At 41.9% G+C, this 72,089-nt stretch overlaps 3 protein-coding genes across 6 annotated transcripts in view; 1 reads left to right on the forward strand and 2 right to left on the reverse strand.

Annotated features, from left to right (window-relative positions):
- Positions 1–11,622: 11,622 nt before the first annotated feature.
- Positions 11,623–28,605, reverse strand: LOC106606907 (oocyte zinc finger protein XlCOF6.1). Its single transcript, XM_014203403.2, has 4 exons — positions 28,413–28,605; positions 26,705–26,923; positions 23,156–23,266; positions 11,623–15,443 (listed from the first exon to the last, which is right to left on the reverse strand). Exons 2-4 carry the CDS (start codon positions 26,802–26,804, stop codon positions 14,338–14,340), a joined length of 1,317 nt encoding a protein of 438 aa, XP_014058878.2. The 5' UTR covers positions 26,805–26,923; positions 28,413–28,605; the 3' UTR covers positions 11,623–14,337.
- A 4,545-nt stretch (positions 28,606–33,150) lies between these two features.
- On the forward strand, positions 33,151–55,914 carry LOC106607016 (zinc finger protein 11). 4 transcript variants are annotated; one of them, XM_014203590.2, is made up of 4 exons: positions 33,151–33,596; positions 48,181–48,903; positions 50,236–50,461; positions 50,849–55,914. In XM_014203590.2, exons 2-4 carry the CDS (start codon positions 48,793–48,795, stop codon positions 53,527–53,529), a joined length of 3,018 nt encoding a protein of 1,005 aa, XP_014059065.2. In that variant the 5' UTR covers positions 33,151–33,596; positions 48,181–48,792; the 3' UTR covers positions 53,530–55,914. The 4 variants fall into 4 exon arrangements, with proteins under 4 accessions (XP_014059065.2, XP_014059141.2, XP_014059205.2 ...); XM_014203666.2 differs by having other exon boundaries at positions 50,275–50,461; XM_014203730.2 differs by lacking the exon at positions 48,181–48,903.
- A 5,003-nt stretch (positions 55,915–60,917) lies between these two features.
- Positions 60,918–72,089, reverse strand: part of LOC106607199 (synaptosomal-associated protein 25-B) — a 71,352-nt gene continuing 60,180 nt past the window's right edge. Inside the window, exons 5-8 of the mRNA XM_045712837.1 lie at positions 65,687–65,804; positions 62,464–62,583; positions 62,212–62,356; positions 60,918–62,048 (exon numbers count right to left, since the gene is read on the reverse strand). Of these exons, the coding sequence (XP_045568793.1) occupies positions 61,986–62,048; positions 62,212–62,356; positions 62,464–62,583; positions 65,687–65,804 (446 nt within the window). The 3' untranslated portion in view covers positions 60,918–61,985. The remainder of the gene's footprint in view (positions 62,049–62,211; positions 62,357–62,463; positions 62,584–65,686; positions 65,805–72,089) is intronic.

Below are 72,089 nucleotides of genomic sequence, written 5' to 3' on the forward strand. Positions count from 1 at the left end.
GAGTTTAAATGTATTTGGCTAAGGTGTATGTAAACTTTCGACTTCAACTGTAAATCCTCCTAGCTAGCTGGCTAACGTTAGCTAGATATTAGCTGGCTCCTGAATGAGTAATGAGGTGTAGTGAGTAACTACCTCTTCCTAACTGAGGTCTTTACTTTGCAACTTAAGCGTAAACATGTAGAAAAATGATTTGTTTCCTATAGCTTTAGGTACTGTGTGCTACAATCCAATTTTTAATTAGCTAGTTGATTCAGCAGCACCAATTATGATTTAACTTTTGTATGGTAATGATGAAACTTTCCAAATAAAATAATAAAAATAAAACCCCGCATTTCAACACATTGTAATTTAAATAACTGAATCAAAATATTTAGCATTTTAGTCAGAACCCACTTTTATTGTGCTAATTAAACAATGCAATTAGTAATTGATTAATATATATATATATATATATATATATATATATATATATATATATATATATATATATATGTTTTAAAAACATATAAGACCAATAATAAAAAATACAATGTTGAGAATGTTGGGCGATAGAGAAAAACCTTACTATCTGTCTCAGCTAAAGTGGGGTGGAAAATACTTGGTAGGGTCTCTACAAATCAAGCATGAACCCGATGTCATGTTAGACCTGTGTTACCTTCCCGAGGAATGCTCCCCAAGGAGGAATGTTCCCCAAGAGTCTGTCCAATGATATTGATTTCAGCAGTGCCCACAGGGGAGATTTGAATTCAGCTTTCTCCAAACTTCTTCTTCTTCTTCTAGCAGCCCCTGTTTTAATTCGGAGAGAAATATCTAATTCCCCCAAAATAGCCTTGAACACATTGAATAATCCCAAAAATGAAGATCTGTTGATATACCATCCGGTATTAGTAAAAAGAAAAAAACTCTTATTGGAATATACACACTCTCTGATGTGTCTTCATCAGTATAGGTTTTACATTGGAGCTAAAAATGAAAATCCACTCACATTTTCTTTGACGCATTAACAATTCTAACAGTATAGTGAGCTGTTTAATGATATTTCACCATTTTACAGTGTATTGACACCTCTGTAAGCCAAACTGAAACACTATCTGATAGGCTCAACCATCAGTATGGGTTTCACATTGTAGATAAAGAGGAAAATCAACCCAAATTGTCTTTGGCACATTGGATGTGGCTTCTGCATTGGTTTTTGCTCTCATTTGGTCTATTACAACCCTGCTGTTCACTTGTGTATGAGAACCTCTAGTGCTATACATTGGTACTGTTTCATTCTAAGTTGTCTTGTTTAGTAATTTGAAATTAGAACATAAAAAAACTCATTAGGGAAATGAAAACCTTATAGAATATGTACGTCTCCCAGGTCATTATATATTTGGAACTGGGTGATCATAAAGGCATAATAACGTCATGAAATACTTTATACTGTATTGATGGAAATCATTTATCTTAATAAATAGGTTGACAGTTTATCAATATGAATCAAGAAAAACGATAGGATGGTTGATCAATAAGAAGACATCATTTTTAATCAAGCTATTCACTAATAATGCCAGTGACACAAAGTTATTGACGCAAAATAAAGTGTAATTTAATTAAAATAGTGATTTGTTTCTCAGTAAGCCGTTGAAACACAAAGCAGAGGACAATGTTCAACGTTGATAAATGTGCTGTATGTCCAATCAAACAACAATACCTTGACAGAAGAAAAACGGGGGTAAAAGCAAAAATATCCAATTGACTGGAGCGTGTAGATCCAGCCATTTCACACGCATTGCCGCAATCTGCCCTTGGACAGACTAACAGAGCCTCCTAGGGGAACATTCGTCGACAATGTAGCCCAGTGGTCAGAGCGTTGGGCTGGTTCGAATCCCCGGGTTGACGAGGTAAAAATGTGTCGGTCTGCCCTTGAGCAAGGCTGTTCCCGTGGATGGGTTAAATGCGGAAGACACATTTCTGTTGAAGGCATTCAGTTGTACAACTGACTGGGTATCGTTCTTTCCCAGGCTGACACGACAGCTGTCGTCAGTCTTTTGACTGATAAAGCGTCATAGCTACATGCTCAAAATGGTGAGTTGTTTGGCTAGCTATCTACACTCTTTTGCGAAACTTCGCTAGATAGCTATTTATTGATTTGATATTGATATGACTGACGCACGCTTGCTAGAAAACGTTAGTATTTATTGTGAGCAAAACTATGTGGGACATGCTTCATTATTTAGTTTTGTATAAATATAAGGACATTTTTGTTAACAAAACTAAAATATGTAAACGCAACATGTAAAGTGTTGGTCCCATGATTCATGAGCTGAAATAAAAGATCCCAGAAATGTACCATATGCTCAAAAAGCGTATTTATCTCAAATTTGGTGCGCTAATGTGTTTACATCCCTGTTAATGAGCATTTCTCCTTTGCCAAGATAATCCATCCACCTGACAGGTGTGGCATATCAAGAAGCTGATTAAACAGCATGGTCATTACACAGGTGCACCTGGTGCTGGGGACAAAATGCCACTCTAAAATGTGCATTTTTGTCACACACAATGCCACAGATGTCTCAAGTTTTGAGGGAGCTTGCAATTGGCATGCTGATTACAGGGATGTCCACCAGAGCTGTTTCCAGATAATTGAATGTTCATTTCTCTACCATAAGTCTCATCCAATGTGGTTTTAGAGAATTTGGCAGTACGTTCAACCTCAACTGGTTAAAGTGAAAAAGGTTCTTCATGGGGCCATCGCTACAAACAGATATGCACCTCAGTCCATCAGGTAAGGGGTTGTCCATTTTGCGGGCAATGGTAAAGTAGTAGTACTTTGAAGTATTTTTACTTAAGTAATTTTGGGGTATCTGTACTTTACTTTTACTCCACTACATTCCTATAAAACATATACATTTTCCCCGACATCCAAAAGTACTTTTTATATTTTGAATGCTTAGCAGGACAGGAAAATGGTCCAATTCACACATCCCAGGTTATCCCTACTGCCTCTGATATGGTGGACTCACTAAACAGACATGCATTATTTGTAAATTATGTCTGAGTGTATATTCCCCTGGTTATCCGTAATTAAAATAAAAACAAAACAATAATAGTGTCATCTGGTTTATTAATATAAGAAATGTTAAATTATTTATACTTTTAATACTTATGCATATTTTTGCAATCACATTTACTTTTTTATACTTAAGTACATTTAAAACCAAATACTTAGACTTTTACTCAAGTAGTATTTTACTGGATGACTTTTACTTGAATCATTTTCTATTAAATGAAAATCATTTCATGTGCTTCAATAAGGTACTGAGTAAAGGGTCTGAATACTTATGTAAGTGTAATTTCATTATTTATTTTATTTGCAAACATTTCTAAAAACCTGTTTCTGCTTTGTCATTATGGGGCATTGTGTGTAGGTTGAGGGGGGGACAATTTGATCAATTTTAGAATAAGGCTGTAACAAATTGTGGAAAAAGTCAAGGGGTCTGAATACTTCCCGAATGCACATTATATCCCTCCATTTTTACCATGATGTCTTACGAGGTTCCTGAACCTCCCTATTTGTAACATTCCTACTGATATTGCCCTAAAAATAAATACTTTACCCAAGAGTATAATGATATTTCCCATTGACATATCGTAGTTCTTCAGATCCCCTAACAATAGTTTGCAGGTCCATCTGAACCATGTTATTATGACATAACCATTCCTGGACCTGAATCCAAAAGCGAGCCACCGATGGACAGTACCAGAAAATATGCTCGCTTTATTGACTTTGTTTCCTTGTGGCAGTCTGCACAAGGCTGACGGTCAATGCCCCCATGCACTGAGTGTACAAAACATTAGGAACACCTGTCTAATATTGCGTTGCACCCCCTTTTGCCCTCAGAATAGCCTCAATTTGTCAGGGCATGGACTACAAGGCGTCGAAAGCATTCCACGTAGATGCTGGCCCATGTTGACTCCAATGATTCGCACAGTTATGTCAAGTTGGCTGAATGTCCTTTGGGTGGTGGACCATTCTTGATACACATGGGAAACTGTTGAGCGTGGAAAAACCCAGCAGTGTTGCAGTTCTTGACACACTCAAACCGGTATGACTGGCACCTACTTTCCATGCCCCATTCAAAGGCACTTAAATCTTTTGTCTTGCCCATTCACCCTCTGAATGGCACACAAGCCATTTCTCAATTGTCTCAAGGCTTAAAAATCCTTCCTGTCTCCTCCCCTACTTCTACCCTGATTTGAAATGGATTTAACAGGTGACATCAATAAGGGATCCTAATGTTGACCTTGTCAGTCTGTCATGGAAAGAACAGAAGTTCCTAAATGTTTTGTACATTTTATTTTTGTAACAAGTATTTTATATAATAGCTTAAATTGAAACGAATGGAATGATGTGTCAATTGTTGTTTTATTCGTCTGTTCATAGACCCGATGCCAAGGCATTTGGACATCAAAGACCTGTTCCCAACTAACTTTAATTTTATATGACATCGTTTTCAAACCGTTTGACTTTAAGTAAAACTAATACATGTATTTATTTATACTAATCATTTTCAGCCATTTATGATTTTTAATGGACTAATTATTTAATTTCTTTAATTGTCTCGCAATTTTGTGGCTGCGATGAGTTGGTTATAATTTGGTATTGAGCATACACCTCCATACACTGTTATATTACAGATTGGGACTCTAAAATATCCAAACTTTAAAATTGCCATGTGGTCTCCAGATGGTCACGCATGATTCATCACTCCAGCTCCAGAGTCCAATGGCGGCGAGTTTTACACCACTCCAGCCGACACTTGGCATTGCGCATGGTGATCTCAGCCATGAAGCTCCCGACTAACAGTTATTGTGCTGATGTTGATTCCAGAGGCAGTTTGGAACTCGATAGTGTTGCAACCGAGGACAGATGATTTTTACACACTATGCGTTTCAGCGGTCCCGTTCTGTGAGCTTGTGTGGCCGACCACTTTGCTGCTGAGCCGTTGTTGCTCCTAGACGTTTCCACTTCACAATAACAGCACTTACAGTTGACCGGGCAGCTCTAGCTGGGCAGAAATTTGACAAATTGACTTGTTGGAAAGGTGGCATCCTATGTAAGGGAACCCCCCCCCCCTGATTTGGACAAAATAACATGGGAACATATTGGCATAGCACGAATCATACACACGATTGTAAATACCACCCAAAGCGGTCCATCTCCGTGCAAATCATATGGCAATTTTCCGATGGCAATTGCCAATTGTAACACCCCAAATTTCCTTTAGATGGCGAGCGCGCTCCACCGTGGATTTTCATACAGCAAATGATACCCAAGTCTACACCCAAGGGTCAGATTTTGATAATATGACTTTTTTTTTTGAAAACTTATCAACCCTTAAAAAAGTGGTTTCTGGACCGTTTTTCGATTTTTTTTCTTCAATTTCTATGTCAATTACACATGTATAAGAGCTGTATGAACATGCTTATGACGTTTTTTATTGACGTCGTTTTTTGGGTTGCTTTTCCTTGTGCACAAGGCATATGTTTTGTGCATTTTGAATATGATTTCATAGGAAAAAAGTGACATTTGTTTTTTAATTTTTTTTGCAAAATGACATGTCCAATGCTTTTTTTTGTCAATTATGAAAGTATTGAATGTGCCAAATCACAGCAAATATCCAATAGATGGCTAGAGCTCTCCGCTGTGAATTTTCATATTGCAAATGTAACACAATTCAAGACCCAAGAGTCAAATTTGGAAAAAATGACATATGACATATGACAACGTTTTTTGGGTTGCTTTTCCTTGTGCACAAGGCATATGTTTTGTGCATTTTGAATATGATTTCATAGGAAGTCAAAAGTGACATATATTTTTCTTTTTTTGCCAAATGCCATTAGAAATGTGCAAATGAAATGTCCAATTCTTTTTTTGTCAATTATACATGTATGAAAGTATTGAATGTGCCAAATCAGGATGTTTGTCCGTTTGCCATGTACGATCATAGGAAGTCGGTTTCCAAACCCAAAAGTCAGTGAACCATAGTCCAAATGGCATTTATACTGCCCAAATGATATATAGCCCTAAGTTAAGCCATGAATCAATGCAGACAGTCTACTTGTCATGTATGATGAGGGAGAAGTGGGACTCTGTTGCTTTAAACATTTTTAACGGATTTGACATGCTCAGAATGCATAATTGACTGGCCCGATGATTTCGGATGGCCGTGAAGTGACTGTGGTTCCTCTTCATCACTCGTTGTGTTGATTTCATCATGTCAACTTTGGTGATATTTTTTGCTGTTGAATCATATTGCAAATGCACGTTACATTTGCAATATTGCGCGTTACGTTTGCAATATGATTCAATGGGCATTTAGCATCACGAATTTAGGCATGCTCAAAAATACTGCAGAAATGCATAATTGACTGGCCCGATGAACTCGGGATGGCCGGGCAGTGACTGTGGTTCCTCTCCATTGCTCGTCACCCAGCAGTCAGCGTCCATCAGTCAATTAGATGTCATTCTGACACCAAACTGATACCATCTGACACCAAATCCACTTTTTCCAACTCATATAGAAGCCAACTATCACATATGTCAGAGAAGGCCCATAATTCACAGTGCTTTCAAAAAACATAAAACACATAGTTACGTTATAGCTGCGGGTCCAGCTCTGACAATATGTGTAGGCCTATGTGAGGCGACCCCAAATCCCAAGTTTTGGCTCGATAGGTCATTCGGGTCCCTGAATGAGCTATCGGACAGAGACATTGGGGTCCGTCTCTATGGGCCGAGGCGGTTTCAATGCACCTAGTCTTGCGACTCTGGGACATTTCTACATGTCGCCATGTCCGTGATATTCAAAATGAATTGAACATATTGCAAATGCACGAGGCGGTTTCTCGGTCTGAGAACCTTCTAGAGCCACATAAATCACCGTGCACTATCGACTTGAGCTCTAGAACAGGTTTCTAAAATTTTGGAGCTCTAGGTCTGACGGTTCTTGAATCGTTTGAACGAAAATAACTATTGAAGGCGGTATAAGCCTCTAAGCCCCACACTATGTCCCTATGGCCAAATTGTGTGTGTGTGTTTTCGTTTTTTTTTGCAAAAAGAATAGACACACGTTGTCTTTGGGGTAGGCATATACAGAATCCTGAATGTGAAGTCTCTACCTTAAGAATTGACTGAATGACAGATGGTTGAGTTGCGTGATTTTCACTATGTGCAGGTTAAATGACAATAGCTCTAGGCTGTTTTTAACAACTTCCGGTTGTCACAGGAAGCTCTTACTCAACACACGTTGTCTTTGGGGTAGACATAAACAGAATCCTGAATAAGAAGTCTCTACCTTAAGAATTGACTGAATGACACATGGTTGAGTTGCGTGATTTTCACTATGTGCAGGTGGCCATATGACAATAGCTCTAGGCTGTTTTTAACAACTTCCGGTTGTCACAGGAAGCTCTTGCTTCACACACGTTGTCTTTAGGGGTAGACATAAACAGAATCCTGAATATGAAGTCTCTACCTTAAGAATAGACTGAATGACACATGGTTGAGTTGCGTGATTTTCACTATCTGCAGGTTGCTTATATGACAATAGCTCTAGGGTGATTTTAACAACTTCCGGTTGCTCCAGGAACCTTAGAATCGACACAGGTAGACCTCACAGTAGCCTGATGGATTGTTATAGAAGACAGGTTCATAAGGCATTCATAACCCACATAGACTTCAGGTTGAATTTAGGAGAGTTGTCAATGTATTCCTATGGGGAGAGAAGTCATTGCACACTTTTTGATCTAAACACCTTCTTTTTACTGTGAAGGGTTTATGCCACAGGGTCAAGGTTAGGCTTGCACAGATCGGGAGGACCTCGGGAACGCTCCTGAGGTTGAATTGTGCTTCTAACCCTAACGGTTCTCTCACTGTCACCCAAAAGCACTTGACATATTGGTGCAGGCATCATTTTGGGCCTAGTTTTCTCACGGTCACTGCGCTCAGACCGAGCGAGCTACCGTCAAGCGGGGCGTCTCATTGAACTCGGCACAGCCTAGAGATAATGGCAATGCCATTGCAGGCTCTTTGTGTCTTTAAGCACCGCACTGTGTCACTCCGTCCTTGCTGTGTGTGTGTGTGTGAGAGAGCTTTTCTTTGACATCTGATTGGATATATGACTGAATTACAGTTCATGAGGGTTGCCTAGTCACACATATGAAGTTGTGGAAAGATCTGACCTTTTTAACCCTTCAAAACAGCCCCTATGACACCATTTTAAGGCACTTCTGGTTGACACAGGAATCTGAACGTTAGGCTCTTATAGAATATTGAGTTTTAGGTCTTTATGTTAAGAACTGACTTATTTACAGAGGGTTGAACAAGTGTGTTTTGTTTCAGAAAATCACAGAAATCTCGCAGAGCTCCGAAACCCGCCTTAATGGACTCATCTGAACACGCTGCAACTGGATATGTAACTTTTTTGAGAGAAAAAACCTCCTATTGTTGAATATCACCAATGTGTCATTGTACAATTTCTCTGAAATGAACATTGGTAAATGCATGGTTCCTTTTCTCCTGACACCGTAGGCTCATGTAGTTTGATGTGAAGCGGTCAAATCAGCACTCTATTTACTCTAATAGCCTTAACTCGAAAAGCGTTGAGGCCTCGACTCCATCCTGTTCGGGGCCAACTGCCCATTATGCCAAACCCACGCAGACCGAGTTTCGTCTTCGAATTATTTTCCGTTTAGGAGAAAAAGCAGTGTCGTGATTGGTGATATATGTTACATTTGCAATATGATTCCATTTGCCCTCCCGTGGAATAATCCGGAACTGCAAAGAAATGACCAAAATTTGAACATTTTATTAAACGGAAACGGAAGGTCCGAGAGACTCCGTTCGATGACTTCCTGGAAGATCCGGCCCCTGTGAGCGGCCCGACGCCGTCCGCGGATTTATCGGACGTAGTCGGACGTCTAGTAAGGGAGCGTACATTTGCAACATGCACTTTCTCACTAACCACACAGCTGGCGCACGAGAGTTCCCTTCATGTATGACAGTGCCACGTTGAAAGTCCCTGAGCACTTCAGTGAGGCCATTCTACTGCCAATGTTTGTCTATAGAGATTGCATGGCTGTGTGCGCAATTTTATACACCTGTCAGCAACGGGTGTGGCTGAAATAGCCGAATTCACTAAAAAGTGTTGTCCACATACTTTTGTATATATAGTGTATTTTCCTTTTTAAGTATCCTGTCTAATCGTGATGAATAATGTAGGACCTTTTTAGTCTATGAGCAATACATTTTGCCAATATTTTTGAGTTGTAACAATGAAGGGTGAGGGGCTTTATTTTTTGGGAGGAGAGACTGGGTCTTTGTATTGCCCCCCTGGGAATGCCATCGAGACCAGAGATTTTCCCCGTCTGAAAGGACTCAATTGCCAAAAAAGTTTGTCGTGTAATTAACAAGATTTTTTGGTGGAGAAGGATATCATCGTCAAATGATTTTGACGGAATTTGACATGAGAACATTTTGTAAAAAATATTTTATTTCCTCATTCAAAATCTCTGTTGGTGAAATAAGTATTTCTCCATTTGTAACTTTTTTTTGTAGGTTCTTTATGGTTGCATTTCTATATTGAAGGTTTAAGGAAAAACTTTTGCTGTTCTCTATCATAAAGTCTGTTATGAATTCCTTAATTCGTGTTATGAAAGTGGTGTCAGTGAATAAAACCCTGCTTACATTTAAAATATTTCTGTCCTCATGGAAAGCCTGTCATAGTTATATGGAGGAATATAAATTGATGATCTGATCGCATTCGATCCTCCAATCAATACCTTTTTCACATTTAGTACCACCGAAAAGGGTACCAGAAAATAATAAACCCAATTAGCTTGATTAAGCCTCCATGTACTGTATATCTTACGATTGTAAGCCTCCACATATCCGTCAATTCCAACATGTCCATAATATTTTCGTAATCTCTGAGTGCCAGAGGGTGACAGTTGGTACACTCAAATAATTAGGGGTTCAACAAGGTATTTTTTTTAAGATCCTCAAAGTTCTTTGAAGAACATTAGGGTTCTTGTCACTGAAAATGGCACCCGAAAGGTTATTCCAAGAACCCCATAGGAGATGGGGTAAGGGTTAGGAACCTCCTTTGTTGGTGGGGGTTCCTGCAGGAACCCAACTGCCCATCTGAAACATTTGGATTTGAAAGGACAGCAGTTGCAACCACTTAACTGAAAAATCTAAAATATCTCCAATTTAAGGTAAGGTTTGTCCCTTGTATGATCTAAATTGATAGATGTTTTAAGATCTCTTTTCATATTTGCGCAAATCTGTCTAAAACAGAAAATGGACACAATTCAATGAATATCAATCAACAAAGAGGGATATAAGAATACTGTATGTTGAAGGCGCAAATAACTGAACTGCTCAATTTTGTGTCTGTCTGCAGGTATACAGACAAGGAGGCATACAAAGGTATGTCGATTGGTATGTTATGCAGATCACATTTACCATTCTACTCCCTTACCTCTTCAATGACAATCCCATAGGCATCTACATTATGGACAAGGTATGTGTATATGAACCATAATCAAAACCTTTTTTTTCTCACCACAAAAACCTATTCTGAAAGCCAGCATCCCGGAGTCGCCTCTTCACTGTTGACGTTGAGACTGGTGTTTTGCGTGTACTATTTAATGAAGATGCCAGTTGAGGACTTGTGAGGCGTCTTGTTGCTCAAAGTAGACACTCTAATGTACTTGTCCTCTTGCTCAGTTGTGCACCAGGGCCTGCCACTCCTCTTTCTATTCTGGTTAGAGCCAGTTTGCGCTGTTCTGTGAAGGGAGTAGTACACAGCGTTGTACCAGATCTTCAGTTTCTTGGCAATTTCTCGCATGGAATATCCTTCATTTCTCAGAACAAGAATAGACTGACGAGTTTCTGAAGAAAGTACTTTGTTTCTGGCCATTTTGAGCCATCAGAATGCTTTTGAGTACTCCCTGACGAAGGCCATACAGCCGAAACGCGTCGGTTTTTAAAAACTTTGTTTCCATTGAACATGCCATACAAATAAAGGCATTTTAATTCATTAAATGAATAGTGCCTTTGTCCTCCTTTCTTTTTGATGATCAATTTTCTCCTTTTACCGAAGGGCACTTTCAGTCTACCTAAACCTACTATTGTGGACCTTAGCACCTTCCGTCTACCAAAACCTACTATTGTGGACCTTAGCAGCGCTTCCCGTCCTCAATAGTGGTCTGAGTTCAACATCCTGGTCCTCCGCCGACATGCCACACCCCTTCCCATTGCACTGTATGTATTAGCACATTTTAAAACAACGGCTGCTGTGCTTAGAACACAAAAGGGAAGGTTTTGGTAGATGGGAGCGAGTTCACAGCTCTTTCATATTGAGCGTCAATGACTCTGAAAGATCTATTTGCATAAATAGTACATTGATTTACTATTGAACGCCAGTGAGTGTTTTTATTGTTGAGCTTTATCCTAAATCAAAGAGGGATAATTGGATTCAGCGTAAACACATTCTTACCCGTAGCCAATAGTTTGGCCTTCATAAAATAAATATAGGCACATCAAATTGTTACAGAATTGACCAAACACAGTTCCATATATCATCTTTAATAGATTGAATTCAAATATGTATCAATACTTGTATGACATTTTCTCCTTTTACACAAATGTTAGCAACATTACTCAGTTAACCCTGGATTCCCCCCCCATGTTGATTTTACGTCCTTAAGTCACATTAAGCCATCGTTGGGAGATCACAAGCATTTTAGAATGTCCCACACTTCTTCTGTGAATGGAATTTTGGGTAACTTTATTCTCCGCAGATCTACCATTACTGATAAGGCTCCATGAAGAATGTGCGTCAGTCATATGTAAGGCTTCTCTCCTGGTGACATCTGCAGCCCAATTAAACACTGCTCTATATATGTCCCCCTCAACTCTCTGGCCTCCCTCCAAAACTGAACCCGTCTCATCCTCCTCATCCCTGGTTTGCCCATGAACTTCGTGCTCTGAAACAAGCTGGCTGGAGCCTGAGCTCACCGTCCACGCTGAGGCCTACAAACTCCACCTCTCCACCTACAGAGATGGCCTCAGTGCTGCCAGGTCTACCTACTTCAACAGCTCAAATAAGACTCCCCAGACTCTGTTCCCCACTGTCAAGAAACTACTTCAGCCCTGTGACCACACCTTCTCTACTCCCTTGACTGAACTCTGCAACTCCTTCCTTCAGTTTTTTTTCAAGGACAAGATTAAACTAAACACTGACTGATAAATCTGCCTCAACCGCCCCTCCCCGTCAACCTCCTCAACTCGTACCCCTGAAACCCGACTCTCCACATTCGGCCCCCCTATTGATTCTCAATATATGTCTCAACTTGACATGTCACCCTGGACTACAATTGCTCCCAGCATCCTCTCCCCACTGTTCTCATCAAAGCCTGCCAGCTCTCTGTCCATATCTTACCCACATCATCAACCTCTCTCACATCATCAACCTCACCCATGGAGCTGTCCTGTCCATGTACAAAACTGCTGCAGTCCCCCCATCCTAAAGAAGCCCGGACTAGATTCCTCAATGACTATCGTACCATCTCCAACCTCCTCTTCCTCGCTAAATCACTTGAAAAGGCCAGTTGCCTCTCCACTACAAACCCACCTCCTGAACAATAACCTATTTGAGCCCATCCAGTCTGGTTTCCACCCCCTCAAAGTCATCAATGACCTAACCTCTGCTGATGCCGGTGCCCTCAACATCCTGATTGTCTTTGACACGGTGAGCCGACAAGTCCTGGTCACCAGGCTTGAGGGTCTGGGTGTTGAGGGCACTCTCCTGGCTACAATCATACCTCACCAACCAGACCCACTACATCTCCCTCAATGGCCATACCTCACACAGCTGCAGTTACACAGGGTGTCCCCCAGGGCTCTGTGCTGGGCCCCTTACTCTTCATCTACATCCTCCCCCTTGGTCAGATGCTCCATCACTTCAACATCCAGATACCACTGTCTCTGCCTCAACCTTGGTGTTGTCCTGGACGGCACCCTGTTTCCACCACTACATCTGCGGCTGAAACCCTGATCCAAGCATTCATCTCCCGTCTCGACTACTGCAACTCACTAATTTCCAGGCATCAACGCAAGCTCCCTCCATAAGCTCCAAATGGTTCAGAACTCTGCAGCCAAACTCCTCCCCCACACTGACATCACACTCGTTTCCCTTTAAGCCCCTCCCCCTTGGTTTCATGGTTTTGTTTCTTCCTGCTGTTGTCTTGGCGTCGTCTTGTTTTCTGTATAGTTTCCACAATGGTAAAAGCGACTTTGGGTCATTGAAAATAAATCCCATGTATTATTATTATAAACAGGGACACTATCAATGTTGTCACCATCCAATGAATATATGGATAAAACATCAAATACATTTAAGTGTTTTTGAAAATAACATACCTGGTTACCTGCATTAAGTACCAACAAAGGCTTTCTGCAAAGCATAAGGCAGATTGTAGTTCTGGAAGAGCCTTGTAAACAGAAGGAGCAACAGAATACACTACAGTATCGTCCACATACAAGTGGAGGTAACGATTTCTTACAAACCAATAGTGTTTATATAGATAGTAAAAAGTACAGGGCCCAAAATCGACCCACGGGGGGACACCTTTAGTACTAAAGGAAACTTAACACCATCAGAAGTGTCCTCCCTGTCAGGTTGTTTTCAAACCAAATGCAGGATGCCTGACCCAGGTCAATTTTTATTTTACCTTTATTTAAGTAGGCAAGTCTTAAGAACAAATTCATGTTTTCAATGACGGCCTAGGAACAGTTAACTGCCTTGTTCAGGGGCAGAACGACAGATTTTTACCTTGTCAGCTCAGGGATTCGATCTTGCAACCTTTCGGTTACTAGTCCAACGCTCTAACCACTAGGCTACCTGCCGCCAAAATTGGTCAACACAATCGAAAGACTTCCACGGGTCTATAAAAAGGGCAGCACAATGTCATTTACAATGTAATTGATCAGCAAAGACGCTGCAGATATAGTGCTATGAACACTTAACTGATTCAATGAGGTGAAGCACTTCTCACAGTCAGGACAAGAGTACGACTTCTCTCCTGTACTTATTCGCTGGTGGTGTTTGAAGCTACCCACATTCAGAACATTGATAAGGCTTTTCTCCTGTGTGCACTCTTATGAACGGTTAGATGACTTGGTGAGGTGAAATCCTTCCCCACAGTTAGAGCAGGAGTAAGGTTTTTCTCCTGTGTGTTTACTTGTGAAGGTTCAGGCTGTCCAGATGAGATTCTTCCACACAGTCAGATCATTAGTAAGGCTTCTCCCCTGTGTGCACTCTGATGAAGTGTTAGATTGCGTGATGTGGTGAAGCATTTCCCACAGTCAGAGCAGCAGTAAGGCTTCTCTCCAGAATGTTTCCGCAGGTGTCTTTCAAGATATGATGGGAATGGGAAACTCTTCCCACAGTCAGAGCAGGAGTAAGGCTTCTCCCCTGTGTGAGTTATCCGATGAGAGGTTAGATGACTTGATGTTGTGAAGCATTTCCCACAGTCAGAGCAGGAATAAGGCTTCTCTCCAGAATGTTTCCGCAGGTGTATTTCAAGATACGATGGGAATGGGAAACTCTTCTCACAGTGAGGACAGCGGTGAGGCTTCTCTCCAGTGTGTGTTCGCTGGTGCACATTCAAGCCACTCAGTTGCGAGAAACTCATCCCACAGACCGAGCAGGAATAAGGCTTCTCTCCAGAATGTTTTCGCAGGTGTCTTTCAAGATATGATGGGAATGGGAAACTCTCCTCACAGTGAGGACAGCGGTGAGGCTTCTCTCCAGTGTGTGTTCGCTGGTGCACATTCAAGCCACTCAGTTGAGAGAAACTCATCCCACAGTCAGAGCAGGAATAAGGCTTCTCTCCAGAATGTTTACGTAGGTGTCTTTCAAGATATGATGGGAATGGGAAACTCTCCTCACAGTGAGGACAGTGGTGAGGCTTCTCTCCAGTGTGTGATCGCTGGTGCACATTCAAGCCACTGCGTTGAGAGAAACTCATCCCACAGACAGAGCAGGAATAAGGCTTCTCTCCAGAATGTTTACGTAGGTGTCTTTCAAGATATGATGGGAATGGGAAACTCTCCTCACAGTGAGGACAGTGGTGAGGCTTCTCTCCAGTGTGTGTTCGCTGGTGCACATTCAAGCCACTCAGTTGAGAGAAACTCATCCCACAGTCAGAGCAGGAATAAGGCTTCTCTCCAGAATGTTTACGCACGTGTCTTTCAAGATATGAAAGGAACGGGAAACTCTTCTCACAGTGAGGACAGTGGTGAGACCTCTTAGCTTTGCTCACCTTCCGATGTTGCTTGACTGAAGCAGGAAATGTCTCAACTTGGTCAGAGGATTTAGGGGTCTCTCCTGTGTAAATGACAACAGAACAACAAGTGAGCTGGTGAAACACAAATGCATAATTTTTGCATCAAATTAAAAGAAAGCAATGTTCTCAATAAAGCAGTCCTGAAATGGGTTACTTACAGTAGGTCTCTCTTCTTGGAACGAATGAGCAATCATTTTGACTAACATTCTAAACAGTGTAATTAATACATTTCATATGCTTTCACAAAAATAACAACTTGGTTGTGTTAATGAAGGTCTAAGGTAACATTCAAATATGTTTACTTTATTTCAAGCACAATGGCATATTTGTTTGTTACTGTTGGAAACAAAACCACTAAAAACATATGTTCAATCAATTTAATTTGTGGAGTGCCTTTCGTTATGACTATGAAACAGAAAGTGTGTGTGTGTTGGAACACGGTAAAAGCTTATTTTTATAATGACAACAAAAAAAATGCCCAAGATGCGCAGTCAAATGATAATCAATTTCCCGCTCACACAGTGTACTTTAAGCAGGCCAGAGTAGACTGATAAAACTGCTTGGATTTGGTGGACTGATATTAGGTTACATACCATTTTGAGGTTATAATTAGAAGATCCGCCTAGTTTCCTGAAATGGGTCACTACTTCACAGGAGAGCTGTTTGAACGTAAACTTTGCCATCTTGAACGGGAACTTTCATGTGCCTTAAATGCTATCTGTAAATACGAATAAAATTGTTAAATTACGAGCCTAGTTGGTTAAGCCACAGAAAAGGACAGCAACCTTCCCGCTAGCCATGATTGGCTGAGGTAATAAGTGGGCTGGACGTGCCGAGAGATGAGTTTGTATTGCTTCTGTCCATTTGAGCTGGTCAGTATGTGTACGGTAATCCTGTCTATCGTGGCTTTAAAATAAAAATGTTTTTATTGTGTATTAAAACTTAAGACTATGCAAGTATCCATTTCAATAGAACGTCACCACAGCAACTATTTCAGAGCACTCTCGTCTGAGTACCAGAGCGCAGAATAACGCTGGAGGGGATAGCTGACGTTTTCCGTGCTCCTAACCAACTGTGCTATTTTGTTCGTCTTTTCCCGTTGTTTGTAACTTATTTTGTACATAAAGTTTCTGCTACCGTCTCTTATGACCAAAAATAACTTCTGGACATCAGAACAGCGATTTACTCACCTCGAATTGGAAGAATAATTTTTCTTTAAAAAGAGTCCGATGGGAAGGATATACTGCTTTCTCAGGAACGGGCCCAAATCCCTAGTGGCCGGGGACTTTAATGCAGGCAAACTTAAATCCATTTTACCTCATTTCTACCAGCATGTCACATGTGCAACCAGAGGGAGAAAAAAAACTCTAGATCACCTTTACTCCACACAGAGATGCACACAAAGCTCTCCCTCGCCATCCATTTAACAAATCTGACCATAATTCTATCCTCCTGATTCATGCTTACAGGCAAAAACTAAAGCAGGAACTACCAGTGACTTGCTCAATATGGAAGTGGTCAGATGACGCGGCTGCTACGCTACAAATGGCATTGAAGAGTATACCACCTCAGTCATCGGCTTCATCAATAAGTGCGTCGATGACAAACCATCAAACAAGCAAAGCATCAATACAGGATTAACCTGTTGGGTCTAGGGGGCAGCATTTGCACGTCTGGATAAAAAAAATGTACCCGATTTAATCTGGTTACTAATCCTACCCAGTAACTAGAATATGCATATACTTATTATATATGGATAGAAAACACTCTAAAGTTTCTAAAACTGTTTGAATGGTGTCTGTGAGTATAACAGAACTCATTTGGCAGGCAAAACCCTGAGACATTTTCTGACAGGAAGTGGATACCTGATGTGTTGTATTGACTTTAAACCTATCCCATTGAAAAACACAGGGGCTTAGGAATATTTTGGCACTTCCTATTGCTTCCACTAGATGTCACCAGCCTTTACAAAGTGTTTTGAGTCTTCTGGAGGGAGATCTGACCGAACAAGAGCCATGGAACGATGATGTCCCATTAGACACCTGGCGCGCGAGTTCATGTTGGGTACCCTCGTTCCAATACGTTATAAAAGAGTATGCATTCGTCCACCTTGAATATTATTCATGTTCTGGTTAAAAAGGCCCTAATGATATATGCTATACAACGTTTGACATGTTTGAACGAACGGAAATATATTTTTTCCCCTCGTTCATGACGAGAAGTCCGGCTGGCTTACATCATGTGCTAACGAGACGGAGATTTTTGGACATAAATGATGAGCTTTTTTGAACAAAACTACATTCGTTATGGACCTGTGATACCTGGAAGTGACATCTGATGAAGAGAATCAAAGGTAATGGATTATTTACATAGTATTTTCGATTTTAGATCTCCCCAACATGACGTCTAGTCTGTATCGCAACGCGTATTTTTCTGGGCGCAGTGCTCAGATTATTGCAAAGTGTGATTTCCCAGTAAGGTTATTTTTAAATCTGGCAAGTTGATTGAGTTCAAGAGATGTAAATCTATAATTCTTTAAATGACAATATAATATTTTACCAATGTTTTCTAATTTAAATTATTTAATTTGTGACGCTGACTTGACTGCCGGTTATTGGAGGGAAACGATTTCCTCAACATCAATGCCATAGTAAAACGCTGTTTTTGGATATAAATATGAACTTGATAGAACTAAAAATGCATGCATTGTCTAACATAATGTCCTAGGAGTGTCATCTGATGGAGATTGTAAAAGGTTAGTGCATCATTTTAGCTGGTTTTATGGTTTTGGTGACCCTGTCTTTGACTTGACAAAACATTACACACAACTCTTGTAAATGTACTGTCCTAACATACTCTAAATTTATGCTTTCGCCGTAAAACCTTTTTGAAATCGTAAAACGTGGTTAGATTAAGGAGACGTTTATCTTTCAAATGGTGTAAAATAGTTGTATTTTTGAAAAATTTGAATTTTGACATTTATTTGGATTCAAATTTGCCGCTCTTGAAATGCACCTGCTGTTGATGGAGTGCACCACGGGTGGCACGCTAGCGTCCCACCTAGCCCCAAGAGGTTAAGAGAGCCAGTGTTGTAGGATTCAAACGCTCGTCGGATGTGGCAGGGCTTAAACTACTAGACTACAAAGGGAAACCCAGCCGCGAGCTGCCCAGTGACACGAGTCTACCAGATGAGCTAAATGCCTTTTATGCTCGCTTCGAGGAAAGCAACACTGAAGCATGCACGAGAGCACCAGCTGTTCTTAACTGTGTGATAACGCTCTTGGTAGCTGATGTGAGCAAGACCTTTAAAACAGGTCAATAATCACAAAGCCGCGAGGATAACCAGGATGTGTACTCAAAGCATGCACGGACCAATTTCAACATCTCTCTGGCGGAGTCTGTAATACCTACATGTTTCAAGCAGACCACCATAGTTCCTGTGCCCAAGAACACTAAGGTAACCTGCCAAAATGATTACTGCCCCGTAGCACTCACGTCAGTAGCCATGAAGTGCTTTGAAAGGCTGGTCATGGCTCACATCAACAGCATCCTCCCGGATACCCTAAACCTACTCCAATTCGCATACCGCTCAATCAGATCCACAGATGACACAATCGCACTCCACACTGCCCTTTCCTGCCTGGACAAAAGGAACACCTATGTGAGAATGCTGTTCATTGACTACAGCTCAGCGTTCAACACCATAGTGTCCACAAAGCTCATCACTAAGCCAAGGACCCTGGGACTAAACACCTCCCTCTGCACCTGGATCCTGGACTTCCTGACAGGCAGGCCCCAGATGGTAAGGGTAGGCAACAACACGTCTGCTACGCTGATCCTCACGCTGGGGCCCCTCAGGGGTATGTGCTTAATCCCCTCCTGTACTCCTTGTTACCCACGACTGCGAGGCCAAACAACTCCAACACCATCAAGTTTGCCGACGACACAAGTGGTAAACCTGATCAGACAACGATGAGACAGCCTATAGTGAGGTCAGAGACCTGGCAGTGTGGTGCCAGGACAACAACCTCTCCCTCAATGTGAGCAAGACAAAGGAGCTGATTGTGGACTACAGGAAAAGGTGGGCCGAACAGGGCCCCAACAACATCGACGGGGCTGTAGTGGAGCGGGTTGAGAGTTAACCTCTTAGAGACCCCTTAACACTCGGATCCCGTTAACGGGATTGATTTTGACAACAGCCAGTGAAAAATCTGCGCGCCAAATTCAAAACTACAAATGTCAATTGAAATTTCTCACACATACAAGTATTATACACCATTTTAAAGATAAGATTCTCCTTAATCTAACCACATTGTCCGATTTCAAAAAGGCTTTACGGCGAAAGCAAAACTTTAGATTATGTTAGGACACCACCTAAACAAAAAAAGCCACACAGCCATTTTCCCAGCAAGGAGAGACATCACAAAAACCAGAAATACAGCTAAAATTAAGCACTAACCTTTGATCTTCATCAGATGGCACTCATAGGACTTCATGTTACACAATACATGTATGTTTTGCTCGATAAAGTTCATATTTATATCCAAAAACCCCATTTTACATTGGCGCGTAATGTTCAGAAATGTTTTGCCTCCAAACCTGCCGGTGAATGAGCACACATATTACAGAAATACTCAAACTTTGATCAATATACAAGTGTTATGCACAGAATTATAGATACACTTCTCCTAAATGCAACCGCTTTGTCAGATTTCAAAAAAGGTTCACGGCGAAAGCAGAATTTGCAATAATCTGAGTACAGCCCAGAAGACACCAACAACAAGCAAACAGAAACCCGCCATCTTGGAGTCAATAAAACTAAGAAATTACATTATAAATATTCACTTACCTTTGATTATCTTCATCAGAATGCACTCCCAGGAATCCCAGCTCCACAATAAATGTTCGATAAAGTTTATCTTTATGTCCAAATGCATCCATTTTGTTCGCGCGTTAGGTTCACTATCCAAATCCACAACGCGCATGCTTACTTAGTCCAGACAAAAAGTCAAAAGTTATACTACAGTTTGTAGAAACATGTCAAATGATGTATAGAATCAATCTTTAGGTTTTTTTAACATATATCTTCAATAAAATTCCACCCGGACCTATCCGTTCTCTTTAGGAATGAATATGAACTCAGCTCGCTCCCAAGTCTCTGCGCGTGACTGAACCCATGCCTTATAATGGGATACCTACTTCCTTGGGCTGTTATTCCCTTCAAATTCACCATAGAATCCTCAAACAAGGTTCTAAAGACTGTTGACATCTAGTGGAAGCTTTAGGAAGTGCAAACCCTAAGTCACTGTATACTGTAAAGACAATCACTTGAAAAAACTACAACCTCAGATTTCCCACTTCCTGGTTGGATTTGTCTCAGGTTTTTGCCTGCCATATGAGTTCTGTTATACTCACAGATATCATTCAAACCGTTTGAGACTTCAGAGTGTTTTTCTATCCAAATCTACTAATAATATGCATATCCTACCTCCTGGGCCCGAGTAGCAGGCAGTTTAATTTGGGTACGTTTTTCATCCGGCCGTGAAAATACTGCCCCCATCCCTTTAAGTTCCTTGGTGTCCACATCACCAACGAACTATCATGGTCCAAGACAGTCGTGAAGAGGGCACAACACCTTTTCCCCCTCAGGAGACTGAAAAGATTTGGCATGGGTCCCAAGATCCTCAAAGTTCTACAGCTGCACCATCGAGAGCATCTGGACTGGTTGCATCACCGCCTGGTATGGTAACTGCTCGGCATCTGACCGTAAGGCGCTACAGGGGGTAGTGCGTACAGCCCACTACATCGCTGGGGCCAAGCTTCCTGCCATCCATGACCTATATACTAGGCGGTGTCAGAGGAAAGCCCCAAAAAATTGTCAGACTCCATCTCTGCTACCGCACGGCAAGCGGTACCGGAGCGCCAAATCTAGGACCAAAAGGCTCCTTAACAGCTTCTACCCCCAAGCCGTAAGACTGCTGAATAATTAGGCAAATGGCCACCGGATTATTTACATCCACCCCCCCCATTACTCGCTGTTTATCTATGCATAGTCACTTCCCCCTACCTACATGTACAAATTACCTTGACTACCTTGTGCCCCCACACATTGACTCTGTACCGGTACCCCCTGTATATAGCCTCGTTATTATTTTGTAAATATTTTAACACTTTCTTGAACTGCACTCTTGGTTAAGGGCTTGTATTAATTTCATGGTTAGGTCTACATGTTGTATTCGGTGCATATGACAAAGTTTGATTTGAATTTATGAACAGCCAACACCTAAATATGGAATTGACCATTTTTAGGACCTTCCTCTGACACCGCCTGGTGTAGAGGTCCTGGATGGCAGGCAGCTTTGCCCCAGTGATGTACTGGACCGTTCGCACTACCCTTTGTAGTGCCTTGCGGTCAGAGGCAGAGCAGTTGCCGTACCAGGCAGTGATGCAACCAGTCAGGATGCGCTCGATGTTGCAGTTGTAAAACTTTTGAGGATCTGAGGACCCATGCCAAATCTTTTCAGTCTCCTGAGGGGGAAAAGGTTTTTGTCGTGCCCTCTTCACGACTGTCTTGGTGTGTTTGGACAAAGATAGTTTGTTGGTGATGTGAACACCAAGGAACTTGAAGCTCTCAAACTGCTCCACTACAGCCCCGTCGATAAGAATGGGGGCGTGCTCAGTCCTCCTGTTCCTGTAGTCCACAATCATCTCCTTTTGTCTTGATTACGTTGAGGGATAGGTTGTTATTCTGGCACCATCAAATCAAATTTTATTGTCACATGCACATGGCTAGCAGATGTTAATGCGAGAGTAGCGAAATGCTTGGGCTTCTAGTTCTGACCATGCAGTAATATCTAGCAAGTAATCTAACAATTTCACAACAACTACCTAGTACACACAAGTGTAAAGGAATGAATAAGAATATGTACATAAAAATATATGAATGAGCGATGGCCGAATGGCATAGGCAAGATGCAGTAGATGGTAGCCTCCCTAGAGCCTAATGTAGCACCTGATTTCATTAACAATAGCACCTCAATAGGTGGTCCAGGTGTACTCTGGCTTAGCACAAATGTGTGTGTGTGGGGTCACATCAGATCTTCTTAAGAGCTGATTTGTAAAGAAAAATATAATAATAATTAGTAGAAAAATAACTGAATTAGGCTGCCATTTCAGGTCATTTGTTATCAAGTGGCCACTGGTTGGTGGGGGCAGCAGGTAGCCTAGTGATTAGAGCGTTGGGCCAGTAACCAAAAGGTAGCTGGATCGAATCCCCGACGAGCTGGTAAAAACCTATCGTTCTGCCCCTGAACAAGGCAGTTAACCAACTGTTCCACGGTAGGCCGTCATTGTAAGTAAGAATTTCTTAACTGACTTGCCTAGTAAAATTGCTCCTCTATTGTTCTCGCAAGCAAGAGGGGAAGCCAATGACATCAGACCAACTCCTTGAATTGCCAAACACTTGAATTTGGCAATTGTATAAAAAATTAAATAAAAACTATTTTGCTCAAAACCTCAAGTGTGTGTGCACTGCACTGCACTTACAAGCATTTCGCTACACCCGCAATAACATCTGCTAAACATGTGTATGCAACAAATAAAATGTGATTTGACTTGGAATGTCATTTTTTTCCACAGGAAAAGTTTTTTCTTTTTTTAATCGCTGTTGTGGGACTTTAAACTGTGACGTCAACTAATGTTTTCCTGGATCATCGGACAGGCCTAAAAAAAACTAGATCAAACCTGCTCTCACCATGATCAGATTCCCCAAAGTCATCCTTCTCCTCTTCTTTAAAGGTGACATTCAGCCCCAGTGTTTGAGTGCTGTCTGCCATCTTCACTGACGCCATCTCTGGACTCTCTTCTGTGTAAAATGAGAACAAGGAAAAAGTTTAAACTATGTGATCTTGAAGTGACTTGAGGAAATAAAAGAAATACTAAAACCATGTAGCAAAGTGGTTGGCGACCCCAGCCCCAGGCGTCCTACCCCTAACCCCAGGCGTCCTACCCCTAACCCCAGGCGTCCTACCCTTAAGCCTAGGCGTCCCAACCCCAGGCATCCCAACCCCAAGCTGTCCCAGCCCCAAGCGTCCCAGCCCCAGGCGTCCCAGCCCCTAACCCCAGGCGTCCCAACCCCAGGCGTCCTAAGTGAAAAATCGGATAGCATCTTAAAAATAATATAACCAATCTATCTCTGACTAAAAGTATGAAAATATGAAAACCAGCAGACACTTTGGCCCTTGAGAACCATAACAACACTGGTGTAACAGCTGTTGATAAACTTTCGGGTGTAATCATTAGTGCACACGATAGCAAACAGTTTGGCCTGATGCAAAACATTTTGCAATGGAAACCGTTTATTCAAGGAACCAACCGGAAGTAAACAGAAGCAAACGTAACAAAACAGGGAGGGACCTACCTGAAACGTGTCCAATAGAAACTCATTTACATTGCAGAACGTTTTACGTTTTAGAGTCATTTTATTTGACTCTAAACGTAAAGTTTAGAGCCAAATTGTTTTTAAACATTAAATATTGTAAAAGCACCAACAAATCAGCTCCAAGTGATTTTAATTGTGGAAATCTGTTAAAGTATTCCCACGCATTATAGAGAGATACTGTATGTGATTGTATATAAACGTAAGCAAGGTTTTAGTCAAATATCTGTTTGGGCTTCTTGCGTCAATTTGCGGTCTACAAATTATTTGTAGTTATGTTTCCCTGGCCATCCGCTCAAGAAAATAAAAATCGGCCCACAGCAGAATCTCTAGTTGATGATCCCTGAAATAAACGGTTTCCGTTACAAAACGTTTCGCAACAGACGAAATGTTTTGCTACAGTCTGGGCCTAACGAATACACTCCTGCCGTCTTACCTTGGTTGTAACCACTGTTGATTAAACCCTGCTCTGTTACCTGGGTAATCATCCAATTCCCATGATAAACCCTGCTCTGTTACCTGGGTAATCATCCAATTCCCATGATAAACCCCTGCTCTGTTACCTGGGTAATCATCCAATTCCCATGATAAACCCTGCTCTGTTACCTGGGTAATCATCCAATTCCCATGATAAACCCTGCTCTGTTACCTGGGTAATCATCCAATTCCCATGATAAACCCCTGCTCTGTTACCTGGGTAATCATCCAATTCCCATGATAAACCCCTGCTCTGTTACCTGGGTAATCATCCAATTCCCATGATAAACCCCTGCTCTGTTACCTGGGTAATCATCCAATTCCCATGATAAACCCTGCTCTGTTACCTGGGTAATCATTCAATTCCCATGATAAACCCCTGCTCTGTTACCTGGGTAATCATCCAATTCCCATGATAAACCCTGCTCTGTTACCTGGGTAATCATCCAATTCCCATGATAAACCCTGCTCTGTTACCTGGGTAATCCATCCTATTCCCATGATAAACCCTGCTCTGTTACCTGGGTAATCATCCAATTCCCATGATAAACTGTGACGACCCTCCCACTCTGTCTGCCGTATTTCTCTCTCTGCTCTTGTTCCTTATTAGGATGCCGGTGGGCGGAGTTGGGAGGGTCGTCAGCTAGACGGGAAACACCTGGGCCCGGGTGTGTCCCAGGATAAATAGACCTCTTCCACAGTCATTGAGAGACTCTCCATGCAGACACCCTGTTGTTTTTGGTTGGTTACTTTGGCAACCTGCATTATTACATTCAGGTATGCAAAACACTCACTTACACTACTGATTACACACACCATTGTTAATTACTTAATTTAATAAATATATATTTTGATACTCCTTGTCTCCACGTAGTCTCCCTTTTGTTGCGAACTCTGAGCTGGTTCGTAACAAGTGGGGGCTCATCCGGGATCTTGAAATTGTGTTTGGGAGAAAATGTGGAGGTATGTTAAATTCTGTAGGTGCTTTGTTTGTATATTTTGTTAGTTTGAGTTTGGTGCTCAGTACTGGTTGCCTTTGTTTGTTTGGTTTGTGTGCTGCGTTGGAGAGAGTACATTGGTTCGTTTCCAGGCCCCTGCCCAGCCTGGAAAACGCTTGTTCTACTAGCTGTTGGGACATCGGTCTGAGGAGGTGAGTACAATCAGCTGTGTACCTCAGTGGGAGATTTGGATAGGGTAGTGAAACGTACTACCCGGAGCTATAGCCTTTTTCCCCTGATAGCCTTAGCGACGTGTTTCCTTTTGGAATATGTTGGGCATTGTTAATGTTTGTTGTTTTTGTGTGGTGTCTGTGGACTGTGCAGATATCTCGGGGGCACATCCGTGGCTTGGTGGAATGTGCCAGCGTGCTGGGGGGGTTACTTCCTTGCCAGCGGGCTACAGTGCATAATTACCCACCGCAAATCTGCATGAAGACTAGGGTTGAGTTATTGTAGGTTTTGGGGAAGCTCCATATCTCATCTCTTTTCTGTGGTGGCCGGTGTGACTGTATTTTCTCTTGTGGTCTGGTGTGCTCAGCAGAGGTGTTGGCGTGACTATGAACCGTTGGGAGATGTTTGTAGCTGATACGGTCTCTTGTGTGCCCTGTTCCTGAGTGTTATGTGACTGACCATTGTTTGGTTTTGTCATGTTCTAACTTTCCTGTCTGTTCCCTCCTGGTCTTGTGTTCTTCTTTCCTCTTAAATGTTGCTTCCTGTGCGCAAAGGTTGCTGAGGTCTGGGGAGAAGGAGGTTGGCTGGGGCAAGTGGAAGGTGAACATGTAACCTCTCATAAATTTGGGACGCAGAGGGCTGTGTCAATTTGGGACGCAGAGGGCTGTGTCAATTTGGGACGCAGAGGGCTGTGTCAATTTGGGACGCAGAGGCTGGTATGTTGTTCCGGGGCCCTTGTTGGTCCCCGGTTTTATTGGGGGGTGTGTGATGACCCTCCCACTCTGTCTGCCGTATTTTCTCTCTGCTCTTGTTCCTTATTAGGATGCCGGTGGGCGGAGTTGGGAGGGCCGTCAGCTAGATGGGAAACACCTGGGCCCGGGTGTGTCCCAGGATAAATAGACCTCTTCCACAGTCATTGGGGAGACTCTCTCCATGCTGACACCTTGTTGTTTTTGGTTGGTTACTTTGGCAACCTGCATTATTACATTCAGGTATGCAAAACACTCACTTACACTACTGATTACACACACCATTGTTAATTACTTTATTTAATAAATATATATTTTGATACACCTTGTCTCCCTTTTGTTGCGAACTCTGAGCCGGTTCGTAACAAAACCCTGCTATGTTACCTGGGTAATCATCCAATTCCCATGATAAACCCTGCTCTGTTACCTGGGTAATCATCCTATTCCCATGATAAACCCTGCTCTGTTACCTGCGTAATCATCGCATTCCCAAATCTTCACTTCCTCTTCTATATCTTTTGTGATGATATTCAGCCGGAGTGTTTGACTGCTTTCTTTCACTGATGCCATCTCTCCTGCGGTGACCAGGGAACTTCAGGACCCAGTCAGTATAGGCTTGGGCTCAGTGTGGAAGGAGAGCGGCAGGCTGGTTATCCTCGCTGTCCTAAAGTAAAGACCAGATAAACGACCTGTAAATGGAAAAAAAGCCTGTATGAAAAAAAGCCTGTATGAAATACAGGACTGTTATGTCATTTGGTGGCTTGCTATCTAGTTAGAACACACATTAATGTGTGTACTGAGGTAGCCAGTCATTTGATCAATGTTGCTATGCTAATTTAGTTTACTGTATGGGGCCTCAGCTAAGAAATAGTCTAAAATTGCAAGGTAGCTAGCTATTATTCGGGTTTGGTGTTGAGCTGAACCAGTATGTGGGCAGAGGAGGAGATAATGAATATATGACGAGTCACACCTCTAGCCCAGTTAGCTACCATTAATTTACAGCCACCATGCCCAGAATGTACTTCCCAAAAATGTCTAAAACATTTACAAGCAACCGGAAAATAATTGTCTGGAAAGGGTGCATGAGCCAAACATTTTTTGGCACCTCCAATAAACGTTGATAGATTAGGTACATGGCATACTTGGTCTAAAATAATACAGATTATTTCCAGACAAGGGATTTTTTTCAGTTACTTGTACATTTTTATTTAGACCATTTTTAGAAGTACATCCTGGGTGTGAAGGTTGTAAATGACAATAGTTGCTCAGCGAAACCCAATATTTTGGTAAGTAATTGTATTTTGACATAACACTTGCAGAGCTGTCTAATTAATAGGAAAATGAATGGTAGCTAACTGGGTACTTCTCCTCTGCCCAGGAGGTGTATTCATTATGTCTTACAACAGAAACGGTCAACTGTTACCTGGGTTTACTCTGTTTATCTATGCATAGTCACTTTACCTCTATCTACATATTACCTCAATTACCTGGACTAACCAGTGCCCCCGCACATTGACACTGTACCAGTACCCCCTGTATATAGCCTCACTATGGTTTATTATTTTGTTGCGCCTTAATAAATTGTTATTTTTCTATTTCTAATTTTTTACTTCAGTTTATTTTAGTAAATACTTTAACACTTAAACTGCATTGTTGGTTAATTAAGGACTTATAAGTAAGCTTTTCACTGTTAAGGTTGAACACCTGTTGGTATTCGACGCTTGTGACAAATACAATTTGATTTTGTTTAATTACCAAACGAACACAACGAAGGGGACCTAGCGACCTAAATGTGTCCAATGGAAACTCCTTTTCGTTGCAGAACATTTTTACACACGTTTTTACAACAGACGAAACGTTTTAATCTACCAATCAGCGTTATGAATACATTCCAAGTAATGAAGCAAAACAAAGCAAACGAAACTGGGAGGGAGATACCTGCACAAATTCAGGTTTTAGCCACCATTTCCCGCTAAGCTACAGTACATTTGGTTTAGCTAACGTTAGGTTGCTACATATTTCTCTATTTTGTTATTATAAAAACGTATGCGGTGACAGTTTAATGTATTGTTTTGTTAACTTTAGCTATGAGTAACATTAGCCAACGTTAGTTAGCTAACTGAAGGCCTTGTCTGGCCATTTGCCCTGCTGTAACAGACTTCCCGAGTAGGGTCTTACCTGAGGCCTTGCTTCGCTAAAACGGAATTATAAATGCTTATTTTGAATCAAATGTTCATTGTTTAACGAATAAATTGTTATTTACGCATGGATATCTATTCCAAAGGGATCGTACACAAAAGCGATGGCAATTTGCGCATTTTTCTTTTTCGACAGACTAGGCGTGTTTCAAACTACACAAACGTAGACAGTCGGTCGCCACCTGTGTGCGGGAGTGTGAATCACATATAATTCTTACTCAGGTTGTGGTCAATTTATTTATAACAAATGTGATACAGGATTATTCTCATTCGAAAGTGTGAAGTCCTCAAACTAAACAATATTTCGTTCACACACAAAAAGGAGTGAATTTAGCCAGAGTATTCCTAACCATCAAGTTCTCTAAGGCCAGTTTTGCAGTAATTGGTCTGTTGACCATCGGATATCTTAGACAGAGGCGATTAAACACGTTTTTTTGTTCTAAATTGCACCTCATTTCATACAAAAAATATGTATATGGGGCGGCAAGTAGCCTAGTGGTTAGAGCGTTGGGACGGTAACCGAAAGGTTGCTAGATCAAATCCCCGAGCTGCCAAGGTAAAAAATCTGTCATTCTGCTCCTGAACAAGGCAATTAACCCACTGTTCCTAGGCAGTCATTGTAAATAAGAATTTGTTCTTAACTGACTTGCCTGGTTAAATAGAAATGTGCTCATGTTTCTTGGCCCAAGCAAGTCTCTTCTTATTATTGATGTACTTTAGTAGTGGTTTCTTTGCAGCAATTCGACCATGAAGGCCTGATTCATGCCGTCTCCTCTGAACATTTGATGTTGAGATGTGTCTGTTACTTGAACTCTATGAAGCATTTATTTGGGCTACAATTTCTGAGGCTGGTAACTCTAATGAAGTTATCCTCTGCAGCAGAGGAAACTCTGTCTTCCTTTCCAGTGGTGGTCCTCATGAGCCAGTTTCATCATAGCGCTTGATGGTTTTTGCGACTGCACTGCAATGTTCTTGACATTAACCGAATTGACTGACCTTCATGTCTTAAAGTAATGATGGACTGTCGTTTTCTCTTTTGATTATTTGAGCTGTTCATGCCATAATATGGATTTGGTCATATACCAAATAGAGTTATCTTCTGTTTTCCTTGTCACAACACAACTGATTGGCTCAAACGCATTATGAAGGATAGAATTTCCACTAAAACTTTTTTTTTAACAAGGCACACCTGTTAATTGAAATGCTGGTTGAGAGTGCCAAGATTGTGCAAAGCCGTCATCAAGGCAAAGGGGGGCTACTTTGAAGAAACTAAAATATATTTTGCTATGTTTAACACTTCTTTGGTTACTACATGATTCCATATGTGTTATTTCATAGTTTTGATGTCTTCACTATTATTATCCAATGTGCAAAATAGTAAAAATAAAGAAAAACCCTTCAATGAGTAGATGTGTCCAAACGTATGACTGGTACAATACTGTTAAAGTTTGGGGACACTTAGAAATGTTTTTGTCTATTTAAAATAACATCAAATTGATCAGAAATACAGTATAGACATTAATGTTAATGTTGTAAACGACTATTGTAGCTGGAAACGGCAGATTCAAAAAAAAAAAGGAATATCTACATAAGTGTACAGAGGCCCATTATCAGCAACTGTCACTCCTGTGTTCCAATGGCATGTTGTGTTAGCTAATCCATGTTTATAATTTTAAAAGGCTAATTGGTCATTAGAAAACCCTTTTGCAATTATGTTAGCACAGCTAAAAACTGCTCTGATTTATGTTTTATTTTTTTTAAGCTATAAAACTGTCCTTCTTTAGACTACGTGAGAATCTGGAGCGTCAGCATTTGTGGGTTCGATTACAGGCTCAAAATGACCAGAAACAAAGAACTTGTGAAACTCGTCAGTCTATTCTTGTTCTTAGAAATGAAGGCTATTCCATGCTAGAAATTGCCAAGAAACTGAAGATCTCACACCATGCTGTGTACTACTCCCTTCACGGAACAGTGCAAACTGTCTCTAACCAGAATAGAAAGAGTGGGAGACCCCGGTGCACAACTGAGCAAGAGGACAAGTACATTAGAGTGTCTAGTTTGAGCAACAGACACCTCACAAGTCCCCAACTGGCAGCATCATTAAATAGTACCCGCAAAACACCAGTCTCAACGTCAACAGTGAAAAGCCGACTCCGGGATGCTGGCCTTCTAGGCAGAGTTGCAAAGAAAAAGCCATATCTCAGACTGGCCAATAAAAATAAAAGATTAAGATGGGCAAAAGAACAGACACTGGACAGAGGAGCTCTGCCTAGAAGGAGGCATCCCGGAGTCGCCTCTTCACTGTACAGTGTATTCGGAATGTTTTCAGACCCCCTTCCCTTTTTCCACATTTTGTTACATTGCAGCCTTATTCTAAAATTGATTTAAAAAAATGTTTTCATCAATCTACAAACAATGCCCCATAATGACGAAGTAAAAACAGGTTTTTAGAATGTTTAGCAAATTTATACAACATAAAAAACAGAAATAACTTATTTACATAAGTATTCAGACCCTTTGCTATGAGACCTGAAATTGAGCTCGGGTGCAACCTGTTTCAATGGATTATCCTTGTGATGTTTCTACAACTTGATTGGAGTCCAATTCAATTGGACATGATTTGGAAAGACACACACCTGTCTATATAAGGTCCCACTCTTGACAGTGCACATCAGAGAAAAAAACCAAGCCATGAGGTCGAGGCACAGATCTGGGGAAGGGTACCAAAACATTTCTGCAGCATTGAAGGTCCCCAAGAACACAGTTGCCTTCATCGTTCTTAAATGGAAGAAGTTGGTGGTTACAAAGACTCTTCCTAGAGCTGGCCACCCGGCCAAACTGCGCAATCGGGAGAGAAGGGCCTTGGTCAGGGAGGTGACCAGGAACCCGATGGTCATTCTGATAGAGTTCCTCTGTGGAGATGAGAGAACCTACCAGAAGGACAACCATCTCTGCAGCACTCCACAAATCAGGCCTTTATGGTAGAGTGGCCAGACGGAAGCCACTCCTCAGTAAAAGGCACATGACGGCCCACTTGGAGTTTGCCAAAAGGCACCTAAAGACTCTCAGACCATGACAAACAAGATTTTCTGGTCTGATGAAACTAAGATTGAACTCTTTGGCCTGAACGCCAAGTGTCACATCTGGAGGAAACCTGGCACCATCCCTACAGTGAAGTATGGTGGTGGCAGCATGCTGTGGGGATGTTTTTCAGCGGCAGGGACTGGGAGACTAGTCAGGATCGAGGGAAAGATGAACGGAGCAAAGTACAGAGAGATCCTTGATAAAAACCTGCTCCAGAGTGCTCAGGACCTCAGACTGGGATGAAGATTCACCTTCCAAAAGGACAACGACCCTAAGTACACAGCCAAGACAACACAGGAGTGGCTTCGGGACAAGTCTCTGAACTTCCTGGAGTGGCCCAGCCAGAGCCTGGACTTGAACTCGATCAAGCATCTCTGGAGAGACCTGAAAATATCTGTGCAGCAATGCTCCCATCCAACCTGACAGAGCTTGAGAGGTTCTGCAGAGAAGAATGGCAGAAACTCCCAAAATACAGGTGTCCCAAGCTTGTAGCGTCATACTGAAGAAGACTCGAGGCTGTAATCGCTGCCAAAGGTGCTTAAACAAAGTACTGAGTAAAGGGTCTGAATACTTATGTAAATATGATATTTCACTTTATTTTGTAAATATATGCGCCAACATTTTCTAAAACCCTATTATTGCTTGGTCATTATGGGGTATAGTGTGTAGATTTATGAGGGAAAAAAATGAATCAATTTTAAATAAGGCTGGAACGCAACAAAATTTGAAAAAAGTCAAGCGGTCTGAATACTTTCCAAATGCAATTTACCACACCTAGGGCCTTACTGCTTAATCATAGCATTCAAAACAAGTTATATCGACATCCATTGATGGGAAATTATCTGGAGAGTTCAATACGGGCGATTTTATCTTTTCTCTTGCAAGAATTATAATTGATGGAAAATCACATCGTTAAAAATGACTTTGATATTCCTGCTTAGTCAGCTCCATAACATCCTGGAAAAGGGGTTAATTGGATAAATGTGACAACTCCTCACTTGCTGCGAAAAATAGTTTTCTTTGTGGGTGGGTTTTCAAAGGTAATTGGGTTAGAAATTTTAGCTAGGCCTGGCAACCCTGGTTCTGTCCACTATGACTAATTTGCTCCCAGTGGAAACAACAAGCGATCTAATTTAGATTCTTATTTACAATGACGGAATACCCCGGATGACGCTAGGCCAATTGTGCGCCGCTCTATGGGACTCCCAATCACGACCGGATGTGATACACCCTGGATTCGACCCGGGGACTGTAGTGACACCTCTTGCACTGAGATGCAATGCCATAGACCACTGTGCCACTACACTGCATTGCAATCTGAAAAAGCAGCAATTATATTACTATAACACATCTCGCAGTACAATCTCCTTCAGACACATTGCTTGCTAATAACCCACGTCCATCACACAAGGTTCAGGTTTATCAATTATTTAATCAATAATTTTTCGTTCACGTTTTAGAACGCTCAAAAGTAATGAATGTTCCTTACTCTTCTGATTGAGGCCCACACCACCCGTGGGGATATAGCGCCATCTACTGTACACATACTGATATTAAAAAGATGGATTTTGTTGCGTTCATTGCCACGGTTATAAACTGTACGCACAAGTCTCAAAGAACTCGAAGAAACTAGACAGTATTGTGGCTGCAACAGAAACGTTTTTGCGACTCAAGGATTTTACATCGAAAGGCTTGCAAGGGGTACTGGCGCTGGAAGACCCGCCCCCCCATGTTCCCCTTGACCATGTGTAGGGATCAGATCCGTTTTATTGATTTATTTTTAACAGAAAAGCTGTAAGATTTATTTATTTAATTTTTGTAGTTTTGGGGGGGGAATCCTGTTTCCGACCCGCATAGTATGTGGCGGGATGCACATTACATTGTGTGATCGGCAATATACCAGGCATAGAAGAAGCGGTACTCTTTAATTTCTTTCTAAAGAAGAAGAAGAAGAAGAAGAAGCAGCAGCCACCGGAAATGAGTATTTCCTTGCGATCAGTTCAAATTTGAGCATGGCAATGAGGGCATTTCCACGAGTTCGACTGATTTAAGATTCATATATGCTTAAAACGTTAATATGGTGAGTTATTCAACTAGCTATATAACAGTTTTGTGCAAAACTTTACTAGATATGTGTTTATTCGGTATGAATATGATGCACGCTAGCGAGTAGTTAGCTAACGTTAGCATGTCTTGTGAACAAAATGGGGGACGTGCTACTTACTATATATTGTTTTATTTTTGTATAAATGTGAAGATGTTGTTGTCATAACAAAATGATGTAGCTTCAAATTATGACATAGGCCTATTGTTAAAATGATGCTGTAAAAGGTATACACCCTAACATAATTCTCAACTCCGTGATATGTAGTTCAGTGGCGTAGTGTCGTATACTTTACTTCCGAATATCAGTCGTCACATAAATAACTCCATTAAACGACGGATTGCAGCACCCAAAGAAAATGACGCCTTATCGCAGGACAAACAAAGGTACATAGTATCGAGTTACCGACTCGATCCCAGTATGCAAAAAAAAAAAAAGGCCTCCCACTTGCTATTTGTTGTCGCCTTCCCTACGCCCAAGGCTATACATTCCTTTTCCTTTAAGAAGTGATTTGCGTCTGGCGGGGAACCACCACCCAGAGAACTGCAATAAGCCCTAAGTAAACCATTAAGTTTAACTTTGTGACACAACATCGGGCGTCTGTGTATTGGTTTGACTCCCTGAACCAAACACCCTGAACCGAAACTCACCCAACAACCAAAACTTTCCAGTCCACAAAGGCATATGTATAATCTCCAGCTCTACCAGACCTAAAGTGAAATGTGACCCTCGCTATCAAATATTCTGAATCTAACTTTTGTTCAAACTGTACCATATTCCTGCTGTCGACAGTGGTAGAATTCATGGCAGTCCTCTGGAACTTGGGTATATGGTGCGGTTTGGACAAAAGTTGGATTGAGGTTTATTTGATAGGGAGACATTTCACTTTACATCTGGTAAGTAGAGTGCCTAGAGATTATACATAAGCCTTTGTTGAAAGGAAATGTTATTTTGGTGAAGCCGGCTATATTGTGGTAGTTTATTTTCCATCGCCAGCCATCAGAACGATGCACAACTCGGGGCTCCAACCAATACAGACTCCCGTTGTTTCCCCAAAGCTAGGTTACTTTGAAACACAATAGGAAGGTATTTCTCTCCATATCAGATTCTGCCTGCCACCTTTCAGCTAACTGCTGCAATCATTTTTTTGTTGTGATTTTGATTTGTTTACCCAATTCAAAACACACAACCACATGTGGACACAATTAATTTAAAATCATTTGAAGACGACAGTGATACATCAAATTTAGTTTTCAGAAATTTATGTAAGTGATTTATTCATTATGCCCTCTAATAGCTTACATTTTTGTCATTGCTTTTTATATATGAGGCTATATTTGATGCAATACCAACTGTCCCTTACAGGGAACAGGGGCAATACAGGGTGTTGCTTTGTTGAAGAGAGACCACTCCCTAAACGGCCTCACCCACTGGAAGAAAATGGATCACTGTCATTAAAGCAGAACTGAACTCTTGTTGAAAACAGTATATGTGACATTGATATTAGTAAGAAACATTTATTCCAGTGCCAAAATTCACTTGAAAGTGCAAGTAGGTTAATTTGTCATAAAGTCAGTATCTTCCATAACTGATATTTGAGTACAAGAGGTCATCAGTACTTAGTTGGGTTTTGATTTCAACAATGCCCCCTAATACGGGATACACAGCTGCGGATTGCGTGATATCCAATCCTATCGCAGAACAAAGACAGTTAGCCAGCAGTGCAGCAATCAGACTTTGTTTTCATAAGACAACAGGGCTCTACTCACTTTTTTTACAAGGAGCACATGTGCACCTAAGTTGAAAAATGTAGGGGCACACAAATAAATTTTAGGAGCACAACAGAAAATATTTCAGATAATAAAGCTAGAATCCTTCATTTTGTAAATAAAAATTCCAGGTCGCACAGCAAAATATTTTGGCGTATATGCAATTAAAATGGTCATGCTGTACACCCCTGGACAACACATTGTACATTTTTGAACTTGAGAAATACTGCACCAAACACCTTTAGCTAGATGTAAAATTGTGACTAAAACATCCTTGGAAAAAAAGTCAATTAATTAGATTTTGAGTTATCATATACCCTTTACGAACGGACTTTATGAAATGTTGCCTGTAAAAAATAAATAAAAATCAGGCCGTTTTTAAGAACACAATTCATAGTCCCATTGTTGCCGGGATAGGCCCTAAGCTTTTATTACCTCCCGTGCACATGCTGGCAAGTTTAGAGGTGAGAGCAGACATGGGCCAATCCCGGGTGGACCTCTATTTAATAAATCCATTGAATATACACCATCCATAAAGAAATCATGATATAATTCAGTCTCTGGTCTGGCTGTGCCATGAACATAAAATCAATAGCTATTTTATTCATTAAACAGAAGACTCACTTACCTGATCAGTCAACACACTTATTTTATAGTAGTCTAAATAATATAACAGAATAAAATACAAATAATATAGCTGACAACATCTTTAGCTACGTTCTATTTATTATTAGGGGAAATAAACCCACAACAAAATGTATTTACAAGGTAATGGTGAGCTTACAGAAAATGAGTTAAGAAATTCTCTTTCTGAGAATTGTAGAACTCCTGCATCTTGTCACAGGAAGATTTGGTGTGGTTGTGGCAGTCCGTTAACCACAACGGACGTTGCGGAAGTCCAGAGACGTAAACTTTTTTTTCATGTCTCTGCGACAAGGGAACAGCGTTTCAGCGACAATCTGACTTTTCACCGGAGTATAAGTTAAATGTTGTTTTGAGAAACACTTGTACGTTCTAATTGTCTACAGCAGGGGATCATCAACTAGATTCAGCTGCTGGACAATTTGTTTTTGAGGGGCTGGTCAGGGGGCCGGAATATAATTAGTACTGCAAATGGATCACAATAAGGCAAAACAGATAATATTTGACTAAAACAATCATTTCAAACCTTGCTTACATTTGTATATGATCGATCAAATATCTATTATGCGTGGGAGTACTTTGGAACAGATTTCCAAAATTAAAGTCATATGGAGCTAATATGTTGGTGTTTTTAGTAGTTTGTTCAACAATAAATATAAAAATAATAATCTATTCATGGGGGGACCAAATTTGTCCTGCAGTCTGCCAGTTGGGGAACCCTGGTCTACAGAGAACAGACATGTAGTTAGACCAAGTATTAACTGGCCTTGTTGGCAGAATAGATTCAATACATGATTAATATAATTCACCAATACATTTCTTGGTAATCCAACAAATATGGCTGTTAGGTTGTAAATCACAGCTGGCCTGGTACATTGTTTGCTTCCTTGGAAAAGCATGCATTGGCAGACAAGCAGCAGAAAGGCAATGGGGCTACTATTCCCCCATCGTTTATCAGTGCAATTTTGTCAGCCAACTACAAGAAGAAAACGTTTTGAGGGTTTATCTACTGTTCCCTTGTTATATTTTAGCTCATCTCTCTCTGGTTAAGTTAATTGTTGATCTTGTTGTGCATAACTGAGGGGAGAGAGCTTACAGGACTGTAAAGTTCATAAATGTAAGAGGACTCCCCTGAGATTTACATGTACATTCGGGTGTAATTTATGGCGAATGCTTTCTAATTATCTGAAGTCTCTGTAGAGTGCGGTTCTGGACAAGAGTACAATGTGTTTTATTTACTACAGTGTCTATTAATTGTCCAAAAGCATGGCTGCTTTTCCACTCTATTGCTGTAGACCACACCGTTAACCTCCCTGGGCAAGCGTCCCACCTAGTCAACAGCCAGTGGAATTGCGTGGCGCGAAATACAAATACCTCATAAATGCTAAAACTTCAATTTCTCAAACATATGACTATTTTACACCATTTTTAAAGACAAGACTCTTGTTAATCTAACCACACTGTCCGATTTCAAAAAGGCTTTACAGTGAAAGCAAAACATTAGATTATGTCAGAGTACCCTGCCAAAAATAATCACGCAGCCATTTTCAAAGCAAGCATATATGTCACAAAAACCAAAACCACAGCTAAATGCAGCACTAACCTTTGATGATCTTCATCAGATGACACTCCTAGGACATTATGTTATACATGCATGTCTTGTTCAATCAAGTTCATATTTATATCAAAAACCAGCTTTTTACATTAGCATGTGATGTTCAGAACTAGCATACCCACCGCAAACTTCTGGTGAATTTACTTAATTACTCACAATTAACGTTCACAAAATACATAACAATTATTTTAAGAATTATACATACAGAACTCCTTTATGCAATCGCGGTGTCAGATTTTAAAATAGCTTTTCGGCAAAAGCACATTTTGCAATATTCTGAGTAGATAGCCCGGCCATCACGGCTAGTTAATTTGACACCCACCAAGTTTGGCCCTCACCAAACTCAGATTTATTGGATTACCTTTGCTGTTCTTCGTCAGAATGCACTCCCAGGACTTCTACTTCAACAACAAATGTTGTTTTGTTTCGAAATAATCCATAGTTATATCCAAATACCTCCGTTTTGTTCGTGCGTTCACGTCAGTATCCGAGTGCATTTCGTGACAAAAGATTTCAAAATATTCCATTACCGTACTTCGAAGCATGTCAAACGCTGTTTAAAATACATTTTTATGCGATTTTTTTCTTGAAAATAGCGCTAATATTCCAACCGGGCGAGGTTGTATTCATTCAAAGAGAGAAAGAAAAACATGGAGAATTCACATGAATGCGCATCTCCAGTGTCACTGTTCTCAGCCTGACCACTCACAAAATCTCCTGCTGTTTTTCGCCCAGAGACTGGAGAGACGTCATTCCACTTTCTGGCGCCTTCTGAGAGCCAATGGAAGCCTTAGAAAATGTCACGTTACAGCAGAGATGCTGTATTTTCGATAGAGATGCCGCAGAAGGAGAACAAATTGTCAGACAGGGCACTTCCTGTATGGAATCTTCTCAGGTTTTGGCCTGCCATATGAGTTCTGTTATACTCACAGACACCATTCAAACAGTTTTAGAAACTTTAGAGTGTTTTCTATCCAAATCTACTAATTATATGCATATTCTCGTTTCTGGGCAAGAGTAGTAACCAGTTTAAACCGGGTACGTTTTTTTTATCCGGCCGTGCAAATACTGCCGCCTAGCCCCAACAGGTTAAGACTGAAGTAAAAAAAATGTAATGGGCAAAAGAAAAGCATATGCAGAATTGGTTAGTTTAGTCTCTCTTTAAGGGTGAAATTGTCTGTGGTTGGAGGTGTAGGCTACACTCTGCCAAAACTCATTGCCTCGTCACTAAACTCCATCGAGTATCGTGGAGTAGCTTACACTATAGCTGTGGTCTAGGTCTGTGGCTCAGTTGGTAGAGCATGGTGTTTGCAACGCCAGCATGGTGTTTGCAACGCCAGCATGGTGTTTGCAACGCCAGCATGGTGTTTGCAACGCCAGCATGGTGTTTGCAACGCCAGCATGGTGTGTGCAACGCCAGCATGGTGTGTGCAACGCCAGCATGGTGTGTGCAACGCCAGGGTTGTGGGTTCGATTCCCACGGGGGGCCAGTACAAAAAAATAAATAAATGTATGTATTCACTACTGTAAGTCGCTCTGGATAAGAGCGTCTGCTAAATGACTAAAATGTAAAATGTAGGTTGCCTGGTTTCTGTGTCTAGTTTTCTAGCCTACACCCACTGTGCCAGCTCTTTACTGACCCATGCCTCTGCCTGTTTGGCAACACTTTTCAAATGTCTGACTATATCCATAATCAGTAGACGGTTTTGATGAAGAGGTCGTTTGCGTCGCCGAGCAGTGCCCAAGAAATAATTAAATCCAATTTATTAGATTATATCACCCCCCTTCCAAAAAAACCAAACAAACATGGTTCTATGATGTCTTCTCACTTTGCATACGCGCCCATGTTCCGCGCCCGTTTGTCCTAGCTACGTTTCACAACGGTTTGTACAGAACGACACATTTCCCCAAAACATTCTTGAACAGACTGAGGTACATTTGGTGGGATGTGGCTTGAAGCGGGCAGTGACGTATTTAAAGGACAGCGGCCATGCTGACAGCGTCCCACGACCCAACCCCCTCGTTTTGAACTGGCCGTTGAGAACACCTCCATTTCTGTTCAATTGAACGCTGCCGTACTTTGTTTCGTACTGAACACAGCTCATGTACCATACTGCCGCAGACAGGAAGCAGACAAGCAGTGGAACGGAGTGTGTGCAAGCCAGCATTGAAATCCATGTTTTGATTTAGCATCTAACTATTGATGAAATTATTTCCTGGTCTACCGATAGGTGTTGCCACAGACGACAAAGTGGGAAAAGCGTTTCCGAACAGGTAGACGGACACGGGTCTCGAACTATGTCTATAGTAGGTGGGCTAATGTTAGGATCTCTGTCTAGCTGTATATCTATCAACCTAGATCTAGGTCTGTCAACCTAGACGGGTCTCTCAACTAGTGATGCACTGATGTGACATTTTTGGCCAATATCCAATATTTTCCTTGCCCCCCCCAAAAAAGATACAGATATTTAAAATTTTAGCGGCCTTTTAAGCATTCTAGTACAGTTAAATAGTTAACACACACATGGACACAGCGGTCTAAGGCACTGCATGTCAGTGCAAGAGGCGTCACTACAGTCCCTGGTTCGAATCCAGGCTGTATCACATCCGGCTGTGATTGAGAGTCCCATAGGGTGGCGCACAATTGGCCCAGCGTCGTTTGGGCTTGGCCGGGGTAGGCCGTCATTTGTAAATAAGAATTTGTTCTTAACTGACTTGCCTAGTTAAATAAAGGTTACAACCACACTGACCAAAAGGTTATTTTGTTGGCATTTACGCATGTCCCCATTACCAGTAGGAACATCATCAAAACCAATTTCTTTCACTTTATTTGCTGTGTTGTTTTGTTGTTCAGTCGTTTCATTCTCAACCAGGATTTCATCATGTCAAGCAGTGAAGTTTCAGCTCTATCTGTCCGTGGCCTCTCTTCCTCGGTGCGCACTGTCACTGTGTCCGTTTCCATCTTGTCCAGCTGTGTAGGTAACATTTCACATAATCCCGGTTTCTCGTCTGCATCGAAGTAGAGGTACTTGTACATAGCATCGTGCATGGTGGCGACACAATAAAAAGAGAGAATGTCACCGACTCGCTTGTTCACAGCCTGTGTGGGCAGTTTTGTTGAGCAGGTGTTTCAATGCCATGACAGAGGGTATCACGTCTGCTACAGACACAGTTGATGAGCTTATTTCTCCAGTCAGTTGTTTGAATGGAGCTAGCTATAATGTGTTCATGTTCTCAAATGCCATTGAAATGGCAGCAGCGGTATGACAACCAGCATATTCATGAGCATGCAATACGACTGTCCTCAGTAGGAAATCCTCGACGACCCACTGTGCTGTCAGACACAGCATGCTCATGGGGCTGATATCGCTCGTCCAAATGTCAGTCGTGACACTATTACTGTGTAACTCTGGTAGGGCAACGTCTGAAAAATAGTGCACTTGGTATTAGGGTTCCACATTTTGGGGAATATTCAGAGGTGGAAAATTTCCGTGGGAATATGTGGGATTTAAAGGGAATGTATGCATATTAATACCATTTAACCTCACTAGCGTAAGGGGCAGCATTCAGAATTTTGGATGAAAAGCGTGCCCAAAGTAAACTGCCTGCTACTCAGGATATGCATATAATTGGTAGATTTGGATAGAGAACACTAAAGTTTCCAAAACTGTTAAAATAATGTCTGTGAGTATAACATAACTGATATGGCAGGCGAAAACCTGAGGAAAATCCATCCAGGAAATGCTTTTATTTTGAAATGCCTGTTTTTCCATTGAAAGCCTAGCCACCATACAAAGACTTATGACCCAGTTCACGATCCCTATGGCTTCCACTACATGTGGCCAGTCTTTAGGCATTGTTTCAGGCTTTTACTCTGAAAAATTAGGGAGAAATACCACTTTCAATGAGAGGACAGTGGAAATTTCCGGACATGAGTCCAGTGCGTGACCGGGAGCGCACCTTTCTTGTTTCTCCTTTTCTATTGACGAAGATATTGTCCGGTTGAAATATGATCGATTATTTATGACAAAAACAACCTGAGGATTGATTATAAACATCGTTTGACATGTTTCTATGAAATTTTATGGTACTTTTTTGATTTTTTTGTCTGTCAAAGTGTTTGTAATGATTTGTCTACTGGGCGCTGTTCTCAGATAATCGCATGGTTTGCTTTCGCCGTAAAGCCTTTTTGAAATCTGACACAGCGGTTGGATTAACGAGAAGTTTATCTTTAAGCTGGTGTATGACATTTGTATTTTATGTATGTTTATTATGAGAATTTCTGTTTTGAGTTTCACGCTTTGCAATTTCACCGGATGTTTGAGACAGTGGATTACTGAACAAAGCGCACTAACAAAATGGAGGTTTTTGGATATAAAGAGGGACTTGATCGAACAAAACAAACATTTATTGGGTAACTGGGAGTTTTGTGAGTGTAACCATATGGAGATCATCAAAGGTAAGTGATTAATTTTATCGCTATTTCTGACTTTTGATACTCGTCTACTTGGCTGGTTACTGTTTGTAATGATTTGTCTGCTGGGCGCTGTTCTCAGATAATCGCATGGTTTGCTTTTGCGTAAAGTCTTCTTGAAATCTGACACCGTGGTTGGATTAACAAGAAGTTAATCTTTAAACCGATGTATAACACTTGCATGTTTCATACATTTTTATGAGTATTTCTGTTTTTGAATTTGGCACTCTGCAATTTCACTGGATGTTGGCCAGGTGGGACGGTAGCGTCCCACCACCCCTAGAGAGGTTAAATGTAATGTTTTTTTTGCTTTGGATATACACTGCTCAAAAAATAAAGGGAACACTTAAACAACACAATGTAACTCCAAGTCAATCACACTTCTGTGAAATCAAATTGTCCACTTAGGAAGCAACACTGATTGACAATACATTTCACATGCCGTTGTGCAAATTGAATAGACAACAGGTGGAAATTGTAGGCAATTAGCAAGACACCCCCAATAAAGGAGTGGTTCTGCAGGTGGGGACCACAGACCACTTCTCAGTTCCTATGCTTCCTGGCTGATGTTTTGGTCACTTTTGAATGCTGGCGGAGCTTTCACTCTAGTGGTAGCATGAGACGGAGTCTACAACCCACACAAGTGGCTCAGATAGTGCAGCTCATCCAGGATGGCACATCAATGCGAGCTGTGGCAAGAAGGTTTGCTATGTCTGTCAGCGTAGTGTCCAGAGCATGGAGGCGCTACCAGGAGACAGGCTAGTACATCAGGAGACGTGGAGGAGGCCGTAGGAGGGCAACAACCCAGCAGCAGGACCGCTACCTCCGCCTTTGTGCAAGGAGGAGCAGGAGAAGCACTGCCAGAGCCCTGCTAAATGACCTCCAGCAGGCCACAAATGTGCATGTGTCTGCCCAAATGGTCAGAAACAGACTCCATGAGGGTGGTATGAGGGCCCGACTTCCACGGGTGGGGGTTGTGCTTACAGCCCAACATCGTGCAGGACGTTTGGCATTTGCCAGAGAACACCAAGATTGGCAAATTCGCCACTGGCGCCCTGTGCTCTTCACAGATGAAAGCAGGTTCACACTGAGCACGTGACAGAGTCTGGAGATGCCGTGGAGAACGTTCTGCTGCCTGAAACATCCTCCAGCATGACCGGTTTGGCGGTGGGTCAGTCATGGTGTGGGGTGGCATTTCTTTGGGGGGCCGCACAGCCCTCCATGTGCTCGCCAGACGTAGCCTGACTGCCATTAGGTACTGAGATGAGATCCTCAGACCCCTTGTGAGACCATATGCTGGTGCGGTTGGCCCTGGGTTCCTCCTAATGCAAGACAATGCTAGACCTCATGTGGCTGGAGTGTCAGCAGTTCCTGCAAGAGGAAGGCATTGATGCTATGGACTGGCCCGCCCGTTCCCCAGACCTGAATCCAATTGAGCACATCTGGGACATCATGTCTCGCTCCATCCACCAACACCACGTTGCACCACAGACTGTCCAGGAGTTGGCGGATGCTTTAGTCCAGGTCTGGGAGGAGATCCCTCAGGAGACCATCCGCCACCTCATCAGGAGCATGCCCAGGCGTTGTAGGGAGGTCATACAGGCACGTGGAAGCCATACAGGCACGTGGAAGCCACACACACTACTGAGCCTCATTTTGACTTGTTTTAAGGACATTATATCAAAGTTGGATCAGCCTGTAGTGTGGTTTTCCACTTTAATTTTGAGTGTGACTCCAAATCCAGACCTCCATGGGTTGATAAATTGGATTTCCATTGATTATTTTTGTGTGATTTTGTTGTCAGCACATTCAACTATGTAAAGAAAAAAGTATTTAATAAGATTATTTCCTTCATTCAGATCTAGAATGTATTTCTTTCATTCAGATCTGGGATGTATTTCTTTCATTCAGATCTAGGATGTTTTGTTTAAGTGTTCCCTTTATTTTTTTGAGCAGTATATTTACCATATCATATGGAGACCATCATAAACCTTTTACCTTGTCATAAGTAGACATAATTGGCAAATTATTAAATAGAAATAATAAAAAAACTATTTAGTTACGCATTGAACTTTAATTAAACGAGTTGACTCTACACATGATTTCACTGAACAACAAAAGAAAGGGAATATTGAATGATCCCCTATGATCTATCGCATCTCCCAAAAACATTTTCAACATACCTGTAAAATGATGGTCAAGAAACTAAAGCTTTCGTTGTCTTCCTTTCAGGCTTCCATGTCTTCTCCTTAGACCTCAATGTCCACCTCTTGAACGTCACTCTGAGGCCTCATCTTCACTGTCACTTTCCAACCTTGTTGAGGATGGCTCGTTGTCAGGCTCAAAAAGCCTCAAATTTGCCCGAATGGCCACCAATTTTTCAACCCTTGTATTGGTCAGCCTGAATGCTTGTGTGTGTGTTCCCAAACAAGGACCAGTTTGCGCTCTGAGGCGGTTGATGTTGGTGGGATTTGGAGGATGATGAAGGTAACATGGGAAAGAGCCTCAGATCCACAAAGTCCCTTTCACCAGGTGGCTGTTGAGATATGTTGTTACGACTGCCATATTGCATCTCCATCACAAAGCCCTTGCTTGGATGTACTTCGCCAGCCTGCCAAGAACCTTGCCCTCATCCAAGCCAAGGTGGTGAGACACGGTAGTGATGACACCATAGGCCTTGTTGATCTCTGCACCAGACGGGATGCTCTTGCCAGCATACTTGGGGTCCAACATGTACGCTGTGACGTGTATGGGCTTCAGGCAGAAGTCTTCATGCTTTTTGATGTATTTCAGAACTGCAGTTTCTTCTGCCTGGAGCAACAGTGAAGTGGGCAGGGCAGTACGGATTTCTTCTCTTACATCTGCAAGCAGAATCTGAACATCAGACAGGATGTCTTTGTCTCCCTCAATCCGTGCAATGACTACTGCTATAGGTTTCAGGCTGCTTAGCACTCTCTCCCATAATACATCATCCAGGAGGATCCTCTTGATGGGGCTGTCCATATCGTCAGACTGTGATATGGCCATTTCTTGGAGAGACTCCTTCCCCTCCAGGTGACTGTCAAACATCATGACAACACCACCCCAATGGGTGTTGCTGGACAGCTTCAATGTGGTGCTCTTATTCTTCTCACTTTGCTTGGTGAGGTAGATTGCTGCTATAACTTGATGACCCTTCACATACCTAACCATTTCCTTGGCTCTCTTGTAGTGTGTATCCATTGTTTTCAGTGCCATGATGTCCTTGAGGAGCAGATTCAATGCATGAGCAGCACAGCCAATGGGTGTGATGTGAGGGTAGAACTACTCCACTTTAAACCAAGCAGCCTTCATGTTTGCAGCGTTGTCTGTCACCAGTGCAAATACCTTCTGTGGTCCAAGGTCATTGACTGCCTTCAGCTCATCTGTAATATAGAGACCGGTGCGTCTGTAGTCCCTTGTCTGTGCTCTTGTAGAATACTGGTTGAGGGGTGGAGATGATGTAGTTAATTATTCCTTGACCGCGAACATTCGACCACCCATCAGAGATGATTGCAATACAGTCTGCTTTCTCTTATGATTTGCTTGAATTTCACTTGAACTCTGCATCCAGCAAATTAATAGATGATGCATGTCTGGTTGGAGGGGTGTATGCTGGGCGAAGAACATTCAGAAATCTCTTCCAATACACATTGCGTGTGAGCATGAGAGGTGAACCAGTTGCATACACAGCTCGAGCAAGACATTCATCAGCATTTATCTGACTACTTTCCTCCATTTAGTCAACTTCTGATTCCAGGAGGACCATGAGCTGTTGCTATCGATAAGGTGTCAGATTCATCATTTTCACCTCAAATAGAAGTAGAGGGACAGAGGTTGCTTGTCGTGAGCGGAACTTTATGCACTTTGCCAGATTATTCTGCATATTTGATGCATTCTTCACACATGATTTGGCACAGTATTTGCAAATGTACACAGCTTTTCCTTCTACATTAGCTGCAGTGAAATGTTTCCACACATCAGATAGTACCCGTGGCATTATCCTGTTTAGATTACAACAAAATTATGTACAGAAATAGTTAAGCAGTTAGATTAAACAACTCCTTTGTAAGATAAATGTTTTAAAATGAAACATGTATGGAAACAGGTGAATTAACACTCAGTTAGCAGGCTCAAGCAAGCTAAAAGCCACATGGTAGCAAAAACTAACTAGCAGAAATTGTTAACAAGTTAGAAATGATTTAAACACACTGCTGTAGGATATTTACTAGTTAACAAAAAATGGTGTCATATAAAATATATTTAATCCCACCCAATATTGTAATCAAAACATACCAGAAAGCATGTAGTGTTGGCTCTATAGCATCTCATTAGTGTGCAAGATCTTGAGAATCAGCTGTACATGTGATGGAAGAGTGCACTGTACGTGATGGAAGAGTGCAATTCCATTGAATTGGGGATAGTTTAACCAAAAAATGCCACAAGACCTAGAATTGCCTTGTCTATCCCACAAAAGGTTCACTGTTATAAGCTAACTTTTTAATGAATTTAACCTCTCTGGCGCAGGCGTGCCGCTAGCGACCCACCTCGACAACATCCGGTGAAATTGCAGAGCGCCAAATTCAAAATACAGAAATGGTCATAATAAACATTCATAAAAATACAAGTGTTATACATCAGTTTAAAGATTAACTTCTTGTTAATCCAGCCACTTTGTTAGATTTCAGAAAGGCTTTACGGCAAAAGCATACCATGCGATTATCTGAGGACAGAGCCCCACTTCCAAAAGCATACAAACATTTTCCAACCAAGTAGAGGAGTCATGAAAGTCAGAAATAGCGATGAAATTAATCACTTACCTTTTGCAATCAGATGATCTTCAGTCACAAGAGTCCCAGCTACACAATAAATGTTCGTTTTGTCCGATAGTCCCTCTTTATATCCCAAAAACCCTGTTTTGTTGGCGCAATTTGTTCAGTGATCCACTGGCTCAAAGGCGGTCAAAACATGCAGACGAATACATCCTAATAGTACCGGTAAAGTTCGTCAACATGTCAAACGATGTTTATAATTAATCCTCAGTTTGTCAATTGTCTAAATAATCGATCATATTTCAACCGGACAATAGTGTGTTCAATAGAAAGGAAAAATAACGAAGGGCGCGCACACAGTCAAACCAGCTCTGCATTCTTCCTCAGTCCACTGACAAAGGTCTCATTCTTCTTCATTTTTCAGAAAACAAGCCTGAAACAGTCTAGACTGTTTCATCTAGTGGAAGCCATAGGAACTGCAATCTGTGTCCTAACCCATTAGATACTCAATAGGCATTCAATTGAAAACCACCCACATCAAAAAAATCCCACTTCCTGGATGGATTTTCTGGATGGATTTTCCTCAGGTTTAACTGCCATATCAGTTCTGTTATACTCAGACATTATTTTATCAGTGTTGAAATCTACCAATTTATATGCATATCCTAGCTTCTGGGCCTGAGTAACAGGCAGTTTACTTTGGGCACGCTTGTCATCCAGATGTCAAAATACTGCCCCCAAGCCCAAAGAAGTTAAGCAAAATTCCCCAAATTCCATGGCTTAACTTCCCATGGAAAATTTCCGGAGTTCTTTTGTGTGTACCGGTGCTCGACCAGTCGGCGAAAGCCAACATCACCCACGACAGAGAACGGTTGATTGTCAAGGGCAATGAGTTCTCTCTTGGCGTTTTTAATGGATTTCGCCTTTGAGTTGTCTCGCTGAAATGTTCTTACTCTTTCAAATGACTACTCGATCCACACAGCAGACATTGTGAGCTAGGTTAAATGATGTGTTGAAAATGAGATGCATTTCATTTCCCCATTGTGAAGTCTGGTTGGTGGCCCACATTAGATGGAATGCACATTAGAATGTACCTTTTCAACCCAAAATTGAATGGGTCGAGGGAAAGCAGAATAACATTTTCTGTAGGAGACTATTACCTCGTGCTAACATGTTGCTAATCAGTATAATAATAGTTCATGTTTAAGTGTACTGACTACCTTTTTTTATAAACTCAGAGTTGGCTTACATTGTGTGTTCTAATTTTAAGGACAGCGGGACATACTCATCCTGCTCCTCTCCTTTGATGCTGGAAGTAGCACTTGGACTGATCTTCATGTGAGCACAGGCGCAGAAGAAAAGCTAGAGAAGACAAGTTTTTGTATCTCTGGCGAGTTGATTTGCATCTAAAAGCGCCAGAATTGCTTTGGCGAGCCGCCTGCCTGCTGAGTACTCGTTGCTAATTGGGGATTGTGAGAAATGTGAACAGTAACCAGCTGGCAAGTCATCATTTACCAAACTGACTATTGCCTTGTTTACCACATGAGTAGGAAAAAATGAGTCCAGAGAGGGAAACGTTGTTGGATGACATAGCACTGAGTTTATGGACTTTAACTGAGGATAATTTACGTTACCTATGTGAGCGGTGTGGAATATGTGGCAGAGATGGGTCTGAAGTCAAAGGAGAGAGTAGACGCTCACTGCGTCGTAAAAATACTGGAGGATTATTGTGAGAATGCTGATTTAACAGAATCAGAGGAACAAGGAATGTCTCGCTTACTACAACTGAAAGAAGACATCACCGAAATAGAGGAAGAGGCTAACATTGTCCCCACGAGTCCCAGCCAATCAGCGACAGCGGGCACCTCACAAGCATGCTGCCATGGAGAACAGAATGAAGAGGGAGGGGGTTGGTTTCCCAGCAGGAAGCTGGAGGCAGAGCCAGTTCCACATTTGGCTCATTAAACCAGAGCAGAGGGCGAGAGTGAGAGGGGTGAGTATTCCGTTTATAAAGACTTGAACATACATTAACGGTTAGATCTGAATCAGGAAGGTTAACTGGGCCTCAGCAGCGTAGGTCCTAGCACATCAGGTTGAAAAATGGACTGTTAAAAGGAACTGGAACATAGAACCAGTGTTTCTGGTTTACCATGTAATTGCAGTAAGTGAACTTGTTCAGTCACAATTTGACACACTAACAAACGGGGTGAGGAAAACGGTGACAACTGACCCCTACCTTGCTGCTAACCTGCTTAACTTATGGCTTGAGGGCGCTATTTTCACGTCCAATGTGTGCCCAAAGTATACTGCCTGCTACTCAGGCCCAGAAGCTAGGATATGCATATAATTGGTAGACTTGGATAGAAAACACTCTAAGGAACTTATTTGGCAGGCGAAACCCAGAGGACAAACCATCCAGAATGTTTTTTTTTTTTTTTCTTTTTAGGTCACTCTCTATTCAATGGGTTTTCATTGAGAATCCATAATTCTAAGGCAGTTGCTTGCAGTTCCTATCGCTTCCACTGGATGTCAACAGTCTTTAGAAATTGGTTGATGTTTTTCCTTTGTGTAATGAATGAGGCTCGAGTGAAGTGTACTGTTTGATAGAGGCGCGTGACCTGAAAAGCTCCACTTTGTTTTCCTCCGGTATTGAACGCAGTTTATCCCGTCTTAAATTTTATCGATTATTTACGTTAAAAAATACCTAAAGTTGTATTAGGAAAGTTGTTTGAAATGTTTGGACAAAGATTAAAGGTAACTTGAGATGTTTTGTAGTCATGTTGCGCGAGTTGGAACCGGTGTTTTTCTGGATCAAACGCGCCAAATAAATGGACATTTTGGATATCTAACGACGGAATTAATCGAACAAAAGGACCATTTGTGATGTTTATCGGACATATTGGAGTCCCAACAGAAGAAGCTCGTCAAAGGTAAGGCATGAATTATATCGTTATTTCTGAGTTTTGTGTCGCGCCTGGCGGGATGAAATATGGTTGTCTGTGTTAGATGGGGTGCTGTCCTCACATAATAGCATTGTTTGCTTTCGCCATAAAGCCTTTTTGAAATCTGACACTGTGGCTAGATTAACAAGAAATTCAGCTTTAATTTGGTGTATTGCACTTGTGAATGTATGAAAGTTCAAAATATTTAAGTTTTTTTTTTTTTGGCGCTCTGCCATTTCACCGGAAGTTGTCAAATCAATCCCGTTAACGGGATTTGAGCCATAAGAAGTTTTAACAACCGACTCCTACCTTGCTGCTAACCTGCTTAAAATCTAGTTCCCCTTTGTGTGTGTGTGTGTGTGGGTGGGGTGGTTGTTTTTTAGAACAGTGAAGATGAACCCAACTCGCCTCTTTCTTTCAAGTCTGAGACCAAATGTACAGAGTCACTGGGTCCTGGTTGTGACGGTGGGCAGCAGGCTCCAGAGATGGCGTCTTGGCAGACTCTAAAGAAGTTAACAGTGCTGCTGGAGGACTGCAGGTTTATGCCGGGCCAGAGAGTCAACATCAAAGTAGAAGAGGAGGAGATGACTTCTGTCCTCGCTGATCATGGTATGAACAGAACCGAGTGCATTGAATGTGTTTAGGGCATGTTTTCCTTCTTTTTTTAAATATTATTATTATATATTTGACCCTGAATCCTTGGGTGTCTTGTCCAATCGCTGGAAGGCAACTACAGAGGAGTTGGGAAACATGTTCTACAACATATCCTATCCCAAAGTTATTGTTTCCTAGATATAGTAGAACTGTCTGTGGAATACAGGGTGGGTTCCCAAAATACTTAATAGAAGTAGTCCTCATGCTGTTTTATTCTGTTTAATAACTTTTTATTTTTATATCTACTGCTATAATGCCAACAGTGTTCAACAATTGATATGGTGTAACTTGTTTCAGCAGCTGACATGTTTTTTTTTTTTTCTTCTGTTGTCATTCGCACAGGAAAGAGCTCTGAGTCCTCAAGACCCCAAGACAATAGATCTCCTCACAGTTCTCAACGTGAGAAGAGCTCCACAAAACAATCACGTCTTAAACGGCACCTGCACTCTGGAGAGACGCCGTCCCACTGTTCAGGTAGCAAAGAAAGTGTCTCTACTGTGACATTGTCAAAGAGACCCAAGACAGTCCATCCTAAAGAGAAGCGTCAGAACTGCTCTGACTGCGGGAGAAGTTTCTCTTCAGCAGGATGTATCAGGAAACGCATGCCGTTGTTCCATTCAGGAGAGAAACCCTTCCACTGCCTAGAGTGTAGTAAGAAGTACACTAGATCAGATCAGTTGAAAGATCATATGGTTATATGCTCTGGTGTGAGACCTTACCAATGCCCTGACTGTGAAAAACAATGTCAAGAAGTATCACATGCTGTAGTAAAAAGTTCTGATCCTAATCATGTGTTAGTACATTCTGGAGAGAAATTGTATAAATACCCTTACTGTGAGAAGACTTTCACAGCATCAGACCATACTCAACAGCTGTACACACACACTGGAGAGACACCTTACTGTTGTTCAGATTGTAATTCATATTTCGTTAATGCATTACAATTTAAGAGACATAAGCAAGAGCACACTGGAGAGAAGCCTCACGTCTGCTCCAAATGTGATCTTTGTTTCTTTATAGAAGAGGACTTAAAAGCACATGAAATGATTCACACAGAGAAGCTTCACCCCTGTTCTGACTGTGGGCGAACATTTTCTACAGCGCGGTATTTAACTAAACACAAGCGGATACATTTAGGGATTAAGCCTTTCTGCTGCACCCAATGTGACAAAGGGTACACCAATTCAGATCAGTTAAAAGTTCATATGATGACGCATACTGGGGTGCGGCCTTACCAATGTGGTCAATGTAAGAAGAGTTTTAAAACCAAGCCGCATCTTAAATACCACCTGTTAATTCATGAGGTAGGGATGTTTCACCACTGCCCTGACTGTGATCAAAGGTTCTCTGCTGAGGAAACTTTAAAGGAACACATGCAGTTACACATGGGAGAGAAACCTTTCCACTGTCTGCAATGTGAGAAGAGGTACAGTACTTCAGATGGATTGAAAGAACATATGGTGACCCATACTGATGCTGTTGGGTCACCAAGTACCAGAAATGTAGAAGAACAATGTCAGGAAATACATGCTGTTGAAAAAAGTTCCAATATTAATCAACACCTGCATGAACATTCTGTAGAGAACCCTCACCCTCATCAGTGTCCTCACTGTGAGAAGGGTTTCTCAAAACAATCCTATCTTAAAGAACACTTGCTTTTACACGCTTGTGAGATACCTTACCGGTGTAAGAAAAGTTATCCGACTTCCAGAAAATTAAAAGATCATCAGGCAAACTCGCATATAGAAAGGCCTTCTATTTGTTCTGACTGTGGAAAGAGCTTTGCTCAACTACGCAGCCTTACTAGGCACCAGCAAATACACACTGGGGAAAAGCCTCACCAGTGCCCCATCTGTGAGAAGAGTTTCTACAGAAAATCTAATCTTCAACAACACTTGGCAGTACATGCTGGCAAGAAACCTTACCAGTGCTCTCATTGTGAGAAGAATTTCTCAAGACAATTACAACTTAAGATACATATGTACTCACACACTGGAGAGCAAACTTACCACTGTGCCGATTGTAATTCATTTTTCCTTTATGCATTACAATTTAAGAGACACATGCAAGAGCACACTGGAGAGAAGCCTCACCTCTGCTCTGACTGTGGTCTAACCTTTCATATAGAAGAGGACTTAAAAGCACATGAAAGGATTCACAGAGGAGAGAAGCCTCATCACTGCTCTGACTGTGGGCGAAATTTCTCCTCAGCAGGATGCTTAAATCAACACAAGCTCTTACATCTGGGACATAAATCTTTCCAATGTGAGCAATGTGATAAGAAGTTCTCAAGATCAGTTCAGTTGAAAGTTCATATGTCAAGACATACTGGAGAGAAACCATATCAATGTTCTGAATGTGATAAAAGTTATTGTCTTTCCAACCTCTTACAAAAACATCAGAGTATAACACACAGGGGAGAAAAACCTTACCTTTGCTCTGACTGTGGAAAGTGTTTTGGTTACCGACACCAACTCATAGTCCACCAGCGAATGCACACTGGGGAAAAGCCTTTTGTCTGCTCTGAGTGTGGAAAACAGTATTCCAATACATGTGGCTTGAAAATACATCAGCGAACACATACTGGAGAGAAACCGTACCAATGTCCTGACTGTGATCAATGTTTCATCAGGGTAGATTCCCTTAAACACCATCAATCATTGACGCATACAGGGAAGTGGCCTTTCAACTGCATTATTTGTGGAAAAGGTTTTTCGTCTAGCTGTGAGCTAAAAGGCCACATGCGCAGTCATAGTGGCGATAAGCCTTATCAATGCCCCGTCTGTGAGAAGCGTTTCACGCTCGCGGGAACATGTCGAAAACACCAGAAAACTCACACCGTGAGAGAGAAACCTCATGCCTGTACTGAATGCGAAAAGAGTTTCGTAAATGCACAAAGACTAAAGGTACATAAGAGAGTACATACTGGTGAGAAGCCATACCACTGCTCTGACTGTGGGAAGAACTTCACTCAATTGACAAGCTTAAATAGGCACAAGGTCAAACAACACAAAAGGACATAGAAGAAAGCCGACTGCCTCCCGAGTGGCGCGGTGGTCTAAGGCACTGCAGTGCTAGCTGTGCCACTAGAGATTCTGTGTTCGAGTCCAGGCTCTGTCGCAGCCGGCCGCGACCGGGACACCCATGGGGCGGCGCACAATTTGGCCCAGCGTCGTCCGGGTTAGGGGAGGGTTTCACCGGCAGGGATATCCTTGTCCCATCGCGCACTAGCGACTCCTGTGGCGGACCGGGCACAGTGCACACTGACACGATCGCCTGGTGTACAGTGTTTCCTCCGACACATTGGTGCGGCTGACTTCTGGTTTATGTGGGCATTGTGTCAAGAAGCAGTGCGGTTGGGTTGTGTTTCGTAGGATGCATGGCTCTCGACCTTCGCCTCTCCTGAGTCTGTACGGATGAGACGACTGTAACTACCAATTGGCTACTACAAAAAAGGGGGGGGAGAGACTGAACATGGCCAAGGAAAATATCACTGTACTGCTACCATCCTTCAGAAGGTATTCCCACTCCTTGACCTTTTTCCACATTTTGTGTTACAGCCTGAATTTAAAAATTGATTAACTTGAGACTTTTTGACACTGGCTCCATGTCAGTGGAAATATGTTTAGGGACATTTTTACTTTCATAAAACATGAAAAGCTGAAATGTCTTGAGTCAATCATATTCAACCTTTTTTTTTATGGCAAGTCTAAATAAGTTCAGGAGGAAACATGTGCTGAAGTTGCATGGACTCACTTTGTGTGCAATAATAATAGTGTTTAACATGTTTTTGGAATGACTACCTCATCTCTCTACCCCACACATACAAGTATCTGTAAGGGCCCTTTGTCGAGCAGTGAATTTCAAACCCAGATTCAACTACGAAGACCTGGGAGGTTGATCGATGGGTTAAAAACAACAACAACATGTTTGATTCCTTTGAGCATGGTGAAGTATCAATACATCCAGGCATTGGGTGTGGAAAATATATTCAATCCATTTAAAAAAATGTAGGCTTTAACAAAATGTGGAATAAGTCATGGGTATATGAATACTTTCTGAAAGTACTCAATATGGACTTCAACTTTTTTACCTTGTTTACAGTACCTTTGGTACTACCTAACCTGCACACCAACGATGTTGTTTTGTATGCTATTGCTTCCACGGTTGACGAGGCTATATCTGAACTACAGGAAACTTTATTGACCTGAAATTAGTATTGGATGTAGCTAAAACAAAGTATACTGTATGTTCTATAGAGTGCCTTCAAATACTTCATGATTTAAATCATATGTACTTTGGATGGTGCCCATATTGATTGTGTCTCTGCTTACAAATATTGGGGCATCTGGATAGATAAAAATCTCTTTCAATATAAAGCATATTGACGATTAAGAAGCTGAGAATATATTTTTTTATAAGTAGGTCATGCCTCTCACTAAATAGTAGAAAGCTGATCGTTCAGTCGATGTTCCTACCGGTCCTAGACTATGGCAACATCTTCTATATGAACGCAGCTGCCACTTCATTAAAGCCGTTAGATGCAGTTTATCATAGTTGCTTTATTACGGGTGACAGGTTTAGTACTCATCACTGCGTTCTCTACCAGAAAGATGGTTGGTCCTCTTTGCTGTCACATAGGTTGATGTATTTCTGTGTTTTCATTTGTAAAGTCCCATTTTTTACAAAAAGTCCCACTGTACCAAACACAATTACTAACCTTAAGACCTACAGAGTTACTAAACCCAGTCTCAGGGATGGTTAACTCTGGGCATTCCTTTGGTCTCTACAGCTTTCTGATTTCTATATATTTAAAAAAAAATTGCACTGTGTTCTACAAATAATCTTCACGATGTTAGAAAATGTGATTTAAAATAAAAAATGTCATTCATAAAGCTGTTTTTTTTTTATTTTTTTTTTAATTAAAATTTTTTTGAGGACCTTTTTATTACTGATGAATGTGTTTCTTTTATGACCATGTTTTTCTTTCTGCTTGCATTCTGTTTTGTATTTTCGTGTGTATATTCTGTAATTCAGGGCTCATCTGTAGAAGACACCTTGGTCTCAGTATGACTACCTGATTAAAAACAAAATGTGTAGTTAGCATGTGAAGGTAAGGTGAGTTAGTCATCACAGTGAAGACACTGTAGTCTGCATAAAAAGGAGAATATGTAAAGATTAACTACGTGATGTAACGACGATTAACTCCATGACGTAAGGATAAGTTACAGGACTCATTTTATCTACAGCTCGAATGTATTCAGGCTAACCCCTTCAGAATGCAGTCTTTTTTTATTTTCTTCAACTGATAAAGCTGATTTGACTAAGCTAAGGCCAAGCTAAATTTATTTTCCACCTGACCTACTGCAACACTAAAGAATGCAAATAAAATGTAGCTCTTAAATGTAGCAAGGTTGTTTTAGTAGAATTATTTGCCTCTTTTCTATTTTCACCATTTTTTTTCTCATTTTGAAGGACTGAAATCTGTTTTGACCTATATTGAACTTGATTTAATTGTACGTGTTCTGTAGCCTGGCTACCAGTCTGCTGTCATTCCACTTTACCTAGCCAGTGTATGGGTCATACAAATGTCTTTTTTTTTTTTTTTTTCAAGAAATTGTCCATTTCAAATAACATCAAATTGATCAGAAATACAGTGTAGACATTGTTGTAAATGACTATTGTAGCTGGAAATGGCTGATTTTATTAATGGGACTTGTACACAGGCCCATTATCAGAAGTCCTGTGTTCCAATGGCACGTTGTGTTAGCTAATACCAGTTGTATCATTTTAAAAGGCTAATTGATCGTTATAGAAAACCCTTTTGCAATTGTTAGCACAGCTGAAAACTGTTCTGATTTAAAGAAGCAATAAAAACTGTCCTTCTTTAGACCAGTATTGCTGGTCATTTTGAGCCTGTAATCGAACCCACAAATGCTGATGCTCCAGATATTCAACTTTTTTGTCATTTTTGGCATTCCCCTATATAGTTGGTGCAAGCTGTCATCTCATCCAACAACCTTGTCCCTTGTTGCAGGATAAAGAACCACACATCCAACCAAGTTGTCATCTCATCTGACAAGCTTCCCTTGTTGCAGGATGAAGAACCACACATCTCATACCAGAACTAGTAGTCTCTGTAAGAGTAGCAGGTAGCCTAGCTGTTAGAGCGTTGGGCCAGTAGCTAAAATTCGCTGGTTCAAATTCCTGAGCCGACAAGGTGAAAAATGTGCCCTTGAGCAAGGCACTTCACACTAATTTGCTCTATGGGTGCTGTACTATTATAACTGACCCTGTAAAACAACACATTTCACTTTACCTATCCAGTGTATGTGACATTTTTTTTCTTGCAGCTAGATGGCAAAGTTGACCCATCCACATAACACATTTATCTCTGAAGATTCTGCCTTCCTTGGTCTGTTGAATGTGCTCCAGGGTGAAGGTTGCCCTTAAGGTTAGGGTGAGGCACTGGTCAGCTAACCCTGTTTCAAACATGTTGGGGGTTATAAACTGGTCAGCTAACCCTGTTTCAAACATGTTGGGGGTTATAAACTGGTCAGCTAACCCTGTTTCAAACATGTTGGGGGTTATAAACTGGTCAGCTAACCCTGTTTCAAACATGTTGGGGTTATAAACTGGTCAGCTAACCCTGTTTCAAACATGTTGGGGGTTATAAACTGGTCAGCTAACCCTGTTTCAAACATGTTGGGGGTTATAAACTGGTCAGCTAACCCTGTTTCAAACATGTTGGGGGTTATAAACTGGTCAGCTAACCCTGTTTCAAACATGTTGGGGGTTATAAACTGGTCAGCTAACCCTGTTTCAAACATGTTGGGGGTTATAAACTGGTCAGCTAACCCTGTTTCGAACATGTTGGGGGTTATAAACTGGTCAGCTAACCCTGTTTCAAACATGTTGGGGGTTATAAACTGGTCAGCTAACCCTGTTTCAAACATGTTGGGGGTTATAAACTGGTCAGCTAACCCTGTTTCAAACATGGGGGTTATAAACTGGTCAGCTAACCCTGTTTCAAACATGAGGGTTATAAACTGGTCAGCTAACCCTGTTTCAAACATGTTGGGGGTTATAAACTGGTCAGCTAACCCTGTTTCAAACATGTTGGGGGTTATAAACTGGTCAGCTAACCCCGTTTCAAACATGTTGGGGTTATAAACTGGTCAGCTAACTCTGTTTCAAACATGATGAGGGTTATAAACTGGTCAGCTCAAGGTCATTAAGTCAATTTGCATAATTAAAATGAGTGTGTTGTAATTTGTTTATATTGGTCTGTCTCATTGATGCAGGGTTCAGGGATTACCTGTGTGTGTGTGTGTGTGTGTGTGTGTGTGTGTGTGTTTCTTAGTGACGTGATGAGCTCTAATCCACCTTAAACCCAGGGCCCAAAGAGGTTATCCAGCAGAGTAATGTCAGTCCTCTCCTTCCTTTCTGTGGAGTGTAATGTCAGTCCTCTACTTCCTTTCTGTGGAGTGTAATGTCAGTCCTCTCCTTCCTTTCTGTGGAATGTAGCCTGTCAGTCCTCTCCTTCCTTTCTGTGGAGTGTAGCCTGTCAGTCCTCTCCTTCCTTTCTGTGGAGGGTAATGTCAGTCCTCTCCTTCCTTTCTGTGGAATGTAGCCTGTCAGTCCTCTCCTTCCTTTCTGTGGAGTGTAGCCTGTCAGTCCTCTACTTCCTTTCTGTGGAGTGTAGCCTGTTAGTCCTCTCCTTCCTTTCTGTGGAGGGTAATGTCAGTCCTCTCCTTCCTTTCTGTGGAATGTAGCCTGTCAGTCCTCTCCTTCCTTTCTGTGGAGTGTAGCCTGTCAGTCCTCTCCTTCCTTTCTGTGGAGTGTAGCCTGTTAGTCCTCTCCTTCCTTTCTGTGCAGTGTAATGTCAGTCCTCTCCTTCCTTTCTGTGGAGTGTAATGTCAGTCCTCTCCTTCCTTTCTGTGGAGTGTAATGTCAGTCCTCTCCTTCCTTTCTGTGGAATGTAGCCTGTTAGTCCTCTCCTTCCTTTCTGTGGAGTGTAGCCTGTTAGTCCTCTCCTTCCTTTCTGTGGAGGGTAATGTCAGTCCTCTCCTTCCTTTCTGTGGAATGTAATGTCAGTCCTCTCCTTCCTTTCTGTGGAGGGTAATGTCAGTCCTCTCCTTCCTTTCTGTGGAGGGTAATGTCAGTCCTCTCCTTCCTTTCTGTGGAGTGTAATGTCAGTCCTCTCCTTCCTTTCTGTGGAGTGTAGCCTGTCAGTCCTCTACTTCCTTTCTGTGGAGTGTAGTCTGTCAGTCCTCCTTCCTTTCTGTGGAGTGTAGCCTGTCAGTCCTCTCCTTCCTTTCTGTGGAGTGTAGCCTGTCAGTCCTCTCCTTCCTTTCTGTGGAGTGTAGCCTGTCAGTCCTCTCCTTCCTTTCTGTGGAGTGTAGCCTGTCAGTCCTCCTTCCATTCTGTGCAGTGTAATGTCAGTCCTCTCCTTCCTTTCTGTGGAGTGTAATGTCAGTCCTCTCCTTCCTTTCTGTGGAGTGTAATGTCAGTCCTCTCCTTCCTTTCTGTGGAGTGTAGCCTGTCAGTCCTCTCCTTCCTTTCTGTGGAGTGTAGCCTGTCAGTCCTCTCCTTCCTTTCTGTGGAGTGTAGCCTGTCAGTCCTCTCCTTCCTTTCTGTGCAGTGTAATGTCAGTCCTCTCCTTCCTTTCTGTGGAGTGTAATGTCAGTCCTCTCCTTCCTTTCTGTGGAGTGTAATGTCAGTCCTCTCCTTCCTTTCTGTGGAATGTAGCCTGTTAGTCCTCTCCTTCCTTTCTGTGGAGTGTAGCCTGTTAGTCCTCTCCTTCCTTTCTGTGGAGGGTAATGTCAGTCCTCTCCTTCCTTTCTGTGGAGTGTAGCCTGTCAGTCCTCCTTCCATTCTGTGCAGTGTAATGTCAGTCCTCTACTTCCTTTCTGTGGAGGGTAATGTCAGTCCTCTACTTCCTTTCTGTGGAGTGTAATGTCAGTCCTCTCCTTCCTTTCTGTGGAGTGTAGCCTGTCAGTCCTCTCCTTCCTTTCTGTGGAGTGTAATGTCAGTCCTCTCCTTCCTTTCTGTGGAGTGTAGCCTGTCAGTCCTCTCCTTCCTTTCTGTGGAATGTAATGTCAGTCCTCTCCTTCCTTTCTGTGGAGGGTAATGTCAGTCCTCTCCTTCCTTTCTGTGGAGTGTAATGTCAGTCCTCTCCTTCCTTTCTGTGGAGTGTAATGTCAGTCCTCTCCTTCCTTTCTGTGGAGTGTAATGTCAGTCCTCTCCTTCCTTTCTGTGGAGTGTAATGTCAGTCCTCTCCTTCCATTCTGTGGAGTGTAGCCTGTCAGTCCTCTCCTTCCATTCTGTGGAGTGTAGCCTGTCAGTCCTCTCCTTCCATTCTGTGGAGTGTAGCCTGTCAGTCCTCTCCTTCCATTCTGTGGAGTGTAGCCTGTGTGTAATGTCAGTCCTTTTAGTTTCTCCAGTCTAGTTTTGCAGTATGTATACAACACCCACACAGTCCATCTACATTTTCAATAAATCATGTTTTTTTTGTTCTACAGTCATGTTTTTTTATTGGCATTTTTTTCACATTATTTTACAATGATGATCAAAGTCTGGAAATGTGTGAACAAAAGAGTGGCACTATTGCAGAGTGTCAGGAAGCAGGGTCTCCTCTCAGCTGGGAGTGTCCTACACACTGCTGGGCATGCTGTGGTGGGCCATGTTACTTTCTCTAGAAGATGACGTTGTTCTATCTGCTGTGGGACACACACAGGGCTACAGTACATCAAAGGGAGTAAGACCGCAGAGCGGTTGAGCCGGACATAACCAGAGGTTGATGAGCCAACCATGAATAGCTGCTACTCTATTGGAACCCACCTGTGTTAAGTAATCAAAGCATTCTGCTCGTTGTTGTTCTCCTACCTCCGCCCATCTCCAGGTCTGTCTGAGAGGGGGAGGGTTTAGATACTCTGCCCCTGACAACGAGTTGATATGGTATAGTTGGTTTGAGCATGGTGCTGCTAAACCCTAGGTTTGTGGGTTCAATTCCCCACATGGAACATGTGTGCTCAGGTACACTGACTGTGTGTATTGACTTTAGATATTACCATTGGTGTACTGCTGCTCATCTTGGTCAATGATAATGCAAAGTAACGTTGCATTGAAGGCGTGAGCCTGGCTGAAAAAGGAGGTGCGTCACTGGTTATGTTACCAGCGCAGTTGCACATTGTCCAAATGGGAGTGTCTGGGAGGAAGATGACAATGTTTTAGGATAAGGGAGTTCTGACTTGTATGTTTGTTTTACTTTCGTTTAGCATCAAAACAACAACATTAACTACAGAGCACCAGTGTCTCACATGGACAACACTGTCACACCACTGACACATGGAAGAAACAGAATGTAGTGGAGCATTGTCCTGCTCATGTAAAGCAATAGTAGTCGTGGTATCTGAGTAATGATGTAAATACAGTTTATATAAAAGAAGATGAGCAAGACGGAAACAGAGAACTGCACAGGTGAGTTAAAGCCATCAAAGAAGCACTATATACTTTAGGAGGAGAGACAGAATGGGGGGTAGAGGAACAACTAGGAAGAGAGACAGAATGGGAAGTAGAGGAACAACTAGGAAGAGAGACATAATGGGGGGTAGAGGAACAACTTTAGGAACAGAGAATGGGGGGTAGAGGAACAACTTTAGGAACAGAGAATAGGGTAGAGGAACAACTAGGAAGAGAGACATAATGGGGGGTAGAGGAACAACTTTAGGAACAGAGAATGGGGGTAGAGGAACAACTTTAGGAACAGACAGAATGGGGGGTAGAGGAACAACTTTAGGAACAGAGAATAGGGTAGAGGAACAACTAGGAAGAGAGACATAATGGGGGGTAGAGGAACAACTAGGAAGAGAGACATAATTGGGGGTAGAGGAACAACTTTAGGAACAGACAGAATGGGGAGTAGAGGAACAACTAGGAAGAGAGACATAATGGGGGGTAGAGGAACAACTAGGAAGAGAGACATAATGGGGGGTAGAGGAACAACTTTAGGAACAGACAGAATGGGGAGTAGAGGAACAACTTTAGGAACAGAGAATAGGGTAGAGGAACAACTAGGAAGAGAGACATAATGGGGGGTAGAGGAACAACTTTAGGAACAGAGAATGGGGAGTAGAGGAACAACTAGGAAGAGAGACTTAATGGGGGGTAGAGGAACAACTTTAGGAACAGACAGAATGGGGAGTAGAGGAACAACTTTAGGAACAGACAGAATGGGGATTAGAGGAACAACTTTAGGAATAGAGACAGAGGAACAACTTTAGGAACAGAGACAGAATGGGGGGTAGAAGATGAGATGATTAACCAGGACTATCATTTTAATAAAAGACAAAGATAGACGACGACAGAACAACATTTTACAACAGGAAGAAGAGAAGGAGGGGGGGTCTGAGAAAGTACCATGATAAAAGCATGTTTGTGGGGGGGGGGGGTGTTGAAAGCATGTTGTCACTGCAGCTTAGCCCAACATCTTTGTGGCACGCTGGTTGGCTTCGTCAATCCTGGTCTTGTTGGAATCAGCCTGAGGAGAGAGACAGAGAGAGAGTTGGGATGATGTGAAATTATATAAGCAATATCAATCAAGATCAAGACTAAGTGCAAGTAGACTGTCAACTCAGCGCATGGCTGACCATCTTTGACACTGAAAATGTATTGATTGTTATCGTTATGATCGGGGACAGCACCTTGTCCATGATCCTGTCGATCTGCCGGTTCTGGGTGTCGATCTCGTTGCCCATGTCCAGGGCCATGTGACGCAGGTTACCGATGATCCCGCCCACCTGCTCCAGGTTCTCATCCATCTCATTCTCCCGGGCGTCATCTGTTACCCTGGAAACGCACATTAGATAGTCCATAAAACTGTCGGTAGATTTCGGCGTGGCAGAGAGAAGGAGTCCATATGCACACGTGCACCCACAAACACACCAACTCCTCACCTGCGGATGAACCCCCCACTGATGGCCATCTGTTCACGTTCGTCCACCACACGGGCCCCTGGCTGACTGTTCACCACTCCATCCTGGTTGGCCCCCCACGCCTGGCCTCCCCCCTTTATCCTGCAGGGACACATACCACTCAGTGTGTGTGTGTGGAAACTTTCGTTTGATGTAATAGATCCATTATACGACACAAGTAATGTGCAGTGACAGCAAGGCAGCACACCAACACAGCATGCCAATGGTAGATATCTATCTATCTAAGGTTCATATATATGTTATACAGTATATGTTAGATCTATTAATCAATAATTGAACCAAGTACTGATCAGTTCAGTTGTATTTACTGTCTTGTCTATGTGGTTGATAGAAAGGGGTCCTTTATAGACGTGCAGATAGAAGAGACAGACACAAACACACACTAACAGGACATAAAGGAGACAACACAGACAGACAGACAGACAGACAGACAGACAGACAAGACAGACAGAGATGCCAATGGACAGACAGGGAGACAGGAGGACAGACACGCAGTAATGAGTAAGGACACAATTATACTGAGTGCAAAAAAAACATTAAGAACACCTGCTCTTTCCATGATATAGACTGACCAGGTGAATCCAGGTGAAAGCTATGATCCCTTATTGATGTCACTTATTATATCTACTTCAATCAGTGTAGATGAAGGGGAGGAGACAGGTTAAAGAAGGATTTTTAAGCCTTGAGACAATTGAGACGTGGATTGTGTATGTGTGCCATTCAGAGGGTGAATGGGCAAGACAAAGGATTTAAGTGCTTTTGAACGGGATATGGTAGTAGGTGCCTGTCGCACCGGTTTGAGTGTGTCAAGAACTGCAACGCTGCTGGGTTTTTCCATGCTCAACAGTTTCCTGTGTGTTTCAAGAATGGTCCACCACCCAAAGGACATCCAGCCAACTTGACACAACTGTGGGAAGCATTGGAGTCAACACGGGCCAGCATCCCTGTGGAACGCTTTCGACACCTTGTAGAGTCCATACCCCCGACGTATTGAGGCTGTTCTGAGGACAAAAGGGGGTGCAACTCGATATTAGAAAGGTGTTCTTAATGTTTGGTATACTCAGCATAGACAGACAGTGAGACAGGAGGAAATCTTTAAATGTAAAGTTCAAGTTAGGTGCACAAATCTCAAAACAGACATTTTGACTGTTAGTTTGATTACAGTTTTTCCTCAAAACATGTACAAGCAATTTTGGGATCTGTGTTGAAACATATCTAGTTTAAAGACTCTCGCTCCCTTCGGACTCATTGTGGAATTAGATCTGAAGCCATTTCCTGTGATTATTGTGTTTTTGCTATCCATTGTAACTGATATTGTGTTTGTAGGCCTATATGTTGTAGCCTAATTGAATCTATGATCGTATGTTATCCATTCATGCTTTTTTTATATGTACTATTGATGTTTGTAAACCGATTAACGAAATCATGAAGCAGCCAGCCATGATTACAAACACCTGCTTGTGTCCTTCGAAACCCTATTTAAAACCTATATAAAACCTATATAAAATCTATATAACCCCTTCATAAAACCCTATAAAAAACCTATATAAAATCTATATAAACCCTATATAAAATCTTTATAAACCCTATATAAACCCTATATAAAATCTATATAACCCCTTCATAAAACCCTATAAAAAACCTATATAAAATCTATATAAACCCTATATAAAATCTATATAAACCCTATATAAAATCTTTATAAACCCTATATAAAACCCTATATAAAATCTTTATAAAACCCTATATAAAACCCTATATAAAACCCTATATAAACCCTATATAAACCCTATATAAAATCTTTATAAACCCTATATAAACCCTATATAAAACCCTATATAAACCCTATATAAAACCTATATAAACCCTATATAAAACCCTATATAAACCCTATATAAAATCTTTATAAACCCTATATAAACCCTATATAAAATCTATATAAAACCCTATATAAACCCTATATAAACCCTATATAAAACCCTATATAAACCCTATATAAAACCTATATAAACCCTATATAAAACCCTATATAAACCCTATATAAAACCCTATATAAACCCTATATAAAACCCTATATAAACCCTATATAAACCTATATAAAACCTATATAAACCCTATATAAAACCTATATAAACCCTATATAAAATCTTTATAAAACCCTATATAAACCCTATATAAACCCTATATAAAACCTATATAAAACCCTATATAAACCCTATATAAAACCTATATAAACCCTATATAAACCTATATAAACCCTATACAAAACCTATATAAAATCTTTATAAAACCCTATATAAACCCTATATAAAACCCTATATAAAACCCTATATAAACCCTATATAAAATCTTTATAAAACCTATATAAAACCCTATATAAACCCTATATAAAACCTATATAAACCGTGTTTTCTTTCTGTATCTACAGCAGAACAGCAATGATAAAATGCTCAAATACATCTACACAACTTCTGAATTTCTTTTTGCCTTTGTACCTGACTTGCATATCTTAGACCACCTTTTGTAAACTTTAAATAAAAATGTAATCAGTTAATACAGATTTAACTTAAGTGTTTTGTTCACCGAATATCAACACATTTTTTTTCATCACAAGAGAACTGTGCAATTGTGTTCACTTTTTCCAGTAATCAGTAAACTACTGAATACACTGTGACCTGGATACCTGCTGAAAGAAAAACTCAGGTTGTGTGTGTGTGTGTGTGTGTGTGTGTGTGTGTGTGTGTGTGTGTGTGTGTGTGTGTGTGTGTGTGTGTGTGTGTGTGTGTGTGTCTGCCATGCATAAGCAGTATGTTTGTGCATATGTACAAACAACAGCAGTAATCAGGTCACGCTAAATCGTACTGTAGGCCTACTGCCTCATGTTGTCATGTTGTAGCATTATGTAACATGCTGATACAAGTATGCCATGTATGACTGTGATCATTTGAAGGAGAAGGTACAGTGGATTAGCCCAGCATGCATCTCTCTCTCTCTAAGTGCAAGAGGAAACAGCATAGAAGGCCTTGGGTAAGGTGTGAAGTTGACAGGCCATAGTGTTGTACTGGTCACCATGCACTCTACTTTAGGCATTAAAGCAGGCAAGTGGACAGGCAGGCAGACAAACAGACAGGTAGACAAGCAGACAGGCGGCAGGCAGGCAGGTAGGTAGGCAGGCTGCACCTACTTGTTACAGGGACACGAACAAAGACCACAGAGAGACCCTAGATTGTTCAAATTCTTTTCTGCATCCTTCATGTCCTTATTGATCTGGTCCATCCCCTCCTCGATCCGCTCCAGTTGCTCTGATTGTCAACACAAGTCATTTATCCCCACAGAGAACGAGGGCACGTGACAGAGAACGGGGGAGTAGGAGAGAGAGGGAGAACAAAGGAGAAGAGACAAAAAGAGACTGTGACAAAAGAGACAAGAGACATTGGACAGCACTACCAACCCAACACAGGCTAGATTCCAGGACTTGTCACCACGGTACCTACCTATGGACATAATTGGCCAAAGCATTGCCTAGTCAGGTAGCCTAGTGGTTAGAGCGTTGGGCCAGTAACCGAAAGGTTGCTGGATTGAATCCCTGAGTTGACAAGGTAAAAATCTGTCATTCTGCCACTGAACAAGGCAGTTAACCCACTGTTCTTAGGCTGCCATTGTAAATAATAATTTGTTTTTAACTGACTTGCCTGGTTAAATAAAGGTTCAATTTAAAAATATCTATATATTTCTCGGCCTCCTTCAAGTCTTGATGAACCTTGTTCATGCCATCTTCAAACAAATCCAGTTGTTCTGGTAACGACAAAGGAAATGAGAGCAGTGAAAGGAATCGGATTGGCTCTTGTGATGATTGAGGTCTAAGTTACAGCCTATCAAACACAACCATAATGCAATGCCTTATGGAGCCACAGTGACACACTCACAGCCAGTGCAGTGAGAGAGAGAAATTGTGACAGATATACAATGAAGAACACATAAAGGCTGGATCCCAATACAAAATAACCTCCCTTATTGGGCACACCTTCTGCTAGGGCCTAGGGAAGGGAGCACACTATGTTGAAAATACCTGTTCTTATTTAAACATACTTTTGTATTGGAAACCAGCCAGTGGTGATAGAGAGAGAGAGGGAGAGAGAGAGAGAGAGAGAGGTGATAGACAGAGAGAAACACGATGAGAGTGAAGGAGGACTGTAGATGAAGTAAACAAGTGTTGTGAAGCAGTGGATAAGGTGAAAAGCATTATGGGACATTTAGTAACATGCAAGCAGAATGTTTGAATGTAAGTTGGGTAGAAACAGTGATGACAGTCCATTCATCCCAAGAGGTTGCCCTAAACCACTGAAACAGGGTCAGATATTGGTTCATTCCCTAAATGGTGAGTTGGGTTAGTATTGCGAATACTCTGATCCTAGACCTGTAGTTACGGTCATTCTCTACCTGGAGTGGGTCCAGGGAGAAGGGAGTGGTCTGGAGCATAGGTAAGGGTAAGGGAATTCATGGCCGTGGTGGCTTGCTTGTTGATGTGTAAACATTTGTAAAATCCCTGGGTTGTGGCGAAACAACTCACTATATTTGTAGACATATACACTCGTCTCTGGTCACGGCTAGCCACTGTACAGTGTTGTTATCCTCACTGACCTCTCTGTTGCCCCTGACAACACTACCCCCACAGATAATTAGCCTCCCCAGGTAATCCCAGGGAACACGAGGGATTGGAGAAGAGGTGGAACGTGACAGAGAGAGAGAGCAAGAGAGAAATCTTATCATCATAGCTCAGTTGGGTGACTCTGTCTCTGCTTACAGCATGCCTTTTACACACTGAATATGGTGTAATTGCAGACCAGAATTCAGGGCGTTTCTTTATGTGGGTGTTCCCAGATATCAGGAAATGCCCATTGATACCTGCCATTGGTCAGTTCCAGTGTTATGAGACTGAGGGTTGCTCGACACAGAGGATTTGTTCACATAGCAGGTTAGGATAATGAACGTGGCAGGTTAGGAGACTGAGGTTAAGGTTAGGAAAAGGGTTAGGGTTAGGCTTAGCTACAATGCTACATTTGTCAGCAACTGTTGTCCCCGATGTGAAAGAAACTGTCATGGACCAATGGAGAGCACCAATGGGTGTAACGTGACATCAGAAAGCACCCCTAATTGCGGTCTGCAATTACACACTTCTCTACACAATCAGAGCGTGGAAGACTGCCCTTGACTGACCAATGGGAACACTTGGATTAACAGTAATGTAGCCAATCAGATCACTTCTGAAGTCACTCCACGACTGCTGTTTCCAAGGAGCTCTGACACCTGGTTCTAGACTCTCTGAAGGTGGAATCTCTCCAACACTGACACCTGGTTCTAGACTCTCTGGAGGTGGAATCTCTCCAACACTGACACCTGGTTCTAGACTCTCTGGAGGTGGAATCTCTCCAACACTGACACCTGGTTCTAGACTCTCTGGAGGTGGAATCTCTCCAACACTGACACCTGGTTCTAGACTCTCTGGAGGTGGAATATCTTCAACACTGATACCTGGTTCTAGACTCTCTGGAGGTGGAATATCTCCAACACTGACACCTGGTTCTAGACTCTCTGGAGGTGGAATCTCTCCAACACTGACACCTGGTTCTAGACTCTCTGGAGGTGGAATCTCTCCAACACTGACACCTGGTTCTAGACTCTCTGGAGGTGGAATCTCTCCAACACTGACACCTGGTTCTAGACTCTCTGGAGGTGGAATATCTTCAACACTGATACCTGGTTCTAGACTCTCTGGAGGTGGAATATCTTCAACACTGATACCTGGTTCTAGACTCTCTGGAGGTGGAATATCTCCAACATTGATACCTGGTTCTAGACTCTCTGGAGGTGGAATATCTCCAACACTGATTCCTGGTTCTAGACTCTCTGGAGGTGGAATATCTCCAACACTGATTCCTGGTTCTAGACTCTCTGGAGGTGGAATATCTCCAATACTGATTCCTGGTTCTAGACTCTCTGGAGTTGGAATATCTCCAACACTGATTCCTGGTTCTAGACTCTCTGGAGGTGGAATATCTCCAATACTGATTCCTGGTTCTAGACTCTCTGGAGGTGGAATATCTCCAACTCCGATTCCTGGTTCTAGACTCTCTGGAGGTGGAATATCTCCAACACTGATTCCTGGTTCTAGACTCTCTGGAGGTGGAATATCTCCAATACTGATTCCTGGTTCTAGACTCTCTGGAGGTGGAATATCTCCAACATTGATTCCTGGTTCTAGACTCTCTGGAGGTGGAATATCTCCACACTGATACCTGGTTCTAGACTCTCTGGTTCTAGACTCTCTGGAGGTGGAATATCTCTAACACTGATTCCTGGTTCTAGACTCTCTGGAGGTGGAATATCTTCAACACTGATACCTGGTTCTAGACTCTCTGGAGGTGGAATATCTCCAACATTGATACCTGGTTCTAGACTCTCTGGTTCTAGACTCTCTGGAGGTGGAATATCTCCAACACTGATTCCTGGTTCTAGACTCTCTGGAGGTGGAATATCTCCAACACTGATTCCTGGTTCTAGACTCTCTGGAGGTGGAATATCTCCAATACTGATTCCTGGTTCTAGACTCTCTGGAGTTGGAATATCTCCAACACTGATTCCTGGTTCTAGACTCTCTGGAGGTGGAATATCTCCAATACTGATTCCTGGTTCTAGACTCTCTGGAGGTGGAATATCTCCAACTCCGATTCCTGGTTCTAGACTCTCTGGAGGTGGAATATCTCCAACACTGATTCCTGGTTCTAGACTCTCTGGAGGTGGAATATCTCCAATACTGATTCCTGGTTCTAGACTCTCTGGAGGTGGAATATCTCCAACATTGATTCCTGGTTCTAGACTCTCTGGAGGTGGAATATCTCCACACTGATACCTGGTTCTAGACTCTCTGGTTCTAGACTCTCTGGAGGTGGAATATCTCTAACACTGATTCCTGGTTCTAGACTCTCTGGAGGTGGAATATCTCTAACACTGATTCCTGGTTCTAGACTCTCTGGAGGTGGAATTCTCCAATACTGATTCCTGGTTCTAGACTCTCTGGAGGTGGAATATCTCCAACACTGATTCCTGGTTCTAGACTCTCTGGAGGTGGAATATCTCCAATACTGATTCCTGGTTCTAGACTCTCTGGAGGTGGAATATCTCCAACACTGATTCCTGGTTCTAGACTCTCTGGAGGTGGAATATCTCCAACACTGATTCCTGGTTCTAGACTCTCTGGAGGTGGAATATCTCCAACACTGATACCTGGTTCTAGACTCTCTGGTTCTAGACTCTGGAGGTGGAATATCTCCAACACTGATTCCTGGTTCTAGACTCTCTGGAGGTGGAATATCTCCAACACTGATTCCTGGTTCTAGACTCTCTGGAGGTGGAATATCTCCAATAATGATTCCTGGTTCTAGACTCTCTGGAGGTGGAATATCTCCAACACTGATTCCTGGTTCTAGACTCTCTGGAGGTGGAATATCTCCAATACTGATTCCTGGTTCTAGACTCTCTGGAGGGGAAATATCTCCAACACTGATTCCTGGTTCTAGACTCTCTGGAGGTGGAATATCTCCAACACTGATTCCTGGTTCTAGACTCTCTGGAGGTGGAATATCTCCAACACTGATTCCTGGTTCTAGACTCTCTGGAGGTGGAATATCTCCAACACTGATTCCTGGTTCTAGACTCTCTGGAGGTGGAATATCTCCAACACTGATACCTGGTTCTAGACTCTCTGGTTCTAGACTCTCCAACATTTTACAACCAGAGGAGACTGAATGAATGTGCGTGTATAAGATCAGATATCATGTAACTACTGTTTGCGCATATATTCTTGTTAAATGACAATGTAAAGCCAGGGAATCGAAGAGGAGACATCAGTATGTGAGTAAGTGAGCAGCCATTTTGTCTCCCTGCTTCAGCTAATCAGGCATTTAATTACACAGAGACTAACACTCTCATGCATTACCACAAGACACATACATGACTGATCACCCCCCAGTAGCTGTGTGTGTGTTGGTGTGTGTGTTGGGGTGTGTGCGTGTGCATGTGTGTGTTAGTGAGTATGTGCCTGTTGTGGTGGAGGAGGGTTTTGGTGGACTGATGTTCAAGTAGACAAAACTTGTAGAGCGTTTTTTTGGATGGTCAATAATCTCAGTATTATTTTGATTGGCTGAACCAAGAAGCCGAGAAAGACAACATCCTCATGTCTCGCCAGCGTTCTGACGAAGCCACAGCGAAGCTCCTTGTCATGTTGGCGAGATTGGAGACCACACCATGTTGTTAGTTAAATTCACTGTAATATCAGCCGACCCGTGACCACACCAAGCGTTAGCCACATTCACTGTAATCTCAGCCGACCCGTGCAAATGGACGTTCCTCTGGTCCTTCCTTCGAGGTCCTGGTGGATGGGGCTGTGGTGCATTGTGGTGGAGGGAGGGGCAGGGGTCATTTGAATCTGGGAATTGATTGCTCTGTGGCGGTGGTGGCGGTTGCAGCGAGCAGGAAGTCAGCATCATTACTCAGGAAGCCAGAGGGAAAGGCTCTATGTTCCTCTGACAGGCCTAATAGGTCCCTTCGTCACGTGTGGAACAGAGCCGGGGGGGAAGGGGGGGGGGACAGGAAGACCATCCTATAGAGCTGAACCACAAATGAAACCTCTGCCGTGATGGAACTTGGGAGGAAGCAAAGCACTGAATCTTGCGGATAGAAATGCCACCGATAGAGCGGATATGATCGCTTGATCTACATGAAAGAGGCATAATACATTTCTGTTGAAATTTCCGTTGAGTCCAATTGAATGCAGGAGTGGATGTGAATGCTTTATATCTGCTTATTTCTACACCTCACTGACATAATTCTATAGATCACTGACATTATTCTATAGATCACTGACATTATTCTATACCTCACTGACATTATTCTATAGATCACTGACATTATTCTCTAGATCACTGACATTATTCTATACCTCACTGACATAATTCTATAGATCACTGACATTATTCTATAGATCACTGACATTATTCTATACCTCACTGACATTATTCTATAGATCACTGACATTATTCTATAGATCACTGACATTATTCTATACCTCACTGACATTATTCTATACCTCACGGACATTATTCTATACCTCACTGACATTATTCTATAGCTCACTGACATTATTCTACACCTCACTGACATTATTCTATACTTCACTGACATTATTCTATTGCTCACTGACATTATTCTATAGATCACTGACATTATTCTATACCTCACTGACATTATTCTATAGCTCACTGACATTATTCTATTGCTCACTGACATTATTCTATAAATCACTGACATTATTCTATACCTCACTGACATTATTCTATAGATCACTGACATTATTCTATACCTCACTGACATTATTCTATAGATCACTGACATTATTCTATACCTAACTGACATTATTCTATAGCTCACTGACATTATTCTATCGCTCACTGACATTATTCTATTGCTCACTGAAATGATTCTATTGCTCACTGACATTATTCTATACCTCACTGACATTATTCTATAGC

This window comes from Salmo salar, chromosome ssa01 (assembly GCF_905237065.1).
Source record: "Salmo salar chromosome ssa01, Ssal_v3.1, whole genome shotgun sequence".
Classification (NCBI taxonomy): Eukaryota; Metazoa; Chordata; class Actinopteri; order Salmoniformes; family Salmonidae; genus Salmo; species Salmo salar.

What these genes read in the sequence shown, in the direction of transcription:
- LOC106606907 (XM_014203403.2), bottom strand. Translation starts at nt 26,804, where the DNA reads ATGGCATCAGTGAAAGAAAGCAGTCAAACACTCCGGCTGAATATCATC. An exon ending in GGAATGCGATGATTACGCAG is followed by an intron (nt 23,267 to 26,704) that starts GTAACAGAGCAG and finishes CATTTTACACAG; the next exon opens with AAGAGAGTCCAGAGATGGCG. An exon ending in CTTTGGGGAATCTGATCATG is followed by an intron (nt 15,444 to 23,155) that starts GTGAGAGCAGGT and finishes TCATTTACACAG; the next exon opens with GAGAGACCCCTAAATCCTCT.
- LOC106607016 (XM_014203590.2), top strand. Translation starts at nt 48,793, where the DNA reads ATGGAGAACAGAATGAAGAGGGAGGGGGTTGGTTTCCCAGCAGGAAGC. An exon ending in AGAGGGCGAGAGTGAGAGGG is followed by an intron (nt 48,904 to 50,235) that starts GTGAGTATTCCG and finishes GTTGTTTTTTAG; the next exon opens with AACAGTGAAGATGAACCCAA. An exon ending in TTCTGTCCTCGCTGATCATG is followed by an intron (nt 50,462 to 50,848) that starts GTATGAACAGAA and finishes TCATTCGCACAG; the next exon opens with GAAAGAGCTCTGAGTCCTCA.